The 72,089-nt window shown below is 38.8% G+C and overlaps 3 protein-coding genes across 3 annotated transcripts in view; 1 reads left to right on the top strand and 2 right to left on the bottom strand.

The window, feature by feature from the left end:
* Positions 1–18,167: 18,167 nt before the first annotated feature.
* Positions 18,168–21,613, bottom strand: LOC134857531 (cytochrome P450 2J4-like). The gene is made up of 4 exons (XM_063873738.1): positions 21,537–21,613; positions 21,116–21,296; positions 18,777–19,212; positions 18,168–18,286 (listed from the first exon to the last, which is right to left on the bottom strand). Exons 1-4 carry the CDS (start codon positions 21,611–21,613, stop codon positions 18,168–18,170), a joined length of 813 nt encoding a protein of 270 aa, XP_063729808.1.
* A 17,474-nt stretch (positions 21,614–39,087) lies between these two features.
* LOC134857515 (uncharacterized) lies at positions 39,088–49,127 on the top strand. The gene is made up of 5 exons (XM_063873737.1): positions 39,088–39,619; positions 40,967–41,185; positions 41,351–41,704; positions 48,143–48,357; positions 49,122–49,127. Exons 1-5 carry the CDS (start codon positions 39,088–39,090, stop codon positions 49,125–49,127), a joined length of 1,326 nt encoding a protein of 441 aa, XP_063729807.1.
* A 19,007-nt stretch (positions 49,128–68,134) lies between these two features.
* The window catches only part of LOC134845070 (poly [ADP-ribose] polymerase tankyrase-2-like), a 21,321-nt gene continuing 17,366 nt past the window's right edge, over positions 68,135–72,089 (bottom strand). Inside the window, exons 7-10 of the mRNA XM_063861918.1 lie at positions 71,536–71,841; positions 70,485–70,811; positions 69,006–70,232; positions 68,135–68,773 (exon numbers count right to left, since the gene is read on the bottom strand). Coding sequence (XP_063717988.1) covers positions 68,382–68,773; positions 69,006–70,232; positions 70,485–70,811; positions 71,536–71,841 — 2,252 coding nt within the window. The 3' untranslated portion in view covers positions 68,135–68,381. The remainder of the gene's footprint in view (positions 68,774–69,005; positions 70,233–70,484; positions 70,812–71,535; positions 71,842–72,089) is intronic.

Genomic DNA, 72,089 nt, shown 5'->3' with positions numbered 1-72,089 from the left:
AGCCCGAACAAAGATAAATCAGAAGGAAATGACGGACAGGGTGGGAGCCGTCAAACCGAAGAACCCATGCAACAGGATCGAGCTGGTGGGGAAGACGACAGGGCATCGACAGGAGGAACATCCAGCCTGGATTTCAATATCTTCAGTGATCTTGAGAATAATGCAGACACGTTGGAAACGACTGAGCCAGCGGATGAAGGCATCTCGATACTGGAGCCTCCGTCAGCCTTTGTGGAAATGAAACGGAATTTGCCGGAGAGCAGCTCTCCTGGCAATTCAAGAATAAACGACCAGACAATCCTCATGGAATCACCTCGGAGGAGAAGAATAGAGGCTTCAGCCAGAGTCCCTTTCTTGGGAACGCTGCCCGAAGAAGAATGGAAAGTTCATCACCGAGACCACGAGAGTAGGACGGGATGCAAACTGGATAGAGTGGCGTTTATGGAAGAAGTCTGGACCGTGGTTCAAAGCTATGGGACCCAGTCTATTCTGAAAACGGGTCTCAACCAACCCTTGATGAGAGAAGTACTGGACAAGCTTGATGAGTGTGAAGGGAGACTGAGTGAGTTGTTGATCGACTCAGCCACTGATGAGAGTGAAGCGAATTCTCCCATCAAGATGACACCGCAGGACGATGAAGGAGAAGTGGTGTATCTGTCAAGAACCAGGAGAGGGACGATGCGATCAAAAATGGTGATTGATAAAATCAATGCGATGAAAATGAAGTTAGGCAGCAGAGTGATGCCGAGGAGAGTTGGAAAGACGAAAGTGGATTCAGAAATATCGATGAAAGCTGGTAAATCAGCGAAAAGGAAACGAGTTGAGGAGGTCATGGATTTGGGGCAAGGTGATTATCAATTGTCTGGCACAGATAGAATATTAACTGATATAGCGATGGTGCCACCCATTCTCATGGCGGGGATAAAGTCAACCGGTTATAAATCCAAAAGGAGTGACCGCACTCTGACTGGAGCAACCTTAGAAATGGAAATACTCAGCCAATGTGGAGAGAGCAAAATGAAAGACTTCAAGCCATCTCCCATGAATCATGGAAAGGGAAGTGTTGCAGGACAACTAACACCAGTGGAATACAACCGACTGACAGTGTCGGAGACTGTGTCGATAGATGAACCCACCGGTGGATACATGGAGATGTTGGAATACCGAAACTCGGCTAGAGGGTATGTAATGGCCCTGGAAGACGAAAAAGCCATGGAGGGTTATCTGGAAACGATGTTGCAAGTCAACACCCTCAAGCAGAAGGCGTACGGGACTTTGGCGTCGTCTGACATACAGGCGGAAACGATCGAGCAGTTAGTGAGCCTTCCATGGAAAGCAGTAGTGTTGAGGTAATTCGAGGAAGAAATGAGGACTATGCCAAGAATACTTGCTCTCGTGGCAGTACCTTACGTAAGAACAGAGTTACAACTCAGGTTCGCCTGGTGCATGATGGGACTGACTCGCGAAGAATATGACTCAGAAGAAAGGAAGAGATCAAAAGATGAAAAGGTTTTCCTTATGACGAACCTGAGGGATCTGATAGTCCAGGAGGGAGCAGCAGTAGCGTGTGCGAAGCGGAGAGACGCTCTCTGTTTCATTCGATTCCTGATAGAGCAGATTTCAGTACCTGCATTAAATGTTGAGGGAAGGCGATGAGCGAACGAAAGCCTTATTCTTGCTAGCACTGCTGGATATGCAGCAAAGTAAACCGATGAGGGTGAACATGAAAGAACCTGAGGAGTTGGAACCCATGAAAAAGATAGACGAAATCAGGAGATTCTCAAACAAGGAGCTGAGACTCACTAAAGAATCTATGGGAGCATTGCCGAAATCCAGTGAATACTGTGGACCGATCAAGAAGAAATCGTATGGCTACGTATCCGGGATCATAGGGATCGCGTACAATCCTTTCCTGAGTGAAGACATACGCGATTGCTTCTTCGATTATGAGCAGCGGTGTTGCTAAGATTCTGGACGTCCAGAATTGTAACGATTAAGAGCGTTAACAATCCACAGGCCAAATTGGGACTGGTCTTGGAAGAAGAGGTGACTGCACCTTCAGTACCAAAATCCGACAAAAGAGTGGAGTTTGGGTTGGGATTCTCAGATGAATTACTGAGAACGAGCTTGATGACAGTGTGGGAATTGATGAGGCCATCATGGTGTCCTAGTCCCAAGGCTGACTCAATATTACGGGCGACACAAGACGTACAGAGGGAACTGAATGCAGACTGTAACCTGCGTGACCTCAACATCATATATAATGTGATGATAATAGCCTCTAAGAGCAACGGAGAATATAAAGTGGAGTTGCCTGGCTGGGGACCAGAAGACTGGGTCAAACCTGGTAGCTGTCTGGCGGAATTCTGTGGACTGGAGGGACACGTTTGTGGAGGTTTGGACTGTGTGAAGACCCTGGAGAAACAACACAAGCAATTGACGGTATTGTTTGGAAATGTAGTGATGAAAAGTAGAACGGAAACGGAACTGATAGCAGATTGCCATGGAGGAACCGATGTGAATCTAGCGACTGCACTAGGATTCTACAGCATGTTTGGTTCTTTAGAGTCACTATTAAATCTGGAACAGAAACATGAGGTGGTCACAGCCATCAGTGTAGAAGTATTCCCAGGAGTTCTGCAGACTGAACAGAAATACATAGGGAAATGGAGGGAAGCAATCGAGACAGAGATGAACATCAGACACAGTGAGACTTAATGTAGACCATCAGGAGCACGATATTTGGTGGGTTCAACGTTGGCTCCAATGTGCAAGAGCAGATACCCTGTACATTTTGTGGCTGTGGACGTGAAGAGTACAAGAACGATCGTGGATCAAGCCTTCTCAGTGCCGAAGTGTGTGAGATTGGCGAGAATGTCTGAAAAGTCTTACGAGTTACTATGTAAGATGTTCTCAGCAGTTCCAGAGAGAACCAAAGAAGAATTGGAGTCAATACTAGGAAAGAAGTTCATGGGATATGTGAGTGGGAACTTCAGTGACTTTGAGAGACAGAAACAGAGAGGATCAACTGTCACAGATTACAATGCAGTAGATGAGAATGATGAAGTCCACCGAGTGATGATGGAAGTGGAACCATTGCTGGAAGCTTCGGGAAGACGTAATTGGAGGAGCATCATGTTGACGCATGACGAGTTTCCTTGCCACTGCTTGCTGCAGACCTGGTGGTATCCCAAGCGTAGTAATCTGATGTTGATCTGGGACTCTGGAGAGCTGCTCTCCATGGGTTTACCAGATTCATCACAGCCCGTAACGATAGTGATAGTGGGAGTTATGATGGCGATACGATGGCTGGAAGCTCATGTGAGAGAAAATAACAGACAGGAGGCACCGACGAGAGAACAGTTGCGGAAATTAGATTGTCTAAAAGATTTAGATCTTTTTGAGACAATGTGCAAAGTTCTAAACATTCCGATGGAAGTGAAGAAGATATGGGCAAGAAAATGATTGATGCCATGGTTCAGAGCTAACATGACTGCATGGTTGTACGAGTATGCGAAAAAGCATATGTCGAAGCACGGCAGGGTGTACAGTGAATATCAGCTGGACATTGGAGCAGGAGCTTTCAAGCGAGCTCTCGTGACTCATTGGAATGCAGTGACCACCGCTGTGAAAAGAATTTCCAGGACGAATGAACGTAGTGGAAAGGAGAAGGCAGAGATGCTGAAAGAAGATTTGGAGAGAAACGTGACGTTGTGTCTCCACAACAGCTTCTGCAGGAACAGAGAATCTAACATGGATCCCCTACCTTGTTGTAAACAGAGGGTGGAAGAGCAGAAGTGTTGGAGGACGGCTTCCAGCAGCGTCAGGATAGCTAACGACGTGTTACAAGATACGGAAACTGAGAGTGCAGAGTCAGTATCACAGGAGGAAGAAATGGAACATTGACGGATGACCGAAAGACAAGATGAAAAAAGAGATGAAATTAGAAGAATTTAGAAGTTTTAGAACTTCTAAACGACGAAAAAAGAAGAAAACAAAGGAGTGATGAAGAAAAATTCACTTACTATTTATTTAGGAAGGCTTAAGTGAAGGAGTATATTTAAATATTCCAGCCTGCATGACTGTTTTTAATCAGCTAGGAGAACTGATCACTTTGTGGTGACATGGAAGGCTTGAGTAATCTCTCGAGGAGGGAGATTGTTTCATTGTTCTTTCTAACCACAGAGTTTCTTAGTTTTAATATTCAGGACAATAACAAGCAAGATTTCCGAAGGGAAAAGCGTAGTAGGATAACTTTAGCTTGTTGGTTGGCAGGACTGTCCTGCAAGCCAACACCTTTTAAATCTAAGAGAAAAAGTTTTAATCGGGACATTGACATTGGAAGTCAGAAAATATGTTTTATCTTAAGTCATATCCTCAATGTGCAGATTAATGAGAGAATTTGAAGGCTATAGTGATGTAGTATGATGCCATTTATATTCTGCAGTGAGTCGATGTGACGTGGATAAAAGTAATTTCGTGCATTTTGTAAATTCTATTCGATGACACTGTAACCATTTTACGAACATTGCGTGATTCAATGAGGACATTGACCGGACTGTCCGGGGAGTATGTGACATTCGACCAGAATGTGAAAAATGCAATCTCTGCAGAATTCGAATTTTTAGCAGCGAGCCTTCCGGATTGGTGATTATTAAGAATTAAGAGGGTTATTGGAACGATTGGCCAAACGGTGAGGACTGGAATATTCTGGTATTTTAAAATTTCAAAAATTCTAATTATGACGTCATATTTCTGAGAAACGTCAGAAATGGCCATTTTGGCTAGAACAAGAAAGAAAAACAGAACAACATTAGCTGCGCTAACAACAACTACGAAATCGAGATTGGAAAACGACAACGAGTTACAGAGTAACAGAGAACACTCCGAGTTGCAACTATTGTGCCGCTACAATAGTTGCAAGGCCGTTGCGAACAACGGTGAAGGGTGAAAGACGGCCTTCCGGATTAAGAAGAAATCAGGATTAACAAGCTTGATCCAGCGGATTCATCAATACGGAAGGATAAAGGAACTGAAACTTTTAGACTGTTACATAAACTTTTAGCTTCTTGTCATGTCCTGATTTGACTTTAATTAACATCTAGATTCATTTTGATAAGGATGAGAAGCTAGCAGTTGGGGGAAAGGGTTGATCCATCTTCGATGGAGATGATGATTTTTATCCACTGAACAAAAACAATAGTAATATAATAAGTAGTAGCCCTGTTTTTAGGAGTGACCTCGTGGTCTGGGGATACTGAGACCCAGCCATGAGCTCACTATTTCTGCATGTAATCTAGTTAAATTGAGTGTTTTGACCGAAGCCGAAAGCAGTAACGTTTTTGTCGACCCGATGTTAGAAAGACCACCGAAAAGTACTGGCATGGTAGAGACGGTGAAAAGCATGCAAACGTTAGCCAAACTGTTTAGACGTTAGCCAGTCGTCTTAAGACTTAGTTTTGTCTTCCGTCGATATGTATCTTCCGGGCGAATTTTACATTGTTGCGGATTCCGCAACAAGCAAACCTAGCTAGTTGTTCTGGATTCGGCAACTGTAAGTGGGTTCCGCAAAATGTAAGCAGAAGCCGCAAATGTAAGTGGATTCCGCAAACTGTATGTGGATTCCGAATGTTGTTCAATACTGAACTTGCATATGAACAATTAAAAGCTGAGCTGTAATTCTTATCTCTCGCAATGCGGAATTTAAAAGCAAAGACGTAACCATTGTCAGTGGAATCCACAAACAAGTCTTAAAACATTGGTTACCTAAATCGGTGGATGTCATTTTTTAGTATATTGGAAACACACCACCGAACAACTTCAATATTTGGAGTCATTGAGTTGAGAGTGTATGGAACACACAGCATGTCGACAAATTAGGTCTGTATTTGGGATTGCGTCAACCCCAAACACTGATTTTGGAAGCATAACGCCGAATAAATGCAGTAATTGCTGTCATTGGGTTGAGAGTGTATGGAAACACAACTCACAGCATAACGCCAAATTAGGTCAGTATTTGGGATTCCATCGATCCCAAATACTGGTCACAAAAAAATCCCAAAAACTGGAATAATGTGGAATAAATGCAGAATATATCCATTATTTGGAGTCATTTGCTTGAGAGTGAATAGAAACCCAACGCATAGCAAATCGTCGAATTATTCAATATTTGGGATTTCATCGATCCCAAATACTGGTCTGTAATTGGGATTCCATTAATCTCAAAAACTGATCTATTTTAGTAAATTTCTATTCTTGTAAAATTCTATTCTAGTGAAATCAAATCATGTATTTAAAAGATCTAATTTTAAAGGCTACTACACATATCAATGTATGTAAAGGGAATACACAAACACAATGCGGATTCCACTTACAATTTGCGGATTCCACTTACAGTTGCGGATTCCGCAACCACTCAATTTAACGATACAGATGTTTTATCATTTGCTTGTGGATTTCACAAACTGTTCTGGATTCCGCAAATACAGTTGCGGATTCCGCGTATTCGCCTATTTTTCAAGCGATTTTGAGCGGTACAATAATTTAGGTATTTGTTTGTGGAAACCAAAACAGCATAGAAGATCAAAGAAAAGTAGCAATGTTGCGGATTCCGCGACAAATCTGATTTTGGCCTGTTGCGGGTTCCGCTTACAATGCAGAGAAAGCACAGTTTGGCCTCGTAATGTTTCAGCAAGGAAGCGATTTTCTGAGAATTCACAGGAATAAGTCTCATCTTCAGAAAAAGTAAAAAAAAGCTAGCTTCATGTCAACTTGTGTTTCTTTTTCATTAAATTACGCTGTTTTCTCAGCTTGAGCTTTTTTCATTCAAAATAAATACTTTTTTGTAACTTTTAAAATTTTGTTTGAATTTTTTTTTAATTGCAGAAAAAATTTAGCAAAAGAATAAACTCAAAACAATTGGCGCTTACGGGCAAAAACAGTCAACTTCGACTTCCGAAAAAATCATAACTTCGAGAAAAAGTTTCGATACAGAAAAAACTAACTTGTTAAAAATTTTAGATATTTCAAATTTCGAGCATAGTGACGGCGTAGTTCGAGCATAGCCGTTTACGGTCAGGGGCAAATTTAGGGGACGGGGGGTGTGGGTCGGATTATCTTTATGCTGAAAGATAAACAGCAAAAAAAAGTTTTTTTAGAAAACTGACCGCCTCTTCATAAATGTCTTCGATCTTCATCTGGTCTGTAAAACCAGATTTTGAAGAGTATTAAAATGCTTGGACATGGTAAGGATCGCCATCGGGTTTAGGGGGACCGCGGACGGCCCCCTCAGGGATTCGACCCCCTGCCGACCCAAAGGGTCCCCCGTTTGTACTATTTTGAGATATCCATTTTTTGTAACGGACCCTAAAAATTTTCTGAAGGCGGGCCGAAAAAACGCAATTTTTTGGTCAAAATTTTCCAAAAAGTGCCTAAAAACGCATTTTTTGGCCTGTTTTTCAAAATTTTACTGGCAGCGCAGAAATTTTGGTGGCCAAAACAGGGTCTTTGTAGTGCTTTAGGAGAGCTAGGAAAATCAATAAAAAAATAAAAGAAGTTCGACAAAATTTTCTAAATTTTTTTGAAAATACACCCCTTCGAGAAAATCCTAGATCCGCCCCTGTCTGCTGCAATTCTTTTTAAATTAAATTTGTAGCACTCCACTAAATGCAAGAGATAATTTGCCTCTGATCGTTTTTTGAATAACTTTGAAGGGTTTAAGTTTGCCAGTTTGGCTTTATTCTGGATAAACTAACTCGCGATTCGAACATTTTACTTGTGATGCTGAAAGTGTAATTCGAAGTTCTTATGAGGTGCGAATTATATCACACTCGCAGACGTTCCAAACTTAAGCGTTGCTGCTCATCTTAGGGTGCTGCCTTTAATGCCCCGGCTATGAAATATTTTTCTGAAAATTAATGAATCATCATTGTACTTTGTAATCACGGATAAACATTGTTAATTCACTGCTGGGGCAAAACTGCAGCATAACTAAGTGAGACGTGGCAAAAACTGAAAGACTTATCATATATTTTTGAAATGCAAAGCAAGTTCAACCCGGGCCTCACCTGGACATGCGACTCGACATGAAATGGTTAGTGGTTCAAATTATTTTGCTTAAAAACTTGGTTAAATTTAAGAGTTGTAATCGCTTGGACCAGTATGCACTGAGAGTCTTCTGCCAAGGGACACGCAGCCGTTCGATATTTTTTGTTCACTTTTACTTCACTCAAAACAAACGTTCATTCTTACGTCTCTCAGCTTGGTGTGTTCACTTTACGACTTTTCTTAGAGATGAATTCGTTTTAAAAGTATAAACTCGAGTTCTTTACGTATACTGTACTGTCAGTTATGCCCTGTAAAATCAGCAACAGAGACCTTCAAAATAAAGCCCAGGGAATTACCCTCAGTTTCTTAGCAGCAGTTTCAATTGCCGCTTCTGGGGCAATTGTTCAGCATTCGGGCCTTGGAGGAAATGTCGCAACTTTCGCAACTGGAGTTTTTGGGGTCCTTTCGGGTTTAATTGGGTTTTTCGCCCGAGAAAAAAAGCCCATTTCTAAGGCAAAGTTGCTCAAAGATTTCTTGAACGGCTTTTTTTGCGCCGGATTTCTCAATTTTTTCTACTTTATTTCACTAGACTACATTACAGTTGGAGACGCAACAGCCGTCAGTTATTTTTCCGGATTTGCATTTAGTTTAGTTCTCGAATCTATACTCCTGAAGACGGCTCCTCATTTGTCCACGATCCTCTCTTCTCTGATTGGTTTAGCCGGGCTTATTTGCATCAGCCAAGCTGAGAACAGACAAAACGATGCAGTTATCTGGGAGCAAATTGTGGGTGTTTTACTGGCAACAGGATCTGGTTTTGCTGGCTCCTTCTTTTATGTCAACATGCAAAAATGGCCAGAAGTTGATGCATGTCTATTAGTTTGTGCATCATTCACAGGATGTTGTGTCTTGCCCCTACCCTCTTTGTTTAAGGAAGGATTTACCTTGAGCTCACGATCTATTTGTTAAAAAATTAGGATACCACTCGTAGTTGTATAGGAGTGTACTTAAGCTAAGAATAGATTAAGAATACGGATGATTATGATTCCTACTAAAACAGTAGGCTTTTATTTAATACTAAATAAAAGACGGTGATGCTAACTAAAGTAAGAGAGGTTTAAAAGATTGAATTGGTTTCGGTTTTGTTTGTTACGTATCATAAAAGATAGTGGCCAATTCTGAGTCTACCAAAAGCCGTTGCGCTTTTGGCAGGTGTATAAATTAACAACTTAAAGGTCAACGATCAGTAAAGATCAGAGGTTAAATGAACAAACAATAATACTTTTACATTCCCCGCAAAATTTATCTATAATCTATCCCTTTCGCCTCACAAGAGGAGAACAAAACAAAAGTAAATAAGCGCTAGAATGAATGACTAAGTAGGCGCATTGTCTAGGACCCCCGATAGTGGATCTAGAACAGTAGGAGCACAGACTTGGTAAAGCACCGAGGACCAAGAAAGTGTATTGATACTAAGTAAATTTACACGGTTATCAGGTCGAAAGAGCGGGTGTACGGTCCGGGAAAGACCGATGAACGGACCCGGTGGGCCGGTAAGCATGTTCATCCGCAATAACAAAAATTCAAAAACAAACCACCTTAGATCGAATAGTATGTTCTCGTCGGGTGAAATAAATATAGACTGGTTACTATGGGCGAGCAAGAAACTGGAATAGCACCAGGGTAAATTGAGCAGTAAGGTAGGCAGCGAGTTATCCTTAGAATAGTCAAAATAAGTGGGTAATACTAGGATGGATAAATCTAATGGTTATCCGGTGGTAGCGCCCAATGGGTGAAAAGAATTTTACCGACATTTTGGCGAAATTATATGGCTAAAGCAGGGTTACAAGTGTGACCAATCAACTTATTGGCTTAATATGACAGCACTGGAAGTTTGTATGACTCTATAGCAATGGAATGTTAATAGCATTCGGCAATACACAAGATACTAAAGATACTAAAAGTTTTGTAAAGAAGTTTTTGAGAGTTCAAGAATGTTTATGATAACATCTGGATTGGAGCTCATACATCTAATTAGTTTCCCGATTTGCTGCCTTGTTTATTGTCCATCTCCTTAACTCCTCCAGCGTCATTGGCCGTCCAAGGAGTTCTATCGCCGAAATGATAGAAGAGGTGTTCAGCCAGTCTGGGTCAGGTACAATGGGGACAAATGTAGAAGTTGAGGTTTCATAAGATAGGCCCGATGGGTTGAATTTCGTGGAACAGACATCAGGACTAAATTTGACTTTCTTTTCGGGAGTCTTTTGGTCATCTGTTTTCGAGGGCTTCGGGTCACTTGGGTACGCATAGTTTTCTTCCCGCAAGTGAACTATAGTAGGACGCGATGATGAAGGCGGTGTTAATGTTGTCAGGTCTACTAGGTCGACATGATGGCTTTCCATTTCTACGGTAGTTGCTTCTAACGTTGAACATGCTGGGACTAAATTAGGTGAACCAAATTCTGGAGCATCACGATCTTCATCAGTTAAATCAACTACACTGGTGAACACTCTCTCACCTAGCACCTTGGGGGCTGCCTAGTTCGCATAGGTCTGGTGTTCTGACGTGTATAAATTTCTGGCAATTTTTTCGCGGGTGGTGATTTCATTGGTGATGACGCCTTTCTTTTAGCGGTACCGGACAATTTCTGTGTTTTCGTGGTACGTTCAGGGTGTATTTGTTTGGATTCCGTCCCCGCCATGGCGATTGGTTCTTCAGCAGACTTGGAAAACTCTCCTCCGGGATTCTCTGGGAGAAACGGCATTTCTATACACGCTTTATTGGCCTCCTCCATAGTGTCCAAGCGAATCAACTGTGGGATCGCTTGTGAGTCTCTTTCATTATCGCCAGAATCTAAGTCGATCAAAGGAATCGGATCTAAATCGACCTTCTGATCAACGTGGTCTGATATTTCAAGCTTAGGATCTGTTCGTTCGGAGATTATGTGTTCGTCTGATTTTGTAGCTTCGAGTAATGTTTTATTCTTGAGGTCTTTTAGTGAAATTAAGTCGCTATCGTTGTCGTCTGAAATCTCTTCATGTGGTTCGATCATCACTCCGGGTTCATTTAAACGACTTTTATGAAGGTCGGCTTTGCCCGACGGGCAAGATTCTTGGTCACTTTCGAGGCCTATCGGGGTTCTCAGTCTCTTTCTCTGGTCTTCTTCCTCTCTAAGAAGAGTTTCCCTCGAGCTGTTCATGGCCGCGTTTCGTCTCGCAATATCCAGCTCTTCAAATTTCCACTGAAGATTTCTTTTCTTTTGGGTTGTTGTTGAGCTTTTAAATCCGACATTTCTTGGTGGTTTTGCAGTTTTCCTCAATCCTTTAGTCGCATAAAATCTAACCAGTTGGTTTCGTTTTCTTGGACTTGGTTTCTTCTGAGTGCACTGTCTTTTAATGGCTAAATCAGATTTACGTATTATTTTTCCATTTTTTAGAGTCACAGTGTGATCTGATTCCCTTACGATTTCGTCCTTGAGTACTCTATAGTATGGTTCATTTTTTGTTCTATCCTTGATTTTTCGATAAACAATGGTCTTACCCGACGGGTTGTTCAGAATTGAGTCCTTTATGCCCAAGGCATCTCTTTTTTCTGACCGGGAGAGCACTTTTACTGGGGATCCAGCACTGGTTGGTACATATCTCACAGCATTTGAGATATCCTCCGAGGATGATGAGTTTTCATCAACATCTCCGTCTTCTATATCGTCGGGGGCGTCCCAGTCGTGTCTTCGCTCTCGGCTCATTAGTTTTTTGCCCTTATCTAGACATAACAAAGTTTTATTCCAATCAAGGTTATTCGAAGAGGGTGATTTGACCAAATTATGCCAGATGGTGTTAGGGGATCTACCAAAATGTGCTTCGAAAGGAGAGCAGTTAAGCGACTGCTGGGTTACTGTTCTTAAGCATTTTATTATTTTCAGGAGTGCAGATTCTAGTGAAGGTTTTGGACGTTCTTGTGCCATAACCAGGAGTCTTTCCTTAATGGTCCTGATTAGACGTTCCACTAGTCCGGTAGCTCTATGATCACCCACTGGGCTAAATATCACATTTATGTTGTGATCGTGGCAGAATTCTCTAACTTCCTTGGAGATAAAACCAGATCCTTGATCTGTTCTAATGGTTCTAGGTATCCCGTGTAAAGCAATGTATTTACTAAGGAAGTTTATTATAGATTTGGCCGATGTGCTGGATGTTATTTGAGCTGATGGGAATTTTGAAAATCTGTCAACACACACCAATATGTATTTTTTTGTTCCCCATACTAAAGGTAACGGACCGGCGAAGTCTAATTCCATTTCTTGGTTTGGCTCTACGACCATTGGGAGTTCCCCTAGGGTATTGTGTTTTATAAGAGGTTTCAAGTTTTTACCTGCTTTCACGCACTCAATACAGTTCTCGCCGTGGACTTGGATTTCACGGTAAATTTTCGGCCACCAGATGTATTGAGTTGCCAGACTTTTCATTGCGAACTGGCCGGGGTGAGCTTCGTGAAGTCTGTTGAGCATAGTCGATCTTAGGCATGCTGGGATTACTAATCGGTTGTCAAGATAAAGACATCCTCCACTGACATGTAAATTATTTAAATATGATTTGTAGTAGTTTCCCAGTTGTAGAATATCCTGTTTTCGGTCTTCCTCGATTGCTTTGATTATCTTTTTCAGAACTAGATCTTGTTTTGATAAGAGGGACATAAATTTTGAATCAAATATTTCCGGCCAAGAGAAAGGGAATATGTTAACTGTTTTCTTTTTACTAGGTGATCTTTTCTCGGGATTATCCGACGGGTTACTAGTAGTTGGTGTTAAAACGTCCGTGTTTTCTTTAGTAGTAAGTTCTTTTTGTTGGTTAAATTCAATTTGTTCTGCCATTTCTTTCAAGATGTTGAAATTCGTTAAAAAAATCGTTTAATTTGCAAGATGAGTCACACTGTTCTGTTCGCGAGTGAGAATTTTGACACACTGAAATATTTGAATAGTTAGCTATCGCTTGGAAAGTTTCAGCGGCATTAGCAATTCGATTCTCACGTTCTATTTCTTGACTGGTCATATGATCTGTTGACTGGCCAATCGTATTACAGGAAGTGACGTCATGTGCTAAGAAATGTTGAGAGAATTTATTTCTTATTTGCGCCCACGAATTTTTTGGCATTAGATGATCAAAACCTAGGAGCGTACTAATCTGATTTACTGAAGCGATAACAAACTTTTCGTCATCCAGAGAAACTGGTACGGGTTCACCCGATGGGTGTCGGGATATATAATCAACAAATCCCATATCTTTACCGGGTAGATGTTCTACAGTAAAGTCGAACGGTAAAAGTTTATCCGCCCAACGGGTGAGACGTGATTGGGCCGTTTTGGTGTATTTATCGTCTTTCAGTGCTCCTATTAGAGCTTTGTGGTCTGTTAAAATTGAGAATTGTTTACCCAGTAGATAATTTTTAAAATGATCTAGTGCCCACACTAATCCCAGTAGTTCGAGTTCATTAGTGCTGTATTTTAATTCGGCAATATTCAAAAATCTGCTAGCAAACGCTACTGTCTTCCAATTCCCCCGATGGTCTTGTTCGATGGACGCGCCCAGTCCTAAATGTGAGGCATCGCATTTCACCCGAGTGTTCAGTTTTACATCGAAATGGTGGTTCGTCACCGTATTACAAATTTCGTTCTTGATTTTTTCAAACGCTTCCGTATGTACTGAGGACCACTTAAATGGTTTATTTTTTTGCATAAGTTCTCTGAACGGTGTTGATAGGGACGCTAGGTTTGGTATAAACTTATTAAATTGGTTAATCGATCCCATTAATGATCTGATATCTTTGATGCAATTTGGTTCTTTTAGATTTCTAATTGCGTCAGATTTATGTATTAATGGTGTCGTCCCTTTTGCGTCGATTCTGAATCCCAACCATTCTATGTTGTGGGTTAAAAATGTGCATTTTTCCCATTTTATGGCTAGTCCCTCGTCATCTAGCGTTTTTAACACATTAATGACTAGCTTTTTATGTTCTTCCTCGCTACCCACGGTGGCGATTAGGATGTCGTCAAGATAACAATGAGTATTTGGTAGTTTTTCCGTCAAACGGTCCATTATTCGTTGAAATTCATTAGGCATATCGCCTAGTCCGTAGAATCCGGTTTTGAAACGGTATGAACCCGTTACTTCTCCCCCCACAATGTTAAAATTACACTGATTGCTTGCCTTTTTAGAAAGCGGTATTTGGCTGTAGGCGTATTTTAAATCTATCGATGAAAACCAGATGTTTCTTTGATCGTGGCCGCTAATAGTAACTGCTACGTTGTCAATTAGTTCAAATAGATTCGGCATTTGATATCTATTGCGAAATATCTGTTTGTTTAGTAGTTTTGAGTTCAATGCTAGTTTGATTGATCCGTCCCTTTTTGCTGTAATCACGATGGGGGAAATAAAACAATCTTCAGAGCATCTAGATAGTTTTTCGATGTGTCCGTCTCTTAATAATTGGTCGATACATAGTTTGACTTTGGGGAGAAGATGGATCGGGATACGTTTCCCTTTTACCTGTATCGGTTTTATCGGTTCGTTAAAATAAGTATTAACTACGTAGTTTTTTGATCTACCAGTCCTTTTTATGAGGTCTGAAAAGTGCTTTGATATGTATAATTTAAACTCACTTTGAGATGGTGTCTCTTGGTTTTGATCCTGTTGGTTGTCCGATGCGAATTTTATTTGATTGACGTTTATCCCAATGGGTGATACTTTCTGATCTTCCCGTGACTTTAACCCGTTGGGTGGAGGTTGTTTCTGAAATACTACAATGCCCAAATTCGGTAAGATGTCGTTTCCTAGTAGATTTCTTTCAGCCCCTTCAGTGATAAAAAGTTTTTGGTCATTAGCCTCCCATCCTTTCGATTGGATTTTCACTCGAACTCTTCCAATGATATTGATCGTACTCCCGAAGCCCTGGTATGCTTTCTTTGTTATTTCGTCCACAGGTTCTAGCTTTAAAAATCTATCTCGTATCTTCAATTCATGTAGTAGGTCTTTTTTCAAGAAGGAAACTGGACTTGCGGAGTCAATTTGAACCTCGGTGTAGTAAGGGTTGAAATTTCCCAGAGATACTTTTAGTGTCTTTTTCAATTCTAATCCTTCGTGGTTAAATACTGTTCTCACTCCACGCTCTATTTTGTCTTCTACGGCATTTATTTGATTATCTGTGTCAACGGCTAGAACTAGGAAGTCATCTAAGTTAACCTCAAATTCGGGATTTTCCTGCGGGTTGGTCCGGATATTTTCGTTTTCTTGGGGTACACGACTCTGATCAACGATGTTAGTTTGTGTTTTTGCTGAACTCCTACAGTGTTTGGCAAAATGTCCTTTCCGTCCGCACGTATTGCAGTTTCTATCTCTAGCCGGGCATGTGGATAGGTGTCCTTTTTTGAATTGTTGACCGCAATTGCGGCATTTGTTATTTTCGACGATATTTAGGGTTGGTTCGTTCTTCACGTATTGTGGTCTTGGTCCTGGGTTGTAAGTTGGGAATTTTAGATACTGTTGATGGATTTTAGTACCTTTTTCATGAACTTGTACGTAAGATAGTACGTTTTCTGGGGTCAAATATTCTATACATAGTTTCTTTTGGATCTCGACATTTCTCATGTTTGTGATGAAATTGTCTCTTACTAGTTCTGACTCGAGTTCCCCCAGTTTACAATTTTTTGCTAGTTCTGAAAGAATTTCATGGAATTTTTCTAAGGACTCATGTTCTTTCTGTCTTCGGCCAAAAAATTTAAACCTTTCGTATGTTAGGTTTGTAGTGATCGTGAAAGTAGTTTTTAATAGTTCCCAAAATTCTGCGAAATTGATATCCAGAATTCTTTTGCCAGGATTTTTATGAGAGAAGCATTTCTGTCCTTCTTTTCCGAGTGCTAGGTATAACTGTGATTTTAGCTTCTTGTCAACGTCTCCGATTTGAAGTCCGTTAAATTTAGCGTTATCTTCCGCCCTTCTCCTTCTTAATTCTTCGTTATAATTTTGTACTGCTACTCTGTGATGTTCCTCTTTTTCGGCCCGACGGGCCTGATCCTCGGATGGGTCCGGTGGTTCTGCCGTAGGGTAAATTAGTTCGTTTCTTTTCGGTGGGTTAATTACATCTTCGATGTCTACGGAGTCTTTCGCAATAATTGTCAATTGAAACTTTTCCGCCCACCGTTCCCAGTCATGTTGATTTTCGTTTGATGAGTTGTTCCAAAAAAACTCTAATCCACGTAGATTCGATTCGTTAGACTGCGCCATGTTAAAAAATTAGGATACCACTCGTAGTTGTATAGGAGTGTACTTAAGCTAAGAATAGATTAAGAATACGGATGATTATGATTCCTACTAAAACAGTAGGCTTTTATTTAATACTAAATAAAAGACGGTGATGCTAACTAAAGTAAGAGAGGTTTAAACGATTGAATTGGTTTCGGTTTTGTTTGTTACGTATCATAAAAGATAGTGGCCAATTCTGAGTCTACCAAAAGCCGTTGCGCTTTTGGCAGGTGTATAAATTAACAACTTAAAGGTCAACGATCAGTAAAGATCAGAGGTTAAATGAACAAACAATAATACTTTTACACTATTCCTAATAGATTCTTAGCCCTCCTGGGCTATGCATGCTACGCGACGGTGGGGTTTCTCGCGATTCCCGGATCCAAACTTGCGATGCCTTCTCTTGTGTATGTAATTCGTATGATCAGCATCAGTTTGTCTTATTTGTTACAAACATTCTGGCTGCACAAAGAACCGCAGCTGTTTTCCAGTATCGGATCCGCGCTGATTTGTCTCTCTATAGTTGCGCAGTCGGCAATTGCTCTTTTGCGAGTTCCAAAAAAATTATCTGCTCAAAATAACGACGAAGTCATTGATTCTTCATCCGATTCATGAATCATGAGGCTAGAGGGCAGTGTTATTTTTAAGAAAAACAGAACAAGCAGAAGCTGAACAACAACTGGACTTGCCAAGAAAAGGTTGACTAAAAAACTTGGATTATTCAGCATCTATTTTTTACCCAATTAATTTATTTTAGTATGTAGAATTGGTGATTCTACTGTATTACATGCTATGGTAACCTGAGCGTAAGATTGATTCGTCGTTAAGTTAAGTAGTAGAGCAAACAAAGGGCAAAATTCAAAATAGTTCAATCTTTGAAGATATCGTCCCTCCTAAGCCAGAAAAAAAAACAAATTTTGACAAAATCAGCGAACCCTCCCCCCCCCCCCCCCCCCCCCTTCCAAAAAAAAAAAAACAAAAAACCGAAACTAAGAAAGCTAATGTTATGAAATTCAGAGGAGCGATGCGATACTAGAGATGATTTGACCCGGGCATACAAAAAACGGGAACCCTCAGACCCTCGGGGGGCAAGTGATAACGGTCCCTGGAAGTGAAAATGACCTTATCAGAACTCGGTAACTAGCGGCGGTATTGGGCTCAAATTTTAGTTTGTTGTAGGCCTAGTTGAGGGAAGCTTGAGTTTGGAACCCCAGACCCCTAAGACCCCCACTTCGGGTTTATGCCCTATACTAGAGATGATATGACCCGGGCATACAAAAAACGGGACCCCTCAGACCCTCGGGGGGCAAGTGATAACGGTCCCCGGAAGTGAAAATGGCCCTATCAGATTTCGGAAACTAGCGGCGGTATTAGGCTCAAATTTTATTATGTTGTAGGCCTAGTTGAGGGAAGCTTCGAGTTAAGTTTCAAAATGTTTCAGCTGAGCTATGGTGTAATGGTGCTGATTTATATTTGGAACAATAAGTGTATTGCTCAACAGTTTCATTGGTTACACTGACTTTAATAATTCAATTTTCAAAAGCATTTATTCGACTATCTGTTTTTAACACAAACCAATGTTACTATGGTTACAAAATGTGTCACAAATCAATGTTACACTGGAGTTTTCTGGTACAAAATCTAAAAGTGGTCAAAACTCTGAGTAAATAATGCAATTTAATTGAGTTCATATCTTCCGGATTTGACATCCTTTATATTTCACTTTCAGTCGCGTGGTTCCGCATTCACTTCATAGCACTCCGGCTCCTTCACGAATCCAACATTTGGGGCCATATTTGGTAGCTTTCCCCCTGCAGGGGTGACTCTTTACTTCCTTAATATGTTAGCGAATACCAGAAACAGTTCCATCTTGGCGATGTTTTTGCCCGGACAAGCTCTGGTTCCCACTGGGAACGGCATCAGGTACATGTTCTTTTCGAATTTACCTGAAGGTTAATCAAAATTTAAGCTGATTCTTAAGAGTTATCTTGTTAAAATTTCATAGTTCTCGAATAATTTGTACCGCAGTAACTGAAAGCCAGCATCATCCCAAAAAACAGCAAAAAATTCTAACTTTCAAAATATTCTGAAAAAAGTTCCGATGCAAAAATTTCAGGCAAAAATGTCTCAAAAACCATATAATGTGTGAAAAAAAAGATTTTAGAAAAACTACAAGAGTTTCTAGAACCAACTTAATTAGTGAAAAATGATCTTGAAAAAATGTTATGTCTTTTCTTTCAATATTCTGGAATGAAAACTTTAATATATTTTGGGTGCTTAAATTTCGCTACTATCCTTCGTCGTCAAGGAAACTTTCGGGGTTGAAATCATCAGGAAACTTTCACAGTTTCGGGTTGTGATAGATGGGCGACAAGTTCGGCATCATTCGGGTTCCTTTCGGGATTCGAAATCCGTGAAAATCCTCGACCGTCTCACTCGCTGTGTGATCGATTGTGCTGGAAAGCACGGGTGTTACACGCTGCACTTCTTGAATTGTCGCACACGTGAAGTCACAGGTGTTTAAACCACTCAAAGGTATTATTTGTGACTTATCTGGAAACTCAGCTTTCAGATCCTCGTAGATTTTATCCTGGATATCTGGATGATGCATCATAAGCAATATGGCCCATGAAAGGGTCATAGTTGTCGTCTCCTGTCCGGCCATGAACATATCAGTGAGAATGAATGGGGTATCGTGTTCTGGAAATGGGTACGCTTCATTTTTATATTGCATCAAGTCGCTCCATATATAGTCGGCAACGCAGATCGGTTCTTCGGTCAGAAACTCTTTCTTGTCTTTCGGCTTCCGAGCCTCGAAGAATTCTTTCATCTCTTTGATAAAACCAAATCGCAGCTCTTTCAGCTCTTTAGCCTGAAAACATTAGTGTAGAAATATCAAGAGTAAATGAACCACCCGAAGTTTAATCCAACCGAAAAAGCCCAGCCGAAAAGTTACATCATATGAATGATTTTGCATATTTTTTGTAACTCTTACATAATTGTTTTCATAACTATTATATTACACCTAGGTATTTTTTGGCCGGTTGGTATTTCGGCTGGTTTAATTTTCGGTCGCCATACTAAAAACTATGACGGCAATCAGGGGCGAATTTAGGAAGGGGGCGGGGGGGGCGGACGCCCCCCCCCCCCCTCAGGGATTCGACCCCCTGCCGACCCAAAGGATCCCCCTTTGATACTTTTTCAGAAATACATTTTTGGCCAACCGACCCTAAATTTTTTCTAAAGGCGCATTTGGCGCCAATATATACTAACTTTGAGGGGGAGCGCGCGGCAAAAAAAAATCAATTTGGTCGACCTAAAAAAAAGGTCGTCAAAGTTTTCGAATTTTTTTTTTTGAAAATCCCCCCCCCCCTCGAGAAAATCCTAGATCCGCCCCCGACGGCAAATTAATGTCGAAGCTGGCTCTGATCATTCTTAATACAGAATTTTCTGTTAATGCAGTATTTTGAGCTAATAATTAAATTTTTTATTATTTTTTTATCTGTCGAGATTCGCTGCTATGATTTTGCAGCTGTTTCTCGGAAAATGAAAAATAAAATTGAGCAAAACTGAGCAGACAAATGTTCGATTTCCACTCACCCCCGCCATCAAAAAATTGAATATTTCCCATTATAGCCCCTCGACTAAAAACTAGAAAAAAAAATTTCTAGCTTCCCTAACTGTGATTTTGCCAAAACGTGGAAGGGATATGATTTGTTGGGGGTGGGGGATAGGAGGAGGTGGAGTTTGGGATGGAAAGAATCGAAAAGTTATGTTAACATCAACACATTAAAAATATGAGTGAACAAACCTGTGCCAAGTGTCTGCTTATCCAGTAGGGTAGCACCCATATAAGGAGGGTGGGGTTGAACAAATGCAACACTCTGTTCAGTCTCAGATGTGCCTGACGAAGTGGGGGTCATCGAACTGATTGGAAATGTCGAACAGCAGTTTCATGATCACATTGTTTGTAGGCATTGCCATAACTCCCTTCAAAGAAACAACAACGATAGTCGATTGCTGTCCAAGAAGCATGACAAAATCGAAAAATGAAAAAATCAAGAAGCATGAAAAAATCAAAAAATGCAAAAAATCAAGAAGCATGAAAAAATCAAAAAATGCAAAAAATCATGAAGCTTGAAAAAATCAAAAAACGCAAAAAATCAAGAAGCATGAAAAAATCAAAAAAATCAAAAAAAAGCAAAAAAAATCATGAAGCTTGAAAAAATCAAAAAACGCAAAAAATCAAGAAGCATGAAAAAATCAAAAAAAGCAAAAAATCAAGAAGCATGAAAAAATCAAAAAATGAAAAAAGCAAAATTTTTTCCGTTTGAAATTTTCGATTTGATATTGCGGTCGCGCCATTTACACTGGTATCTTCCAAACGGTAAAATAATTTAAATTTTTTTTTTCATTTTTTGAAAACTGTACAAAATTTTGAGCGGAATTTCAAGTCATGATGCAGAAAAATTGAAAAAATCCATTAGTTTTGACCACAATTTCATGAAGGATATTATGGAGAAAAAATAGCTTAAAGAGAAAACACTTTCAGCGCACCCAACTGGTGTGTTTCAAATTAGATACATAAATTAAATGCCAAATTTGATGAATACAGAACACTGGACTACGTGAGCAAAAGATAGTCATCATTTCTAAAGTTAGTAAAAATTGGCACAGTTAGTTCGAAATGATCGTAGCTGTTTAGGGTTGTGTGTGTGTGTTGGGGGGGGGGGGGAGGGGGGAGTGGCTGCAGATATTTTTGGGTTGAATCTAGCCTGGAGATAAAGTGGTCTGTTTTCGTGTCTCTGTGTTTCAATGTGCTGCAACATCATCTCAATCTGTTGCTCTATGCCCTGTGCGAACACTGTCTTCCCCACCCCGAAGTGTCTCAGAGTCGTCAACGCCAGTCGTCTCTTTGCCCGACTCACCTCCCCCGACGAGAACGCCACACCATAGCTAAAACACGCAGATTAGATTATATTTTGTTTAAATTCATCTCTATAACGATTTCAATACAAAAAATAGTCATATAATTATTTTATTTTGACAATTTTTGTATTGACAATAAAATGTCGATAACGAAAGTAATTACTATGGATTAAAACAACTTTTCTCCTTAATAATGATATTATTGCGCTCAAAAATACAATCAACATATTGTTTTATTTGATTTACATCATGCAAAAAATAACGAACCCGTTTCCGAGAAACTCGAAGAGACCGAAGATGGCTCGGTTCGTGAATCGGGAGTCGTGCAGCACGTCTCGGATCATCTCATACGAATCAATCCACACGTCCCAGATAATCAGTCCGATAAACTAGAGTGAAATAATCGGACCATGTTTCTTGTGTAATTTCTGCATTTTAGAGGTGAAATTAGAATCGAACGACACATTATGCAGGTTTCCAATAACAGGTAAACAAAAGGGTCCTGGTAGGAGCTTGGAAGGTCTCGACTTTTTCCAGAACAAATAAGTAAAAATGACCAAAACTCCGGCTACTTTGTACTCGTTCATGTCTTGGACTCGTTTTTAAATATAAGAGACCAAAAAAGACAGAATTTGACGTGCGTTGAGTTGTGTTCTTAGGTCTAACTCATAGAGTAATTTCAGATAGGGTACACCGTCTGCTCGTCACGCTATCTTACTTTCGGCCGGAACTTCTTAGTCAAATACCGATCTTAATCTTACTCTTATATCTGCTAGTCTCAATTAGTCTCAATAGATCTAGAGTATACTGGTTTATTGCGAGGTCTCTGAGAGAGGCAACTAAGTTCTAAGTTAAATTCAAAACTCTCTGGTGCTGAAATTACGAGTAATTTCAGCATTTACAAATAAATGGGTTGTTAGTTTGATGGAGTATGATTATTTAGTATTAAATATTTTATAGAGATAAAATATCTAATTTATAACCAATAATAAATTGTAGTTTAGATCTGGTTCCACCCATCCGGGGTTTACAGAGTTTTTGAATCTTTCGTCTTCTATCCGTAATGGATGATGGATGATGATCGTTGGTATTTGGCGAGCATCATTTCTTGTTCCGTTCTTGAAGAAGGAAGCTCCAGGAGGCTAGATTCGTCGATATGAGTTTTGTCATTCAACAATTACTGTGACTGCCAACGAAATCAATCTGATTTTGAACTGGTTTGTTATGATTGTTCGTTCTGCTTCGGCGGAGAACTGACTGTGTTTCGTTCTTATCTGGAAAATGGCGTGACGATTGAGTTTGGAGGGAATGCCTTGTAACTCGGATCTGTACGTATACTTGAACATCGAGGCGGTCATTGGTCTGATTCATTGAAGTACTTTTCTGCGAAGTCAAGTCGTACTTCAAATCCCTTTGAGTTGTGATTGTGATCGGCATATCGGTTATGTTAAGCCATTCTGTAGATTGAATGTGAGGGGGTCGTCTAGTTTCTTGATGCTCGTCTTTGTGGTCGTGTATGATCTATATACTGCATTATATGATTTACATTTTATAAAATTTTTGTTATTTCGGTTTTTTAGCTATGGTTTCTTTTAGTTGTTATCGCAAAAGCTTTTAATTTTAGTTCTGTTATTTTTAAGAGTTACTCACCCTTGAGTACTTCTTGTCAAAAATAGGGAGTGGGTCACAAAGCGTGTTTCTATCACGGTGGGTTAGGCCGGCTATTAAGCATGCTCAGGACGTCCTCTTCTGGTGGGTTAGGCCAAGAGTGAGGGTATGATTACATGCTGGTTTTTTATGGGGTCCTGTTTTGTGTTAAGATTTTATGTTATATTGTTACTGGTTTTTTCCTTTTGTTGATTTGGTTGTGTCCTTTTCTTAAAAATCAAATTGTTTGGTTTGGGTTTGTCTTGCGACTTTTTGGTGTTTTACTTTTTTTAGACTTGTCAATAGTCTTCAAAAGAAAAAACAATCCAGTTCTTAAGCTGGTTTAATCCGGTTTTGGTACCGTGGGTTTTCTTCTCTTAGTCATGCTGTTAGTTTGTGGTTTACGGTGTTTAGTAAGCTGCGTTGGTTAGTTTGGGTTATTTTATAATTCCTTTCAAACCGGGTTAAGAGAAATTTGAAAACTTGTTATCGCATGTTTGAGTTGTTGTAAGTGAAAGTTAAAATTTGAATTCATTATTTAAAACAACTGGTCGTGGGCGAGCTGTGCGAGTTTGGATAGAATTCTTGTGCGAGTGAATATAAAGAAGTGATATAAAAGGTTAGTACTGCTCTCTTCTTGGAAAAATTTATTACTTAAATGTTGAATTTTACTGCTTTTTGAATTATTAATTGATTTTCATTGTATTTAAATTTACTACATTGGGGAAAATAATTTATAGATTAATTTACTACTGAGAGGAAGCAATTTTACTGCATCATTCAGTGCGGTTTTTTAAGAAAAATTTATAATTTGTAAAAGAGTTCTGTATTTTTATTTGTTTTTTCTAGTTTGTAGATGATCGTGATTTGAACGCTAAAGAAAAAAAACATTTTATAAAGAATGGTTAGTTGTATTTTAAATTAGTTAGTTTTGAATTATTCAATTCATATTCACCTAGTCGTCAGGAAAGAAGCCATGAGGGTAAACATCGTGAATGACATCAGATGTGGTATGCGGTAGTTGCTAAAATGCGAATGATACTTTTAGTCTGAAGCAGTCGCCAAAGCGATTGGAGTTCCTTTATGATTTTTAGTTTGTCAGTGCCAATGTAAAATTCATAAGGTGTGTTTTGGATTAGATTGTAAAGTTTGTGATTGTAATTAGTGTTGTGGATAAATTCTAATTGGTATTTCTATCGATTGAATGTATTCATGCGGGACAATGAGTGGTCGGGATTCTTCTACTTTGAAGGTTTTAGTGAGGGGACAGAATATATACATTTGCGTGATGGGGTCATAATTACGAAGGATGCCTTGAAGGTTGGTATTTTTAATACAATATGTGAAATTAAGAAAAAACAATGATGTGTATTTGGAGTTAATGAATTGAAATCGATGATGGGGTTGTTGTGATGATTTGTGTAAGTTGAAATGATTTTGTATGAATCGATGATAAGTGTAGGTGTGTGTCTGTTTAGTTCTTAACATGATGTCGTGTGAACAGTGCAAATCAGGTTCTTTGGGTGTAAGGAAATGAAAGGTTAGTGAAAAAGTTTCAAATTTGTCATAAAATGATTCGTAAGCTTGGATGTCAGATAGTGCTTCTGAAATAATTTGATCGTGTTTTTTGTCTAGTATGCTAAGTGTGAATAAATAAGGGGTTTTAAAAAAGAATTTTTCGGTTAATTGTGGGTTAGCGAATTGATAGTCGTCAAGAAATTGATCTTGGTTAGGTCTGATGATATTGTGATTATAATAATCGATTGAGTATTCGTTATCTCGAGGTGCCGTGAATGTTATCTCGAGGTGCCGCAATATGGTACGCATTCAGTGGATGCTGGGGGTTAAAAAGATTTTCTCGAATTTGTTCTGATGTGGGAGTTGAACCTAAATAATCTGATGGAATTTTTGAAGTGCTTTGTTGTGAAGCAAGTGGAGGAGTTTCTGGTAATGTGCTACTAGAATAGTCTGAGGGTGTTGATGTCGGTGATTGAGGTATATTAAAATGAACTCTGGGGTTTGAAAATTTTTGTTTTGTCTTGGATGTATGATTTGTCTATTTATTTCAAGTGTATTTTGGTTTTGACTAATATGTCTTACTCTATTAAGATATTGTTGTAGAGTGGGATATAGATTATATGTCGGTTCTTATTGTGGTTTGCTCAAAGGTGCTTGGCGAACAACTGTTTCTAATGGTTCAGATAATCGTGCGTATCTTTCTTCAAATGTGTATGGATTGTCTTGAAAAGAAATGCGGGTTGATGATTGGGGGTTAGGGGTAGTTGTTGGTGTTATTGGGTTTTCTTGGGAGGTTGTTGGTGGGGACTGTTGTGGTGGTGGTTGATTAGCAATTTTGAATAAATGTTTGGGTTTTCATTTTTTTATAAAGAAAATTTTTGTTTACTATAGTATTCTTCAATGCAAAAAATTAAAAGGATGGTTGCTAAAGCGAAAGTGATGACTGCCTTTTTTATACCTTTGCACATTGTCATTATAAGGGATGTTAAAAATGTGAGAAAAATTATGAATAGTAGAAAAATATCAGTTCTACTGAAGATGGTTCGAAACATTTAAATAGACTTGAAATTATCGTACCTGTGGAGGTTATCAAGGATTTTGGAAAGTTGGAAAAATATTTTGAAGAGGGAACAAAAAATTAAAAAAGGTTGCAAGAAATTATTAAAAGAATTATTAATGATTTAAAAGTTTCAGCTAAAAATATTTTACAAAAAAATAAGAACATTAGAAAATTTTATGATAAGGTTCAAAAATATCTGTTTAAAGTTATTGACTGTCGCGGAAAGAAGCATTTAAGAAATGATTCGTTTCGACGAATCTTTTTTAAGTTTTTGGGGCTAATTTGAAGTGTGGTCGGATTATTTATTGACTTTTTGACATGTGGGTTGGGTTTTGTCAAATGTTGTTGAGGGGTTATTTTATGATGCTCGAGAGGTCTTCTTGGTTTTGTTTTTATTTTTTGGATAATTGGGGGCATCCAGGAAATATTTGTACTTTAGGCTAAATGATCAGGTGTTTTTTTGCTCCTTAGGCTAATTTACTATTTTTGGTTGGGGAGTTTTTGAGGTCTGAGTTGGGAAAACATTGTTGATCTTTGTATTACTTGATAGATGAGGGTTGTATTATTGAAATAGTGTTTATTTAAGTTGTCAATCTTTAGCAGGTTGCTTATTTTTGACCTGGAGGTCTTGAAGTTATTGTTATAGTTATGCCTGGGGATTAATATCTATCGGCTAATAAAGTCGTGTTGGTGTCAATAAGGTGATGAATTATAGTGATTTATATTGGCTGATTTCAAACTAGTATTGTTCAAATGTGTTTTCAGCAAGTTATTACGAAAAACTCAAAATGATTAAAAATTGGAAATATTGATTAAAATTGAAGTTGTTTTTCAAATTCAACTTTCTTGAATGTTTTAGATTGTGGAAGGAATGTTTTATAATTTTTTCGTGGCTGACTTCTAAGTCGTGATGATTCTCTATGTTCAGATTTCTCTTTCTGATCCTGTGAGAAAATCGTTTCTGTTATTTTTTTTATTTTTTTCTTTCTTTTTGAGGTATGGTTGTTTCTGGTGTATGAGATGTTTGGGGGGCTACACTTTTTGTTGGATTGGTTTTTGATTCTTGTTTTTATCGATGTTTTGATTTTGTTCAGTTTCTGGATTGTTTTGAACAATTTTCAAAACTGTGAAAGAATATATTTGAGTTAATTCACGAAGTGCATATTCTTTTGGATAATAAGGTAAAAGACTGTTGCGATGTTGAACAATTTCTTTTTTACTGGAGTCAGTAAGTTTGTATGGTACTTCAGTGGGTTTATTAATTAATTGATATGGTCCTTTTTGGAGTGGTTGTAATTTTTTCGAGATTCTTTTTTGTGTAGTGAAGTTTGGAATTAAAATAAATGTTTCGATCTTTAAATCTGTTGCTGGTGTAAAGCGTGAATCAATTTGGTTACTTTTTTTTGTTTTCTAACAATTTCTTTTTTCTACTTTTTTGGTATATTCATTGTGTTTTTTATCTCTGTTTAAACTCCATTCGGTATGTGTGCATGAAGCTAATTTCAAAACTTGTGGATGATGAAAGTGATCTTTATCATGTGTCTGTAATGGTAGATTGTAACATATTGAGTCTTTTACGATTGACAATAACCTTATGCGTTTTTGTGAGCATTTGCTGTGAACATAATTGGTTTTCGTGGTTTTTGAATAAATACTATTTCATATGGTGACATTCCTAATGTTGTTGTGATTTCTGAATTATAAGATAAAGGGAATAATTTTACATCTGCCGACCATTCGGTATATCGTGTATCATTTCCGTTAACGATATATCTAAGATATTATTGTAATGAACGGTTCATACCTTCAACTAATCCGTTTGTCCAAGGTGCATGAGATATTATATAAATGACATAGTGTGATAATTTCGTTATTAATGAATTCAGTGCCGTTGTCTGTGACTAGTATTTCGGGTAATCCGAATTTAGCTATCCAGTGTTCGTAAAGTGTTGTGTAAGCATAATAAGCATTACAGTATCGTACTGGGTTGAGTGCTACGTAGTGTGTAAATGCATCAACAATTACCATAAAATAAGAACTTCCTTCAGAGGATGGTGAAATTGGTCCTTTAGTGTCAAATGAAATTCTATGGTTAAAATAAAAACTTTGTCCTTTAAAATCTTGTTTTTGTGCTATTTGCAATTGATTTGGATAAGGTTTGTTCAATTGACAGATTATACAATCATTGCATAATACTTTTATTCAAATTGGAGCATTTGGAAAGTAAAAATTTTGTGTAAAGTTTGAGTATGTCTTTTCTGATCCTGAGTGTCTTTTATTATTCAGTGTATATGATGTATTGAATGCTATTAACATCATACTTAAAGGGAGACAAGGTACTTTAAAATCAGGTGTTTGATATTCTGAAAGATCTGTGTTTTCAATTATAGTAGTATTATTAAATTTTCTAAAGAATCGGAGGAGTGTTTTGTTTCCTAATATTGTTGCATCAGCTTTTGCTGGCTTTGTTTTATATTTGTGCCATGATTTGAGTTGTCTAATAACAGGGTCAAAATTTTGGTATTTTTGTAATAATTCTAGTGTAACTTTTTCTGTTGTTGGTAGAAAATTTTTTTTCTACTTCCTGTTTTGCTAGGGGTATCGTGTCAAGTGGGTCATGAAGATTAAAAACTTGAATTTTTGTATATTTTGAATCATTTGGTGATGGTCCTGATAAATTTTTGGTATCAGTTAAACTTTCTTTTTCTATCAAAGGAAAATTATCATTTTTTTGTGGTTGCTGTTTAATTCGTTTTTGTTGAGTATTATTTTTGATGCAATGTGAATAAGGAATTGGCTTAAATATGTACCTAGTAAATCAACTTCATAGTGGTTATTTTGACAATCTAAATAAACTGGAAAACTTTGTAGATTGTTTATTTGTGATTAGTCTATGACCATTTTTTTTTTGCATATTTACATTCTAATCGTGGCGAGGTTTCATCTTTTGCGAGAGAGAATTTAATGTTTTGTGGTATTTCAACGGTAGTTTTTCGTGTAAGTAGTTCAGGTGGTGTATTTCTACTTAGAGTATCTGGTAATGCAAGGTTTTTGCCTGCTGTCCAGAATATATGTAAGTTTGGAAATTTCATTAGAATTAATTGAAATCTATAAACTCTATGGTTTGGATATGTTTTTTGAGTAAAAAGAAATATAATAAGTTGTGATCTGTGAATAAAACTGCTGGATGTTTTGATCCAAATATCAAAAATTCATTTTCTGTAAGAGCATATATTATAACTGTGCATTCACTCATAAGGGTAGAGAATCGTAGTTCGGCTTGTGTGAATAAGCGAGAATTTGCTGATATGAGATTCATTTTAATCGTTCCATTGTGTTATTGTAACAATGCTGCGCCGATGCCAAAATTCGAAGCATGGCACATTGCATAAAATGGCTGATTAGGATCTGGAATTACATTTGATTTTTGTTCTGTGAGAAGTTGTTTGATTTCTTCAAATCTTGTTTGGTGTCCTGTTGTCCATTCAAAGTTGTTTTGTTGTCTAAGAATGTTATAGAATGATCTTGAATATAATTGCATTTTATATTCATATTTACTTTAAAAAATTAACATTTCAAGGAATTCTTGGATTTTCTGTTTGTTTGGGGATGGCTGGAATTTTTGAATTGCATCTATGCGTGATTTTAATGGAGTTATAGTGTTTTTCTTGATAATGTGTCCAAGAGATTTTACACGTTTTAAGAAAAAATGTGATTTGTCCGGGGCTGCTTCCATGTTTTCTTTTTTTAGTATTTGATGGTACTGTTCTAAAACTGTAAACATTTCATCTTTGGGTTGAGATTGCATGAAAACATCGCCTAAGTATGTTATTGCATTTTTCTTGAGAATAAGTGGTCCAAAAATTTTACTCATAAATGCTGAAAAAGCTGCTGGTCCTATGGATGTTCATAGAATCATCTATTGAATTCGTATTGTTGATTTCCAATTACAAACTGTGTCAATTGTCGTGATTGTTCGCTTAATGGCATTTGATTAATTGCACTATTCATATCTGCGGTTGTGAAACATTCACCATTTATTTTCGAATTTATTTAGAATTACTTAAATGGGTTCAGTAGGCCAATTACATTTAGATTCATCAATGAGTGAATTGAGATATCTAGCGTCTAGAACTAATTTTAGTAGTTCTCCTTTAGCTAGGATGATAACTGGGTTGATAAAGGTGTTTCCTTTTGGTTGTTCTTCTTTATTTACTGGAGATATGACTTCATATTGTTCTAAAATGTCAAGTAATCTATTGACTTAATCATGTAGGTGAATTGGTACTTTACTTGCTCTTTGTTTTTTGAAAACTGCGTCAGATTTCTAAGGTAGATGTAATGGCGAACTTACTTTTCCAACGTCAAATTTAGATGAAGCATAAACTGTTGGGTATTTTAATAGTAAATCGGCTAACTTTTCAAATTCATTCTGAGTTATCTGAGAGTGTTGAAAATTGAACATTGTCAGGAATTTCTGTTGTTCTACTGTTTAATGGGATATTTTAAATGTTGGTTTAAAAAAACGTGTTTTTGTGACATAGTCTGTTTTTTTTTTCTCATTGCTTATTATATTAATTGTTGATAATTCTTCGTCAAGAATTGTTGATTGACATATATGTAATAGTTGTAATAAGTTATTGGCTCTATATGCTACTTCTTTTGTGGGAGAAGTTGTAGCCTTTATTTCACAATATCCTAAGAGTCCTAAAAGTAATGTTATTTGGTACGGTGAATTGTTGTATACATGTAGAGAAAAAATATCAGAGTTTGAATCTTTCATGTATTTTATGGATGAGATTGTTACTCGAAAAAATTTATGAATTGGCCTAAATTCAAGGTCAGACATAAAGAGGTGTTGTTTATTTTATTCTTTATCATATTGGTGAGCTTGTTTGAAAGAGAAATTATATACTGTTCCTGATAGTGGTTTCAAGAATTTCCGTTCTTGATTGTATATGGGGTAAAATTTAGAGAAAAATGGTGGTTGTTTGTTTATTCATTGAAAAAATGTTATAGCTGTGTTTTTATTTCTTGTGTATTTATCCTTTATATGAATTGTACTATTTAAAATATTTATCGTTGGTATATATTTAGTTATAAATGGTATTCCAATAATGTTTCGTTATATATCCGCGATGTGGAATGTTTGTTTAATTGGTTTGTTTAAGAGTTTACTTTGTTCCATTGTTTTGGTGAGAACAAGCAAAAGTTGGATTTTTCCGTAGTTTGCTAATGCTGAGCCTTGTGCTGTTGCTTGTGTACTGGTTGTTATCAAGGGTTTTAATTTTAGATATAGAATTTGGGAACGTTAATAAAATTTGATTCTGCTCCTGAGTCGATTAAAAAATCTATTTCAATGTCTGGTGGTTGAATTTCTTTACTTTTTGGCTTTCTAAAAGAAATGGAATTGTCCAAATTTTTTCTTTTCTTGTTTCTTTTTGCACGTTCTGATAAAAATGACATGTACTTGAACAGGGTATTTGATCTTTTTCAGTTTTGGTTATTGTGTTGATTTCGTTTACTTTTTGTACTATTGGTATCTCATTACTTGTAGGTCTATTGTAATAATCTAGAAGAATTTGCAATAGATATGTGAATGAAAAGGTTGTTCACATATAACAGGTTCATAGTCATTTTCTACTTTAATCATGTTACCTTGATTTTCTAATTTGCGAGTTATCTCGTGATCTATTTTGATAAAAGTTGTAGTTAGGTCTTTGATAATTTGATCTGTTGTTTGAATTTTTTCTTGATCTGTTGTTTTGATATCGCTGATTTCGACTATTTGAGTAGCTTCTATTCCTATTGTTGGAATAATTCCTGTTTCTATTGTATGATGAGTTTCGTGGTCTATCATTTGAATAGTGTCTGTTTCTAGAGTTTGAGTGAGAACAGGTATCAACGAATATTCTGGTTAGTTTGAATTTGATCGAGAATAGTTGTTTCGATACTGATTGTTTTGACTATTTGATCGACTATATCTATTTTTTGAGAAATTACTTGAGTTTCTTTGTTCTGGCGATCTGCCTCTATAATTAGCATTATAAGGTGATTGGTTTCTCGAATAATTTGAATTATTTGGAAGTGGTTTTTCAGAACTATTATTACTATGAATGTTTTTATTTGATAAATTTTGGTCTTTATTCATGTATTGATAAAATGATTTGTTTGTTTTTTTGTACTTTTGTGGTTTATTTTAGTTATCTTTCTGTTTTGTCGACATTCGGCAATACTGTGTCGGTATTTTCGGCAATAGTTACACCATTTTTTGAAAGATGGTTTACCTTTAAAATTTGGGTTTTTCTCGTATATGTTCAAAATGACAGTGATTTTTTTGGAAAAATCTACGTCTGAATTGTGAGTGTTTTTAATTTGTGTAGTATTTGTTTGGATTATATTAACGTATTGTACTTTAAGATTCTCTGTTTCTTCGAGTTTCATAGTAATTGCACCTTGCTCTAATTTATCAACTAGTTTCCTAAAATCTCAATCTGGTTCTCGAAATGAGGAGGGATGTGATGCTCTCTTTTTAATTGCTATTTTATTAATTGGGGTGTTAGAGTCATCATTAAAATTTCTGTCATTTTTGTATTTTTGTAATCATGAGTGTTTAGTGAATATGCTTTTCAAACGATTGTTTCAATTCTTCTTGCTAATTGTTTGATTGTTTCTTTGGGTATTCTACGAATGTCATTACAAAAAATTCTTTGATGCTGTTTGTTTCTTTTAGAATCAAACAGTTTTGAAAATTCTTGTGTGAATCTTTTCCAATCTGATTTTATATCAATTGGTAAAACTGAAAACCATTTTTGAGCTGCGTCATCAAGCGTGGTTTGTATTAGCGCTGTGCGTCTATGTATCCAATTTTGATGAAGTGTTGTATTTCATGTTGCTGTAAATAATATGGTAGCGGAATTTCATTTTGCGTTTGTGTTGGTTGATATGAATATGTACTGACAGGGTTTTGTATCTGTACTGGTTGATAGGCTTGTGTACTATTTGGGTTTTGCATTTGCAATGGTTGATGAGTTTTTGTACTAGCTGAGTTATGTGGGTAAAAATCTGTATTTTGAGATGCTATATTTGGTCAAGGTTGTTGTACACAGTATTCCTGTGTATATGGTGCAAAAATATCTGCGTGATAGTAGTCATCATAATCTGATGATAAATAGTTAGGTGTGTAATAAGGATTTTGCTGTCTGTTTCTGTTTTGTTGAAAAAATGGGTAATTTTCACTCTTAAATTGTGGGTAGTCATGGAAATTTACTGAATTTGATGACGTTTGTGGAAAATTTGATTTTTGTAGTAATAAATGATTTGCGTGTTTGTCCGGGAGGGTTTAGTTGTTTGCGATCGGCTGACATAATTATAATTGTATTCCGGGAAATTATTTCTAGTGAATGTTTTTCGTTTTTGCGATGGTTTCTTCATTGATCTATATGTTTGATAATCCATTTGTGAATATTTTCAAACAACGGAAGGTTTAACCGTGGATATTAATGTTACGTGTGGTAATGTTGGATTGTTGGGTCTTGGCGTTGTAAGGCTTGGGTGTATTGGTGAATTACTTTGTTGTGTTGTTTTGGCTATTGTTTCAAGTATTTCTTCATTTACAATATGTGATGGTGCTTGACTAGCTGATTGGATTTATTTTCATTTAAATTTTCCTGTTGCATAATGGTTAAATTTAGGCTATTGTTTCCTATTCTATCGGGTAGAAATGAGTTATAGCTTAAAGATGTTGAATCTATTGTTAATGGAATTACTTTTACATAATCTTTGTGAATAGAAATTGTGTTAATTGCTTGACTTGAGATGTCTATTGGTATGTTGAAAAATAGTGGGTGAGACCATTCGGGGTCCCAAACATAGTCTGATTGTTCTGCTAAAGCAGTGTCATCGTTTATACTTTGGGGATTTAAAATTTTTTCTTGCTGATGAAATTAAATCGATATTTTGTGTAAAAAAAATCAATAATAAACCATGCTAAGGTTTTTTGTAAATCCTGTTTAACATTTTGAGAAGCTTGATTGCTTGATAAATTTTCACGGATTTCATTTAAAAATTCTGAAAAAGCTGCAATTTATCTTCTTACAGTCGTGTGTTTAGATGTTTGAACTGGTGAAGAACTTTGGGTGTCTAATTTTTTCTTGTATAGATAAATAACTATATATTATTGAGAATACATCATTAGTAAATAGTGAATTTGCTCTCTGTGAGTTTTGATGTTGTTTTGATGTTTGTATTGTATCTGTCCTCTATCATCAGTTAGTGAATTGATAAGAAATGGGAGGACAGAGTTTTCGTCTTGACTTTCTTCACTTTGGTCCATTTCTGTGTTTGACGACTGGTAATTCGTAATGTTCAATGTGTTTGATTGGTTGATTCCAACTGTATAGACGTACTGGTTTGTTTTTGTATGTCTTTTTAATTCTTCGTTTTCCTTGTATTGATGAATGTGATGTAGTTTCTGAGTCCGAAAATTAAAATTGATCATTGACTGGATAGTTTTTATTTACGGAGTCTTTTAATTTGTAAAGTTTATCTAAGTTACTGGTATCTGATTCGGAGAACGCGTTTCTTCGCTTTGAAAATCTTTTTCGTGTAATTTTTCTTTTTTTACTTATAACTTTTCTTTTTTATTGTTTGTCGTTTTGTTCAAATATATCCTATTGTTTGTTTGTGTAGAGTGATTACAAGATTATATGTTTCGTTGTTTATTTCACAATTGTGTAGTACGATTGTTTGTTTTTTTTTCCTAAATTAGGTTTGACATAAGGTTTAGGATGATGAATGCGAGGTTGTTATTCGTCATTTTTAATATCCTAAACTGTTAGTCCTTACAATTGTTTGTGGTTAGCCTAACTTGGGTCTTGTATTCAGGGTTGGAGAGAAAAGTAAAAATCGATTCCGGAGAATGATTGTTACTTTCTCGTGGCTAGTCTAAGTTAAGATGTTAACTTACCTAATCTTACTTAGGGGTAGTGATTGTGTTCAAGGGTTGGAGAATAGTAAATCGATCCAAAAGGCTCAGGTATAATTACAACGCAATTAGTTCGTTAGATACTATTTTAAACTTACCAAGTTTAAGTATTAGCCTCGGTCAGTTAAGAGGAGGGGATCAAGTGAAGGATGAATAAGCGAAGTTCTTCACTGTTTATCCTAATTAGAATGGTTAGATTGGTTGAAAAATTTCGATTAGTCCTGGGTCTGGGAAAGGTCTGGGTAGTGAATCGACGTTTGAGGTCGTTAGACACTTTATTAATTGGGTGGGGGAGAACAACAATATTCTATTTGATCCAAGGATAAGCCTTGATGGTCAGGATATAAATTTAATGATTTAAAATTAATTGAGACAAATGTGAAATAGAGATCTGAGGGAAGCCTTGATGATCTGTTCAATTTAAAATGAATTTAATTTAAATAGAAGTAAAATTTAGAAAAGGCCTTTAGAAAAAACTTTAAGTTTAATTGAAAGAAAAGTTTAGTTTTGGATGATGTTAGTAGCTTATGATTTGCTGTTATGTTTAGGTGATGAAGCTGGAGATGACAAGATGATTTATGTAAATTAACAATTTGTGATAATACTAACTAGTTTTTATAATTTTACATTCAATAAAAAATTTTTATCAAACATCTTTTTTTTTTCAATTTTACTGCAGTTTTGGAGGAAACGATTAGAGGTCTTTTATCAATCGTTATTGTACAATAATAGGTTTAGCGCCTATTATGATCATTGAAGATTTTTCTTCAAGGATTCTTTGTTTGCAAATGAAAATCTAAATTCCTTGCTATCAAAACTCTAAATATGAAAGTTTGTGTTGGCTTTTGCCTTAGGACCATGAAACTTAATGGTAGGTTTCTTTGGAGTCGTATATCGTCTCTTGTCCGAGGTCTTCTTCCAATACGGGGTAGTTTTTGTATTGTTCGGAAGGATGGCTCTGATCTATTGAGTCGTAGAGACATTTCTATTAAATTATTGTCATGTAACATCATTGAAATTGTTTTGTCTAATTCTAATCTTTTTTGTTAGTTCTAAGCTTATTTGTTTTTTTAGGTCTTTTTTGGCACCAGATGAGTTGTGTTCTTAGGTCTAACTCATAGAGTAATTTCAGATAGGTTACACCGTCTGCTCGTCACGCTATCTTATTTTTGGCCGGATAGATTCGTGCAACTTCTTAGTCTAAAACCGATCTTAATCTTACTCTTTTATCTCCTAGTCTCAATTAGTCTCAATAGATCTAGATTATACTGGTTTATTGCGAGTAGGTCTCTGGGAGTGGCAACTAGTTCTAAGTTAAATTCAAAACTCTCTGGTGCTGAAATTACAAGCACTTTCAGCACTTACAAATAAATGGGTTGTTAGTTTGATGGAGTATGATTGGTTAGTATTAAATATATTATAGAGATAAAATATCTAATTTATAACCAATAATAAATTATAGTTTAGATCTGGTTCCATTAAAAAGATATTAATAAACAACAGTTAATGATTTGATCTGAGAAAGTAATCATGATAGTGATAATTATATTTTTAATAATATTCTTATTACTCCCCTCCCTTCTTTCAGGGATTCGACTCCTTCCCTCGACAGGATCTCCCTTTGGTGCTATATTAGCTCATCCATTTTTAGCCGATCGACATTGAAGTTTTTCTAAAGGTGCTTTCGGCGTCAATATAAAATAATTTCGTTCGAGCAATGGGGAGGGGGAATTTGAAGTTGCGCCAAAACATTCAAATTTTTGCGCTGATAGCTAAAATTTTGCTTAAACAAACTAAGGAATTTACCAAAAACTTTGTATTTTCCCCAGATATTTTTTATAAAAACGTGGATATTTGGTTGCGGTGCAAATTTTTGTTTCCAATTATATTGTTCTGTGCTTTTTCTTAGTTGGATGCAGTTGATTTGATGAATGAGCCATAAAAACTAAATTAAACAAAAAGAAAAAAAAACGAAACAAAAAATCTCAGAAAAAAAATTATCGAAAAATCAGGCCAGTTTTTTCAAAAATGAGACAATTTTCTCTATTTTCGTGGAAACATTTTTAATACTGCAAAGGCTTTCAGCTGCGAATTAGACCTCAAATTATTCTTTTTTCCAGAAATATAATTGAAACTCAGTTTAAAAGCTTTCGCACATGTTTTTAACAAATGTCATAATAGCATTAGTTTCTGCAATGCGCAAACCGTCAATGAAAAGCTACCAAGCCTGCCTAAAGACAATGCCTTTTCTATGATTTGCCCTCATTCAGGGCTAAAATATATTATTGAGCGACGCTAATTTGTTGAGCCAACAAATTTGCTATAAAAGAATCACACATTGTCATGCCACGCATATAACATATTATGTTTATACGTTGTTTTCTTGTTGCAGTTGTTGCAGTGGCATCAAGGTCATCCACCAGTCGTGCTAAGTTATCTCACATGGTGCTAAAGTTTATGTTCATCTGACTGATCATCTACGTTGAGATTCAGACCTTAATCTAACTTGTTATGTTAGTTGTAAAAGTATTTTGTCCTATTTACTCTTAAAACCCCTGGATATCGAAAGGGGTCAGTTCTAGATTGGTTAAGATCTATCATTATACTATTCTACTTAAGCTAGAGCTGTAGTTATCTAATTCAACTCTTATATTTTACCGAGTTTTGTCAGTCCCTGAGTTCGGTAAATGTCATGGCGCAGCCAACAATTCCTGTATCGGATGACAGGACGGACCTCGCTGGATTACCCCCCATTCTGGTCAAAACCATCTCTTTCTCCACCGTATAGTTGGGATAGCTGGTTCGGCCAATTCTGTCTGGCATTAGGTATCAAGGATAATTTTGGATAATCAGGTATCAAGGATGTCTCGGACATTCTTATCGAGCCTGGCGAAGTGCACGGCGACCCACCTCCCAGGCCAGAATCTAGACCGGATCCAAAGTCTCAACAAGGATCGGACGAGATGCCGCCGCAAGACGACGAGTGGACGAAGCAAATGCCGAGAGGAGGAAGAAAGGCCCGCGAATCGGAATGACTTGGTTCTTTCATGAAGCAGAGGAGAGAGCAAGATCAAGACTATTTCTCGCTTTTGGCAAGGAAGGCAGAGAGAAATTAAGGCAAGCTTTTCCTCATGCTGACCTCAATCAGCGTTCGTTCCGAAAATTTGTCTAAAACTGTGTATACGCTTTCAAGGTGGAACTTGGAGCGCATTAAACTTTATATCTCTTGGTACATGGAGGCGAACAAGTCATTCTTATCTTTTCACTCAAGACTAACGGCTCAGGCGCCGTGCTGTAATTGGACCGAACAAGAAGAATGTAGTGTGGTAAGAGACCTATTTATAGGTCGTATCCGCGACTCGAATGTACAAAGTACGCTAATTCGAAAAAAATCCGGAAGTTGCTGGGACCTTAAAGCTGGCGCTGGAGCTGGAGAAAGGTGCATCTACATCTATGGAGTTTCAGAAGTTCTTACCCCACAACAAGTCCGCTTCTTCTTCCTTCAGTTTGCCCAAAATAAAACAAGAGCCAACATCCTCAGTTCAATCGCGTCGGGAAGGTGGTCAATCTTCTTCCCGAAAACAAAATATACCGGACAAGAAAGGTCAGATCTCATTCCGATCGTGTTACTTTTGCGGTAATACGTACTCCCCGCATCATCGGAAAAGCTGCCCAGCTCGAGATGTAGAATGTCTTACATGTAAAAAGAAGGGACATTTTGCGAAAGTGTACAACACTAGACGTTGACTTAATCGGGAGGAAAACTAGAAAATTGACCACATTGTGCAGAATCAAGATGACGACAGCGAAGCTGAATATGAAATTCTCAGTGTCCAGCCGCAAAGACAACGCCCTTCAGTTCAAATTTGTAGTTTGGAACTGCTAAAGTCGAATCTTGGTAGACCACGCAATTTGAGTGTGATGATACGTTCAAACGCAAAGTCATTCTATGCTACGGTAGACACAGGGAGTCCGGTGTCTTTCTTAAATAAAAGGACAGCGGATGTGTTACTTCGCCAAAACCCTAAGTCACGTTTCATCAGCGTTCAAAACTTGTCGGACGAAACTTCCCTTTGTAGATTATAACAAAAATTGCATCAAAATTTTTGGAAGTCAGACAATACCCATGGGATGGAAAAAGGATAATGCCACATTCTAAGTGTCAGAAAAAAAAACGAGATGCTTATTGGGGTTAGATCTTCGAAACTCTCTGGGTATAGATACAGTACAAAGAAATCCACCTCATGTGAAAACAGTACAAAATGTGGTGGAAAAATTGACCTCCGAACTGATTAAATCACATTTCGTCAAGAAGTTCCCGCTGTTATTCACTCGTTTGGGCAGGTCGAAATCTCATCAAGTACATACTACGTTTATGGAGCCGCTAATACCCAGACAAATAAAGGGCCGGAAGGTGCCAATCCACATTCAAGACCGTGTGTCGGAAGAACCACAATTTTTTGTTAGGTATGGACATATCACGAAGCTAGACAAGTGTACTACAGACCTTTCCATCAACCCCATTGTGATTACAGCAAAGAAGGTCGATTAAACTTGCAATGGATGCCAAACCCCTCAACGGTCAAATATAGAAAAACAAATATCAAATGCCGAATATTCAAGAACTCATAGATTCCGCAGCTCAGATCATTACCAGTGATGTACCTAGATTGATATGGTTCACATCTCTTGACTTAAAATACGCGTTTAGACAAATTAAACTTTCGAAACTAACAAGCAGTCATTGTAACTTCAACATCACTTGCGGAGAGTCAACAGGAGCATACAGATTCAACACTGGGTCCTATTATGGTTTGAGGTATATGCCGTCTGAGTTTCAAAAAGCAATGGACTGTACGCCTCAAGGAATTCCGGGGACGATTTGCTACTTGGATGACATCCTAGTGGTCTCAAAAGAGACGCTGTCACAACAAACTGAAACCGTTCATAAAGACCTTTCTAAGCTGGATGAAGATGGATTTGCGTTTAAGTTGTCCAAATGCAAGTTCGCAGTGGACAAACTCAAATGGCTGGGGTTCGATATACACTCATCTCATTACTACCCAAAAATCTCCAAAATAGAAGCAGTACGAAACTTGAAGGCACCTTGGACACTTAAGCAACTCCGATCCTTCATGGGTACGCTTAACCATTTTTCAAATGTTTATGCCTGGTTTACATAACCTCCATAACCTCATGTGCGAATTTCGGGAATCCCTTAAATTTTGCAATAAGAGGAAAATCATTTGGAACGAACCGCAGGAAACGGCTTTCCAAAAGATTCTGGAGCTCGTTGCAAAGATTACAGACTTGTTCCACTAGGACCCGGCAAGGCAAACGCGTATCAATTGCGATGCAAGCCACAGTGGCCTGGGAGCATGCCTGGAGCAAAACAACGACGCAGGTTTGTGGGTCCCTATTTTTTTCGCTTCTCGCTTCCTCAATTCTGCGGAACTCAAATGTAGTACTAACGGGTTAGAATTGTTAGCGGTGGTCTGGTCGTGCGAGCATTTCCGCGCCTATCTATTAGGTAATAAGTTCAAAATACTTACAGACCATAAAGCTATCATTTCGGCCCTAAAGGAGCACAAAGGAAATAAGCCATACCAGTCACGCCTAACACGCTGGCCGGACAGGCTTTTACCGTTCGACTATGACTTTAGGCATGTGCCTCTTGCTATTATTGGTAAGGCTGATTATCTTTCTCGAAACCCTACATTCGAAGCCCCCCTAATTCAGTATACGACGAGTTATTTGTCTTTAAAACATTAGACGATTTCATTCAAGCGTGTAGCTCGATACGGGCTGGTGCATGGGGACAGTCACCGAACCACACTGATAGTACTCTTGTTTCTAATAAATCCGCAGAAGATTTCCATTATATTCAGAAGTCAGGTGGCATCGGCTTTTCCGGTGTTTTGCTGCGAGAGGGCGAGTTCTCGAAGTCTATAACTATAAGCCAATCAAAATCGCTCACTATCAATAAGCAAACGCCGGTAGGGGGCGACGATTTATTATCCTATTACTACAATGTTGTATACAGTGGTTCTCCGCAAGAGGGCGTGAATTGCGTCACTAGTGATGTACACCAATCACAATCCCACGTAGTTTTACGTAAGAGGACACCAGTTAAGCGGCGTTTGTTGACGGAAAATGTCAACCAATCATGTTTGAGCGTTTGTTCAAGTATTTTGCCGCAAGAGGGATCCAACGTGGTTTCACGTAAGTGGACATTAATTAAGCAGCACTCGTTGACGGAAAATGTCAACCAATCATGTTTGAGCGTTCGTTCAAGTATTTTGCCGCAAGAGGGCTGCATTAATTTGACGAACGCGTTTAGCCAACCAGAAAATAGATGCTCAGAAAGAATCAAGCCGATAGAGGGCGACCAGTCGTAATCAAATTCTAGTTTGAATTTTACGCATCCTCAAGGTCAAAACAAGTCATTCTCAAATCAGTTCTGCTCATTTGTTAACTTAAATTCAGTTGGCCAATCACACTTTGAAATGACTTCGCCCATCAACGCCTCTGCTTTGCTTGATAACACAGCGATCAGAGAAAACCTCCTCAACTTTGTCGAAAACTTCGATACAGCCCCAAACCGTAACCCACCGAGCACCCCGTCTCCAACTTTTGTGGAAATGGCTTCGGTCAACCCGCCACATTCTCACCCTTTGCTCAGATACAACCTATTGCAGACAGTCAGTAATCAAGCCCGGAGGAATCGCCAGGGGCCCCCACGAACTCCGCTTCAGTTATTAGCAAGTTTTATAGAGAAATGCCGTCGCAGACGTCTCGCGTTCCGAGCTCGTCAGCAACAAAAGTCTCAAGGAGTCTGTTCAATATTACCGAAAACCTTTGACTCTCCAGATAAGAAAGAAATAGTAGGCCTTCCTAGCCTATTTGAGGTTGGATTGCTGGCGGAACTTAGCGATGAAGATGAGTTTCTCGGGCCGATGAAGAGGACAATTTTGGACAATGACGTTCAGTCCTTCTCGAAGCAAGGGGTGTGTATCTCACAGTTCTGGCCAATCGCGTCTGTGGTGGATAACTGTATCCTCATCTATAACAAACTGGTAATACCTTTCAAGCTCCGTTCGGCGATCCTGACCCGACTCCACAGATCTCACCCGGGCCAGCTAGCTATAATAGAGGCGGCAGAATATATCTGGTGGCACTTCATGAATCGCCAAATTGTCAAAAAATGCCAGGAGTGCATGGAATGTACGAAGTTCGGTAATAACCTGAAGTTATCTAAGACCTTTAACTCTTCGCTACCGCTCCCTCCCTTCGTTGCTACAAATTACAGTTAGATTTTGCTGGACCGTTGCAAGACGAAAAAGAAAAAAGTTTTCATCTTAGTCGCAGTAGACCGGTTCTCAAAAATTCCGTCCACTTTACTTACAAAAAAACCGTTTCCAGTTCCTAGAGGCCTATATATGCATCTACGGCATACCAAAATCTATACGCACAAATCACAGTTCTGGTTTTAAAAATACGCTGCTTAAAAGAATTCTGCAAAAATTTAAGGATTGATCACATATTCTGTCCAGTCGGTGATCACCGCGGCTGCGGGTTAGTGGAAAGAACTATACAGACTAGAAAGCGTAAACTGGGAACAGAGGCATTTAGTCCTCAGTACGAAGGTTTGAATAGTGTCCTCCATATGATTTTGGGTGATCGTAGGAAACCCAAGCACGCATCTCTTAAAAAACCTCCTTTCGAAGTTCACTTCGGTAGAAAACCAAATACGGAATTTTCTTAAGCTAGGGATAAGATCCTTGCTAACGCTTCAGATCAAAGTTCACTTGCGCGGAGCCTCTTAAAACCGGAAGACCGACACCGCCAAGACTATAGCCTGGACAGAGTGAAAGGGGTAAAACGTGGTAACCACAGTCCCGACGTGCCACTCCGCTTCTAGAAAATCGTACCTGGACAGAAAAGAGCCGACATCAAACAATGCGAGGCCCCTGGAGAACTTGCACTTGCTGCCAATCAATGGAATCACTTTAAACATAACATTAACGTGGAGACGGTACGAAATCTAATGCGAGAACTCGGATCACGCAATAATGAGATTGCTTATGCCCTAAAACCCAGCCTCAATAAAAGTACCCTAAGTAGCAGTACCAAGTAGAGAGCGTTCGACTTCACCGGGTCCTTCGAAACAGAGATCTTCCGCTAAAAGATCAGCAGCAACCCCTGCGCGGGGAGTCAGGGTTGGACAAATTCCTCCACTGAAAATTGCGCTAAGAGGTCAGGCCATTACGCTTACGTAGCGCTGTCCTATCACTATTATACCAGCCTCTCATCAACGGTCAACCGTCCCGCAAGTTGTCCTATTGTCAGATTCGGACACTCACGATCTCGGTCGCCCAGGAGGTCTCCTCGAGCGATGTCTACGCCCCATCAGGCCTCGAAAACTGCGGCACAGCTATGTCAGGGATCGTCGGCAAGGTCCGTGCCTCAAACGCCTTCTACTTTCATGCCTTTTTCTTTGCCGTTGGATTCGAACCTGGACGGTCTTAACGCTTCGAACATCTCTGACGCCACCCTACCTGCCGAGGCTACCTCAGCAGTACGAACCCCTTCACTGAGATCACGGTATGTCGCTCCAATGACCCCAGACAAATCAGCAGGCCCTTCATCATCTCTTGGTCAATGGGCAACTGAAACCGTCAAACCGGTTCCAACTCAAAAACAGGCAGACCCGATTCAGCCAACTGTGCAGGATGACGTGGAATCTCATATTTTTTCATGTTCAAGTACCAGGGCATCAAATAGGAATCGCCAAGCTCCAGCTCGCTACGTTAGTCCAGTTCGCCACTCAGTAAAGGAGGTGAAGGAAGGTGCAGCCACTTCACCGTCGACAGGTCAGGTCGAAAGCAGTTTTCCCGTCATCCAAAACGTCGCTTTGTTAGAAGAAACACCGAGGATTTCGTTCAGCCCAGTTCTTCATCTAACCGACAATCCCCAAAAGAGATCGTATTCAAAAAGTAAACAACTCTAGTATTAAAACTCTCTGTAAACTCTTAACAAAACTCCGTTTAGTACTGTCTTTATAAGCTGTTATACTCATGTTTAGGTTATTTTCATCCAGGCGGTGAGTTGTTCACAAGATTTTTTTGTTGCTCCCGGGTATGTCATGCCACGCAGATGAACGAGGATTTTGTTCAGCCCAGTTCTTCATCTAACCGACAATCCCCCAAAGAGATCGTACTCAAAAAATAAACAACTCTAGTATTAAAACTCTCTGTAAACTCTTAACAAAACTCCGTTTAGTACTGTCGTTATAAGCTGTTATTCTCATGTTTAAATAATTTTCACCCAGGCGGTGAGTTGTTCATAATATTTTTTGTTGCCCTCGGGTATGTCATGCCACGCATTTAACATATCATGTGTATACGTTGCATTCTCGTGGCAGTTGCTGCAGTGGCGTCAAGGTCATCCACCAGTCGTGCTAAGTTATCTCACATGGTGCTAAAGTTTATGTTCATCTGACTGATCATCTACGTTGAGATTCAGACCTTAATCTAACTTGTTATGTTAGTTGTAAAAGTATTTTGTCCTATTTACTCTTAAAACCCCTGGATATCGAAAGGGGTCAGTTCTAGATTGGTTAAGATCTATCATTATACTATTCTACTTAAGCTACAGCTGTAGTTATCTAATTCAACTCTTATATTTTACCGAGTTTTGTCAGTCCCTGAGTTCGGTAAATGTCACACATGAGTTGAATATGTTTTTTGAACTAAACGATATTTTTTTAAGGAAACAAAAATTTCATCAAACAATTAATTGGCAGAAGATCGTGCACAAAAATTTTTTTGGGATAGTTTTTTTAGTAGTTTCATCTAATTTGCATAAAAATTAAATAAATAACACTCTCAATTTTCAGCGTCATAGTAGCGTCATAAATTAGCGTCATAAAATGCAGCCACAGTTATTCGAGAACAAAAAAACTCAAAATGAAGAGATAAACTTTATTTTCTTAAGTGTTTTTCTAAAATCCTTGAGGTTTTTTGTGCGTTTGTAGGAAAACAATAAACATAATCTTAAGCCAAACACGCAACAGCTGTAATTTAAAATAATATTATTACTTGACTGTGAATATTTTTGTCTTGATAAGTCACGTTTTTTCACCATCTATATTTTTTTGAAAAATGAAATTGTTTTATACCAGCAAACTCTTTTGTGGTTTTTTAAAAATTTGTTCAATTTGTCTTCACTTTTCAGTTTTTTTTGAGCACTTGTTATTTATTGAAGTAATCTGGTTAGTTTATGTAAAAAAACCATCTTCTCTGTCAAAAACTGAGACGCTCAATTAAGTTAATAGTGATAATACATAATTTGGTCGAATACTGGTCAATTATAAATTCGATAAAAACCATATTTGAAAAAACTATTAATTTTCCCAATTGATTGGATGTTTAATTAAATCAAAAAAGCTGTTTCTTGTCGAAATTTTTTGATGTTTTTGAACGAGAGGGCTACTTTTGAAATGTTGGTAGATAGGTGGAGTGACCAAAACAATCAAGTCGAATCTAAACTATTGGAAAGATATCAAGACTTAGTTTCCAAAGCTTTTTAGGAGGCATTTAAGCTTTCAATGTTGTTTCAGCGAGTTGTTACAGCGGGCGTTAAACCTTTTAGAGTTCTGTCGATCATATTTTGAGCTAGAAGTGATTCCATTTTGAAGAAAACACGCATTATCTGGGGTGACAATTTCATGGAAAATATCGAGTTTTGAACTATCAGTTTTTGAATGAATTTTATTTTGTCATCTAAATGATACTGATGGGCTGAGCTCCAAGCCAAGCTTTTTCCTTTTGTAAATGTGAAAGCTTATTTTTCTTAATTTTTTTTTCAAATTGTATTGTTGTTATAATAATTGTCAAGCTGACTAATCAAGTTATTCTACTCATGTTTATTTTTCATTTTTTACTTTGTATAACACCACCCGTTGCACCATAAAATTGACTATTTGAGGCGGGGTGACAGAAAAGTTAGCCAATAATTGAAAATTTTCTTCAACTGCGGCATTTGGCTATGGTGGTCAAAAAGAGTCAATTTGGTCATGCTGTTTTAACAATCATCAGACATGAAAAATCATCATTTAATTGGCAATAACGAGATCAAGCTTATTAGGAGGGAATCCTAACATTCGCACTGATTAGGTATCATTGATAAAACAAATTGTTGTAAAAATTAAAAAATTAGGTTTCGGAAGCAATATTTTTAATCAGATCAATTACTGTAAGAATATTGTAGAGCGGAAATCAATCCTTTTTTTCCTGAAGAAATTCAAATTTTTTCGAGTGTGTGTGAACTTCTTGCTTAAAACTTTGAAGTTTATATCGAGGACACTATAAACGTAATATGAGTTTTATTCGGCGCAAAAAATATTACAAATATAAAAATCAGGATAATAAATCACATGGTTCCCTTATCCGAATTAAATATAAGTGCTTATTATATAACATTGACAGTCCAAATTTTGAATTTAAATGAAGATAAAACTAAAAACCATCGGAAAACAAGGACAGTTTGAACATTCAGCTCTCAGCCAATCTTTTCATCAATACTATGACAATTTTCCATGACAAAACATGCAAAAAAGTTCTAAAATTAAGGATCAAATTTATGATTTTAATCAATTTGAAATAGTTGCATTTCAAAAACCATATCGGTTTTCAAAAGATAGAGCAAGGTAAGTTTTTGCAAAAACTGACAAGCTTAAATCCAATGAAAGCAGAAATTTTCTTATCGATAAAGTGGCTCAAATATTTTTTGTTGACATGCATGCATGAAAATTGCTACTAAAAAAATCATCATAAAACCCAGTACAATTATTTGTGGAACAAATGCTCATCATAGTTTTTCCATATATGAAAACTATGTGATAAATTGACTGCATATTTAAATTGACTGCAAATTAAATTTCCAAAATAAAAAATCCAAAAAATTGTCTTTTTTAGCAAGTTCACTTTTATGGTCAAACAAACATTTACCGATGCAAAAATTGCATGCAAAAATTGTAAAATTTTGTCAAAAACGGAATCCAACATGCAAAAACTAAAATTAAAATAAAACTTTTGCGTAATGCCAAGTATGTTATTGTATGTTATTATGCAATTAGATAAGTTTTAATCTGCCAGAGCAAAATACAGCATTTTTTTCTTTTCAACCACTTAGCATTAAAGTAGAAATTTAAAAGCCATTAGTTTTCCTAGTTATTAATGTGAGTAAACTTGTAATTATTAATTGAAACGTCCTATCTCCACATGAGACTTTTCTGTGAGATTTTCCATGCGTTATCTCAGAATATGAATTATTGTTCCGACTTTCGTAACAAAATAACAGAATACTTAGGCTCGGCTGATTTTCGTAATGTTATGGGGGTTTAAAAATTGCATTTTGGCCAATTTGGGCCAATTAACACTCGACAGATTTCGCGCTATTAACGCGTAAGCGGGAATTTTATCCGTCTTAGAAATCGTTCCAAATTGGTTGAAAGAAGCTTATTTCTCGTAATTGTTTTGTTAAAAGGAGGAAAATCAATCATTTTTTTACTTAATATGGAGCCTGGAAGATGGTTTTCACAAAAATCATATTTTTTTTTCATTTTGCTTTTTTACTTTTAACTTTTTTCATGTTTTTACTGTAGACCTTAAAAGACAGTCGGTACATTCAGGGCTTCGCCTTGATACGAGTTTTGTTGTTCATTTTTGATTTAGGAAAACTCCTATGTGAATGGAGTTATATGGAAATGTAAGGCAAAAAAAGGCATTTTTTGATATTTAGAAGTGTAGAACCGATATTCAACCCTGTTTGTAGGTACATGGAACCTGCTTAAAAATCTGCTGATTATCTTTCTCGAAACCCTACATTCGACGCCCCCCCCCCCTAATTCAGTATACGACGAGTTATTTGTCTTTGAAACCATTGACGATTTCAATCAAGCGTGTAACTCGATACGGGCTGGTGCATGGGGACAGTCACCGATCCACACTGATAGTACTCTTGTTTCTAATAAATCCGCAGAAGATTTCCATTATATTCAGATGTCAGGTGGCATCGGCTTTTCCGGTGTTTTGCCGCAAGAGGGTGAGTTCTCGAAGTGTATAACTATAAGCCAATCAAAATCGCTCACTATCAATAAGCAAACGCCGGTAGGGGGCGACGATTTATTATCCTGTTACTACATTGTTGTATACAGTGGTTCTCCGCTAGAGGGCGTGAATTGCGTCACTAGTGATGTACACCAATCACCATCCCACGTAGTTTTACGTAAGAGGACACCAGTTAAGCGGCGTTTGTTGACGGAAAATCTCAACCAATCACGTTCGAGCGCTTGTTTAAGTATTTCGCCGCAAGAGGGATCCAACGTGGTTTCACGTAAGTGGACATTAATTAAGCAGCACTCGTTGACGGAAAATGTCAACCAATCATGTTTGAGCGTTCGTTCGAGTATTTTGCCGCAAGAGGGCTGCATTAATTTGACGAACGCGTTTAGCCAACCAGAAAATAGATGCTCAGAAAGAATCAAGCCGATAGAGGGCGACCAGTCGTAATCAAATTCTAGTTTGAATTTTACGCATCCTCAAGGCCAAAACAAGTCATTCTCAAATCAGTTCTGCTCATTTGTTAACTTAAATTCAGTTGGCCAATCACACTTTGAAATGACTTCGCCCATCAACGCCTCTGCTTTGCTTGATAACACAGCGATCAGAGAAAACCTCCTCAACTTTGACGAAAACTTCGATACAGCCCCAAACCGTAACCCACAGAGCACCCCGTCTCCAATTTTTGTGGAAATGGCTTTGGTCAATCCGCCACGTTCTCACCCTTTGCTCAGATACAACCGATTGCAGACAGTCAGTAATCAAGCCCGGAGGAATCGCCAGGGGGCCCCCACGAACTCCTCTTCAGTTATTAGCAAGTTTTATAGAGAAATGCCGTCGCAGACGTCTCGCGTTCCGAGCTCGTCAGCAGCAAAAGTTTCAAGGAGTCTGTTCAGTAATACCGAAAACCTTTGACTCTCCAGATATGAAAGAAATAGTAGGCCTTCCTAGCCTATTTGAGGTTGGATTGCTGGCGGAGCTTACCGATGAAGATAAACTTACCGATTCTGAAAAATTTTGGGTTGTGTTCATAACCAAAACAGACGGGCAAAGACCTTGGTTTTTTCAAAGTACCAAAATTTCTACCGTCTTGCATTTGAAATGCATAGAAAATTAACTGGATTGTTTTAGAACTGTCCTTCACATTTGATATTATGAAAGTACCAAACTTTAAAATTTGACTTTTTTAAAATTGAAGTTATAACTTTGCGCACAATTTTGTGTCTGTATGTTCCTAGATTCCAGAGACAAGTCTTGAAACTTGTTAAAATTTTGTCGGAACGAACCTAGGAAAAGAAAGAACAAAATCAGAACAAAGGGAGCTTCCTTGTTGCGGTATACGCTTACAATTCACAAAATGCACAAATTGGCCTCGTAAAACATAAGTGTAACCAAGACTACGTTATGCACAAAAAAAAACAAAGACATTTTTTCGTGTCGCCATAAAAAATGCTGTTCTGTGAAAAAATGTAAGTTCAATATCGTAAATTCACTGAATTTAGACTGACTTGTTTTAGTCTTAACGGTTAACAACAATAACTCAACACACACACAGACTTAACTAAGATTGGCAGGTATTAATTAATTGGTAGCCGCACCAAACACATGGCTAAACCAATGGCGCCAACAACGTAATATATATAGTTAGATACTAGGAATAATATATATATGACATTCTCTCAACAAACATTTTTTAAACAAATGTTTTAAAAATTATCCGACGGAGAAATGTTTGAGTTTTGGACCCGCAGTAATCCACCCTCTCCCTGGGCATAAGTTTTAGTTCAAATAGTTTTCTTTAGTTTTCTTTTTCACTCCATCTTTCAAGTGTATCTTCCTGCTTAATCCGTGTCCCGCTCTCTGTCTTTCCCTCCTTTGGTTGTTCTCGCTTTCAGTATACTGTCTATCATAACCCCGCCGAATTGGGATACCGCCGTCCGTTTTCTGGTACTTTTCCTCGATCCTGTCCCGTCTTGGTCTTCTGATTCCTGACTAGAATATGATACGAGGCGTAAACGTCGCCCTCGCTCCCCTTTCTTTTTAGGCTGTTTTTCCCCTTGTCCTTCGTTACTCAAATTCGGGGCACTTCCCCCGTGTTCGGTGCTCATGGTTTGGACCTCCGTGTCCACCCCCTTGGATGTTGGAACTCCGCTTCCTTCGGTTAAGTTGGGTCTTCCCGCTACTTTTTTTCTACATCTTTAGGCACCTTTGGTGCATTCTCTTCCACGTTCCGATCGGGTGCTGTTGTTGGGTTCCCTGCATATTTCGAAATTGTTATCGGCTCGTACTCCGAATCCGAGTCTGCCTCCTCCGCTGGTGAAATTTCTTGCGTTCTGTTTTCGGCCTTACTCTGTGTGCTTGTCCCCGCCGCCTGCTCGTTTAGTGCTCGTTTCAATTTCGCCCGACGTTTCAGCGCACTCATGGCTGGGGATGGTAGTGTTAGTTTGCTCGCAGTATTTGGCGCGTTGGTCTTGATGGCTTTCTCAGCAACCCCACTTTTCCTAAGTACAGAGCCATTTGCTAGAATTAGAGTGTGCTTAGAATCGCTAACTACTTTTTGGTTTATGGGTCTATACCTTTTATTGCTGTCCTTAAGTCGTTGGAACAAAAGCTCGGTCCGTTTACTTGGCTGTTTGGACTTGCCCCCCAAGGCCTGTTTCCCGTCAACCATTGGTGTTCCATCCGCCGCCGAAACTAGCTGATTCTGTGCCAGTCGTCTAGGGTGGTTCATGTGATCGACATCAAACTCAACGTCGGATTGTTCCTCCCAATCCGTTGCTATGGGTTGGGGAATCTTCTGATTTCTTGGGTCAGTAGAATCTAAATAGGCAGATTTTTGTTTCAACACTCTGGCCCAATTTAGGTTTTGCAGGGTTGGCTTTTTCGTAAGATTTCGAAGGACCGTATTTGCTTCCCTGCCGTGATGAGCTTCAAACGGCGATATTTTGAGAGTAGCATTCGGAGCAAATCTCAGAGCACTCAAGGCTCGTTCTATCATTGATTCTAAATTTCCGCTATCTTTTTCTTTTGCGTAAGTTAGGACAAAGCTTTTCATGCTGCCAATGGTACGTTCAACACATCCGGTTGCACGATGATCATTCACGGGTGAATAAATTATTTCTATTCCTTCGGAATTACAAAATGATTTAACTGCATTCGATGTGAAACTTGATCCTTGGTCCATAAAAATTTTCCTAGGGACACCATGTTGAGATATGTATTGCTTAATGAACTTAAGGACCTTATCGCTTTTATTATTCCCGCAGATCATTGCAGAGGGCCAGCGTGAGAATCGATCAACCGCTACCAAAACATATTTACTCGATTCATTTAAGTATCTAATCGGACCCCAAAAATCTAGCTGTAGACATTCAGTCGGCTCCCGTGGTTCATAGACTTTCCCAACGTCACCTTTAGCGCATAATGGTTTAAGGTTTTTACCTGCATCCGTGCATTCCTTGCACCCATCCGCAGCTGCAACTAAACTCCGGTGGAGATAGGGAAACCAGACATCCCTCGCAGCCTCGAACATATTCGAGCGCCCGTGGTGAAAAGAATGTAGGCGGTTGACTACAGCATTTCTGAGTGGTATGGGGATGACGAGCCGTTCGTCCATCCACAAGCAATTTTCCCGCACGTGGAAATCATGTGTGTGCTGTCCGAGGTAGGCACCCATTGCTCTGACCTTCTTTTCCAATTCCGGGTCCTTACTCTCCACCAGTTCTTTTATCGCACGCATCTGAGGGTCCCCTTTATAATTTGCTTCATTTAGCTTTAGGTTGAATAGTTCTGGCAGTGCACTGCTTTTTCGGATGATCTTACAGTCCCGGTGAATCACTGACATGATTACATTTCCTCCTGCTGGGTATGCCGCCGGAAAGAGTTCGCCTCCGAATGCCGAAGGAATGGAGATTACCGTGTTGCATCGGATGTCCCTAGTGTGATGTGTTTCCGCCTCCAGTCGTGCGTCTACTATCTCCACCTCGCTGCTACTGCCGCTTGTGATTTCTGGATGTTTCAACAATAATTTATTTAGTTTCTTCAAATTAAGTGATGTCATTGTAGAGGTATTTGTTTTGATAGATCGATAACTTGTTTTGTTAAAAGGAGGACTACTGTTTACTGTGGAATTAATATCAGACTTACGTAGTTTACATTCAGTAATTGACTTTACTACTTTCGCGCCCTCCCGGTCAGCACACTCAGCTATTCGTTTTACTGGCTTCTGATTGGTTGGCCGACGGTCACGCGTTTTGACGCCCTCTTCCGATGGAAAGTTAATTCTATCGTTTCCAACTTGTATATCTTTAGCTGAAACAACTGATTTCCTTGATGCTTTAAAAATCCCTTTATTGGTATCAATATAACCGAGTGAATTGGTAATTGACTGCAATTTAGCAACTGTGAACGTGTTATCATAAAGACTAACTCTTGTTGCTTCCCCTACCGGATGCCTTGATAGATAATCCGCCAGGCCAATTTTAGCCCCAGGCATATGTTCAATGACAAAATCAAAGGGAATAATTCTGTCGATCCAACGAGTCAACCGACTGAACATAGTTTTGTTTTTCTTATTGTTTCCATTCAATAATGATACCAAAGCCTTGTGATCTGTCACTACAGTAAATTTCCGCCCGAAAATGTAATTTCTAAAATGTAAAACTACCGCCAGCATTTCTAGCTCATTTGTCGAATATTTCTTTTCGGCCGTATTTAGAAACCGGGACGCAAATGATATAGGTCGCCAACCCTCGGCGCCTAGTTGTTCGAGTACAGCCCCCAAACCATTATGGCTTGCTTCGCACACGATACGTATGTCCTTATGCACATCAAAATGCTTAAGTTCGACTATGTTCGCGACTTGTTTCTTAAGCGATTCGAACGCTGTTTGGCAGTCAGTTGTCCATAGGAATTCGTTTTTCTTACTAAGCAACGGACGTAGGGGCCGAAGTTTCTGCCAACGCAGGTAAATATTTGTGAAGGCTATGGATTGACCCCATGAACGACTTCAATTGTGAGAGCGTTTTCGGGGCAGCTAATTTGTCAATCAGATCTGTTTTCCGCACCATTGGTGTAATCCCTGATTTTGTAATCCGGTGGCCTAACCATTCGCAAGTATTTTTCGCAAATTGACATTTTTCTAGTTTCAAAGCCATATTTTCTCTATCTAGTTTCGCCAAAATCTTCTCCACCAGGGCAATATGTTCGATTTTGGTACCTTTTGAAATCACTAATATATCATCAATGAAGGCATGCGCACACGGAAATTCAGCCAGAATGGCATCCATGACCCGTTGAAATTCCGCCGGCATGGTTGTCAATCCATAGAATCCTGTCTTGAATCGATATGTACCGGCAGATCGGCCTCCCACCAACGAAAAATTACAATGTTTGCTAGTATTTTCATTTAAAGGAAGTTGACCGTATGCGTACGTGAGATCCATCGTTGTAAAAAAAACATCCCCCTGTTTACGTTCGCTGATCGTTTGACCTACAATGTCCATTAGTTCTTCTATATTGGGTATTTGATATTTATTTTTATGCAATTGCTTGTTCAATTCTCTGGACTCCAGTGCAAATTTTACCGAACCATCCTTTTTCACTGTGATGACAATAGGTGAAACAAAATATTTTTCTGAACATTCTTCCAATTTTTGAATATATACTTGTTCCAAAAGTTTGTCAATCTCCTTATCGACTTTTTCCTGTAATGTTATGGGCACTCGCCTACCCTTTTGTTGAATTGGAGTTAGATTCTTGAAAAGTTCGGCTTGCACTTTATAATTTCGGATGCGCCCTACCCTGCGAAAAAGATGTTGAAATTGCTTACTGAAATGTGTCTGCCAATCATCCAAGTCATTGTCCGTCGCCATAGTTCCTTCCTTTGAATGTATGCTGTTCACCCCTTCTGTCGATGGTGCTTGTACCAACATCAGTCCTAGTGATGGCATTAAATCCCTGCCAAAAATAGACGGTCTGCACCCTCCGATGACGTTGATATCCGCCGAACAAGTCCATCCATTGGAATGAAGCGTGACTTGCATCTTCCCCAGAAATTTTAACGGATTGTTGCCGTAGTCGCGGAATTGGTCGTTTTTCGGATCCAGCGGTTTCAATAGTACGTTGACTGTTCCCAGGGTACGTTTTAGTTCCCCAATAGTGAAAATGGATATTGGCGAACCACTATCAATCCAGGCCTGGGTTGCTTTGCCATTGATTCTCAATGCTAGTTTCGCCCCCGCGACTCTCAATTCTGTTTCCTCCTTCCGCCGGATTGACATAACTACATACTCCGTTGAACTATCCGAATCCCATCCATGTGCCGGTGCCTTTGAATCAGTCACCCATCCGACGGAACTGCCATAATTGGATGCACTCTGCTCCGGATAATCTTGTGCAATCCCGCCCTCAGTGTCGTCCTCATTTATCATGCCTACGCAACCCCTATTCGCCGATCGACGTCCTCTACAAGTTCGCTCGTAATGTCCAGTTTTCTTGCAAAAATTGCAGGTTGCGTTTCTTGCTGGACACTTTGGAATATGATCCGGGGTAAAACCACTCTGGTCACAATTGTAGCACTTGCGATCTGCTGCTCCTCCGCGGCCCCTTGTGCCTCCTCTGCCAAATCCACGTCCGCCTCTTTGAAATGGTCGGCGATAACCTCCTCTGATTGCGCTTATAGGCTCCGCTTTAATTTGTAGTGAGCCCGCTGGTGCCGCGGTATGTCCCCCACCGGATACTTTATATGACTTTGCGTATTTGTCACCCCGCTCATATGACAAAGCAATCCGATAGACCTCATCTGGTGTCTTAGTTGAACGACATAGTTCCGTTTGAGCCTCCTTATTGGACATATTCACTATGAATACGTCACGTAACACCCGTCGTTCCAATGCTCCCAATGAGCATCTAGCGGCCAGTCCACTCAATACGGAGTGAAATTCTTCCAACGTTTCCCCGTCACGTTGTTTCCGAGATAGTAGCTGATACGTCTCGAACGTTTCGTTTCTTTCCTTCCTGAAGACATTCTCAAATTCATCCAAAACCCGTGGATATCGGGTAGTCGCCAGATCCAAATGGGGTTTTCGGTTATGTAGTTCGTCCTGTCCGCGTTCCCCCAAACACAAGTAGAGATTAGAAATTAGTGTCTGCTCAGCTTCCAATCGATTTTTCCCATTCACCTCCTCTGGCAGATCTGTAATTTGCGCCGCGGTTAGCGTCCGATCAAAATAGAATGCCGTTGGATTGAATGAGTGTTTCGCTATTACACCCCAGGTAAATCGTGTAATCCAATGCTCCCACAGCATTGGTGCTTCCGTACATTTGCTCGGCTAAAATGCCGTAATCCCCAGTGGATTTTTTCCTGATCCCGCGCTTTGCCCTGCTTGCTGCGCCATGTGAAAAAATGTAAGTTCAATATCGTAAATTCACTGAATTTAGACTGACTTGTTTTAGTCTTAACGGTTAACAACAATAACTCAACACACACACAGACTTAACTAAGATTGGCAGGTATTAATTAATTGGTAGCCGCACCAAACACATGGCTAAACCAATGGCGCCAACAACGTAATATATATAGTTAGATACTAGGAATAATATATATATGACAGTTCATACATTTTTCATTAATGGCAAAGATATGATAAGCATTTTTCCACAAACTTGATGTATTGATTGGTATGATAAACATTTCCTTTGTATGGAGGTCAACACGGGCTACTTAACTCTTGCCCCCCCCCCCCCCCCCCCCTCTTTTCTTGAATAGGCAGCAGTTGTCAAGTAGATTTGGTACAATTGTAACATTTGAACATTTATACCATTAAAAGTTAGCTTTCTGCTCTTATGGATTTTCAACTCACCACTTCTCGCAAAAATTGGACATGCTGCCTTATATTAAAAGTCTAAAATGTTTCAAAACGCTGTTTGTGTTTTCACTATTCAGACACTTAAGTCATCAAAACATCTCATTGAGAAAAAACATCTAGCATCAAGTGTTCCTATGAAATTTTATTTGTGAGTCTTGATAGTTATGAGTTTGCGTTTTTCGTTATGACTATGGCAGCAAATAGGGGTGGCGTCCCTCATGCTGGAAGAACCGAAAACGTGAAATTTATTTAGGCTTATTTTCAGCCAATCAGAAAATAGTATTCAAAAAATCTAAGGGAAATTGCAAAAATCTCAAGTTAAGCAAATAAAACCACGACATGACATTACAGTTAAAACTGACCGATTATATTAAAAGCCGAAAAAGCAATTTAGAGCCGGATCAAAGGCGGATTGGAACAATTTCAATTTTTCTAGGATATTGATTTACGATCAGTGAAAAAACAAAAAACTTTATTTAGCATACCTGCACTTTTTATATCTCCATCTAGCATATTTAGTATAATATCAATTTCTATTAACATTGACTTCGATTTTGTGAGAAAGACCTTTAGGCACTAGGAATGGTTAGCGGTTTTGATTGGCTGAAGTTTTTCCAGCATTCGGTTCCTCCAGCATAAGAACCCTCCCCCCGTTAATTATGAATGTCTTGATAGTTATGAATTTCATATTTTGAATGCCTCCAGCTCTTTTGAATGGCGACTTTTGACATACCAAAATTTGGTCGCAAAAATCTGGACATGGTTAGCGAAAGTCTGGACACAGACTTTCGCGACCCATGTCCAGGCTTTCGCGACCATATTTGGGATGTGCAGACTTTCGCGGCCCACGGCGCGATTCATGTCCAGACTTTCCAGACTCAAACTCTCAGCGCGAATATGCAATTTGGGTCTACATCCTGATGCGGCGCGGCCCTCAAAGTCTGGACATGAGTCTGGGACCTCGACCCGGGTCGCATTTATCTTGATGATTTGCTTGACGCTATCGTTGCAACTTGCCCATTGAGATTGTTGTAAAAAAAACCCGATGTAATGAAATCTGATAGTTGCTGATGTAAATGACCAGCTCATCTAAATCAGAGTAAATTTTTCTTTATTTTTTGTCATTGAACAAATTAAAATCTACTGGCATCAACAAACATAGTACTAAAAGCTGCTGTTTTTCGTGGGGACTGTTAAATTTGTTAGGTAAAAATTGGTTAAACATGCAATCATATAAACAAATGAGTGCTGAATATCATTGACAGCTCATTGAAAACAATGGCACAATTCATTCTTCATGCTTCTGTTAAAAAAGAAAAACTAAGTTCTTACTTGCATGAAAAAAAATGTATTGAAAGCTGCTGATGCCTTGTACACTATAGTATATTGTTCTTCGAAGTTTGGCATATAAACATGACGCAAGAAGAAAAGAAAACAACCGAACAAAAACTTGCGTACCGCAGACATCTGGACGCCATCCGTGGGCTAGCATGTATGGCCGTTATTCTATTCCACTGTGATGTCCCATATATGGACAATGGGTGGCTAGGAGTGGACGTGTTCTTCGTGCTCTCTGGGTTTCTAATCACTTCAGTACTGCTGCGGGAGCTTATTGAGACAGGTCACGTGGATTTGCCGAGGTATCGAGATTTGGACTCTCTCCAACTATATATGTTCCCATTGCAACTCTTATAATAGTGGAAAAGACGGATCTGATTGATTTAGAGGCTCTTTTCCAGTCCCCCCTCTCTTTGATTTTTTCTTAAGTTCAATATGTGAAAGTCTATTTAAAATAATTTTTCCTTTTGTAAATTGCATCAAAACGTATCAGTGTGAAGAGGTGAACAAATTTCTACACCATTTCTAACATACAAATTGCCGTGTGAACAATTTTTGAACAGCTTTGTTGGTGGGAAACTGGAAAAGTGCCAATTATTTCCCCCTTTGGTACCTAGTGAACAATACATGCGACTAATTCAACAATAAAGCATATGCAATTTTTCTTACCTTAGAGACAAATCACCCCACTTTATGCAATATAGGTAAAAATTAGGCGAGGTCACTCCCTCATCAACCAAATAGCCCCACTCACAAAACCTTCGATATTGATTTGTGACATCCATTTTCGACCGATAAAAACTTTTCTGAGGTGCCTTTGGCGGTGGTATTTCCAGACAACCGCAGTCAAGATATGTTAATTCAAGACTGCTGGGGAAACTCATTATTGATAGACTTTGATAACGCCACTATATGCAGCTGACTACGTATTATTGCAAAACAGATATTTTGGATAAACTTTCTAACTTATAAACAGTTGTTCTATTCTTTAAAAGCAAATTTTCATTACGAGGTCAAACTATGCACTGAAGAGGCGCACAATTTTTGTCTGTATGTTATTATTCATTCATGGGTTTCACAAACTGGTTCCGGATTCCACACATTTTGTTGCGGATTCCGCAAAGTTGCCTGTTTTTGGAGAAATTTCGAGCAATACAGTGTTTTAGCTATTTGTCCGTGAATTCCAAAACAGCAGAGAAGATCAAAGAAAAATAACATTGTTGCGAAATTTTTTTTGTTGTTGCAGAATCCGCTTACAATTCACAAAAAGCTCAGTTTGGCCTCATAATATTTTTTATTTACAGAACGAAAAAGGTACGACCGACGAAACTTAACCGTGACTTTCACGACTGTTACAGTAAATGCCAACGGCACGAACGAAAAAGTTTAACCGCCGCCAGCGAAATAAATTACCGAATGACTTAAGTTAACCGCGACCGGCAAGACCGACAAAAGTTAACCGCGGCCGGAGCAACCTACAAAGGTTAATTTCCAACAGCAAGACTGACCAAAGTTAACCAAGACCGGCACAATAAAAAACTCAACCGTGACCGGCACCAATATCAAAGTTCCACCGCAACCGGCCGGAATGACAACAATCAACCAGCTACCTGATCGATCGACAAAACATAACCACCACAAGCACGACCAACAAAACTTAAAGGCGACAGGCAGGACCAAGAGTTTTCAACAAGGTCCGGCACAAAAAAGAGAAATTAATTGCCCCAGTACTACTGACAAAAATAAATCAAGAGCTGCACGACCGACTAAAGTAAACCGCGACAGGTACGTCAGACAACAAAAACCGCAACTGACACGGCCGAAAAAAACCGCGACCCACATGCACGATAAATTACTTGGAAACAAACAACAAAACATAGATTGTGACCAGCCACCGACACAAATTACCCGCCACAGACTCGAATGAACTAATTTACCTTGACTGGTGTGACCGACAAAAGTTACCCGTTAACCGCGCAACCAAAAAATGTTAAACTGCAGTACAGAAACAACTGAATTGCCAGCAGCAAAGGCTCCCTTCTATTGCTAAAATTGACAAAAGTTAAACGCGACAGGCACAACCGACAAAAATCAGTCACAACCGAAGCGAACGACAAAAAAAATCACCATCAGCAAAACTGAGCAAGGGTAACCAAGACTGGCACGACTGACGAAACTAACCACGACCGGCACGAGCAAAAAGATCAAGGTAGGGCCGGCGCCATCGACAAAAGTTACTCGCCACAGGCACGACTGACTTATTTACCTTGACTGGCGTGACCAACAAAAGTTAACCGTCAACCGCGCGAGCAAAATAACTTAATTGGCAGCATCGAAGGCTCACCTCTATTCGCAAAACGGACTAAAATTAACCGCTACAGGCACAAAGGATCAAAATTGGTCACAGCCGAAGCGAACGACAAAAAATAATCGCCACCAGCAAAACTGAGCAAAGGTAACCAAAACTGGCATGACTGAGGAATTTCAACCGTGACCGGCACGAACGACATCAATCAACCGGCTACCTGAAAGACCGACAAAACGTAACCGCCACTAGCACGACTAACAAAACTTATCAGCGACAGATACGTCCAATAGTTGTAAATCAAGACCTGCACGACCGACAGAAGAAAACAGTGACCGGCACGTCAGACAACAAGAACCGCGACTGACGCGACCAAAAAATAAAAAAACGAGGCCGGTTCGACCGAACAAAAATAATTGACTGACAGCGGTACGACTGGCGTAAGTTAACCCCGACCAGCTTGACCCACAAAAAACCCCGACTGGTTTGCTCTATAATTTAATTGGAAACAATCAACAAACGGTGACCAGCTCGACAAAAAAAATTGAATCGCGACTGAAACGTGCGACAAAAAGTCAACCGCTAACGGCACGACTGACTAAAACTAACTGCGACCGGCAGGAGCAACAAAAACTTAGGCGGTGCCGGCGTGAAAGACAAAAGTTACTCGCCACAGGCACGACTGAAGCTATTTTACTTCAACTACGTGACCGACAAAAGTTAGTCGTGACCCGCACGACCAATAAATGATTTCGAATCAATTGAATCGCCAGCAGTAAAAATTCACCTCTAACGCCACTACTGACAAAAGTAAATCGCGACAGACACTGACGGCCAAAAAGAATCGCAGCCCGCGCGATCGACAAAGAATAATTGCTTCCGGCAATGCTGAACAGCGTTAATCACAGCGTGCACGAACGAGACATTTTAACCACAAATGGCACGGCCGAAAAAAATTAAGCAAAGACTGATACGACCGTCAAAATTGACCCGCTACTAGGCCGATCGACAAATTATTACATCTGGCGCGACTGATAAAAGTAAACCACAACTGGCATGACCAAGATCATTTTACAGCGACCGGCACGACTGAGAAAACATAACCACCAACGATGCGATCAAAAAAAACAATAACAACAGGCATGAGGGAAAAAAACATAGTCACCTCCTGCACGACCGATAAAAACAAACCAAGATCGGCACGCCTGACAAAAAGTAACAGCCAACAGCACGACCAAAAAAATAACTGCGACCGGCATGACCGAAAAAAAAACGCGGCCGGTGCTATCAGCAAAAACTAATCGACACCGGCACGAGTAATGTAAGTTAACCTCGGCCGGCTTGACGGACAAAAAAACAATCGCGACCGGCAAGACTGACACAAATCAACCAAACGAGAAAAAAATTTAAGCGCGGCCGGCACGATAAAAAAAATCATTCCCACCAGCACGATTGACGTTAATATACCTCGACCATCATGATTGACAAAATTTAACCGCGAACTGCGTGATCGGCAAAAATTCAAAGCCACCTAATGTTTTCACGTTCGGTACAATCGAAAAACTTAACCAGCACCGACTCGACTATCAAAGTTAACAGCGGCCAGCACGAACAAGGGAACTCAATTGGCGACAAGCACGAACGACAAAAGTGAACCACGACCAGCACTATGCTTAAGGGCGATAGGCAAGATAGACAAAACTAAAACGCGCCTGATGCAAGCGACAAAATTTAACCACGATCAGCACGGTCGACAAGACCAAACAGGATCGGCACGATCCACAGAAATTAAATGCGACCGACACGAACAACAAAAATTAAGCACAACCAGCACGATCGACAAGAATGACCGCAACCGGCAAGATTTACTTAGCTCAAACGCGACCGACACGGTCGACAAAAGTTAATTACGACCGAAACGAGTGATAAAAACTGGTGACCGATGTGTTAAACATAAAAAAACCGGAACCAGCACGACCGACAAAACCCAACTGGCGACCAGCAAGACCGACAAAAGTTAACCGCGACCGGCACAAACGACAAAAAATAATCCTAACATGCTCGAGAAAAAAAGTAAATCACGACCAGCACGACCGACAAAAGTAATCACCACCGGCACGATCGACAAAACCTAATTTGCCGACCAATTTTAAACGGTTTTCAGCGCGAAGACAAAAATTCTTTGGTTCAACTGCCCGACAAATTATAATCGCCATCTGCAAGACGTTAAACAGAATTAATCACGATCGGTACGACCAAAAAAAATCAACCGTGATTGGCACTAAAAAAAAGTTACCACAACCGGCAAAAACTACAACAATCAACCGGCTACCCGAACGATCGAGAAAAATTAACAGGCAACCAGCACGACCGACAGATGCTAACCTCGACCGGCACGACGGATCAAAATTTACAACAGGGCCGACGCGACCGAAAAAATTTAATCGCCACTGGCAAGACTGGCAAACATAATCACATCCGGCACAACCGAGGAAACTCAACCTGACCGACATGACCAAAAAATTAACTACAACTGGCACGACCGACAAAATTTAACCGCGAAACAAACACGGCAGGCAAAAACATAACCGAGATCAGCACGACCGACAAAGAATAATCGCGATCGGTTTGACCGACGAAAGTTAGCCGCGACCAGCATGACCGACAAAACTTAACCGCGACCAACACGACCGACACGTTTCACAAAGTTTAACCGCGACCGACACGAATGACCAATTACACCGGCACGACAGACGGAAGTTGACTGCAGTCGACAAAATTGACGAAAATAAACCACGGCTGGCATGACCGACGAAAACTGAGTGCGTCCAGCGCGATCGTAGTAACACGTCCACGACCGCCGGTACTTTTTTGACTTAAGCTTTATGATCTCAAAAAGTTTGAACAATCCATTTTTTGCACCCGGTGTTTTGTAAAATTAAGCAATACCTCTTTCAGTAACATAAAATAAGGATCTAGTTAAGGATATAGTTTTTTTGGTCTGTGCTTATCATATTTTTAAATATACATATTTCGGTCATTTTTCAGACATTTAAGTGACTACTTTCCAGCTTTTCGAAGAATTTATAATTTTTTTGTGACCGACGTTTGACATTTACAGACTTTGTTCGCGACGATAAAAAAAGGTGTCCCGAAGTTTCGGCAGTGGAATGGCATACGGCGTTGCTTTATGTCTTGAAGTTAGTCGCAATTACGACCCGAGCAGTATTTCATAATCCTAGTGGCTTTGCATTGTGATTGTTAACTAAAAGTATAATGAAGAAGCCTCAAATTGACTTTTGAAAATCTATGACCAGAAATATAAACAAAAGCAAAATAGGGTTCTAGTTTATATTTCCATACCTGGCACCTGCTGTGCTTCCTAAAACTTATTAGAACTTCCAGATGCTCCAAAAAACCGGTCAACCGCATTGTGGCACGAATTTTTAATCGAACAAAGAAAGTAACTTTTTAGGCTCAGTCTTAGTATTCACTCCCAAAATAAGCAACGCCTTTTTGAGTTAATTCTATATGCCATGCTAAAATCTTTAAGCAGAAAAAAATAGGGACTATATACATAACACTTTTATTGAAGGACACAAAAAAAACTAGTGTCAAAAATGGCAGCAAGAATTCATATTTTTATTTTTTGAAGAGAGAAAGATTCTTTATTCATACAAGGAAAAAACACTCGCTAAAAACGCCAATTGATATCATAACAAACATCCACTGTCCTCTAAGACCATAAGCGTACGTTTGACTCATTTATTAGTCATATTTTAACAAAGTTTTTAATACCATCTGAAGATTATTGGCTTCGTGCAAATATATTTGAAAACATATTTCAACTCTGATCTTTGAAAAGTTAAAAGTTGTGAGGTTTTAAGAATTTGTGGATCTTGTTAACTATTTCTCCCCCCCCCCTTTTGTTGGACCTTCAAGGTCCTAATTTGTTAAAGGGCCATTTTATTTGATCAGTTGTGGGATAACGCGGAGACTACTTGGACTTACTACTACGTTTTTAGATCTGAAGAATATTTTTTTTCTATTTTTTAATTGAAGTTTCTTCAATTAAGAAAATTTAGAATAACTATATATCACCCGAAACTATTTCATAGTTTTTCACCGGCAGTGCAGTCTGAAAATTCATGGCTTCACTTCCATATGAGTATACTTGTTTCCCAATTAAGAAGAAGTGCGGCAAATTTATGCTTGCACTGCTTTTTGATCAAGCCAAATTTCGGCAATCAAAATCATAATTTTATCAATTTTTTCTTGTGTTACTAAATACCTTGAGGCTTTTGGTAGATATTTTATCTTCAGCTTTTTGTAAAGCTTCGGGGGTTTAGGGTTTAAAATTAGCAAATTGGCCATGCTTTGAGTCGCTTAGCATATTGGTAAGGCGTTCACTTCGAGATCGTCAGATCGCGTAAACGATCCCCTGCCCTGACAATGATAGTAGTAGAGGACGAGCTCTTACTTGAATTCTAGCTTCAATTCTACCACAGCCTGGCAGATTACGGCTGCAATAGTGACATCACGTGAAGAATCGAGAGGCAAGAAAAACGGCCTTGAGTCGCAAAAAAACAGCTTCGCTCTACAAAATAACTCAGTCTGAAATTTGGGGGAATCACCAGCGGATTTAGGGGGTTGGGGAGGGCGGACGCCCCCTTGCCCTCAGGAATTCGATCGCCTACCGACCCGAACGGTCACCCCTTTGTACTACCTTGAGATATCCATTTTGGCTGACTGACCCTAAAATTTTTCTAAAGGCGCACTTGGCGCTATTTTATACAAATTTTAAGGGGGGATTGCGCGCCTAAAAACGCTTTTCGGCCTGTTTTTAAAAAGATTTGCCTGTGGCGCAGAAAATTTGGTCAAAATAGGGTCTTCATAGTGATTTGGGAGAGCTCAGAAAATCAATTTGACCGACTTAAAAAAAAGGTCGACAAAATTTTCGATTTTTTTTTAAGTCCGCCCTCCCCTCGAGAAAATATTAGATTCGCCTCTGGGGGAAATAAGAGAAACGGACAGGTTGGATAGCCTAGACAGGTTGGATAGCCTTAGACAGGTTGGATAGCCTTTCATAGATCCTCTGCGAATCGCAGAACCCACAATCATTATTAATTATACTCTGTGAAAAGTTTATCTATAGGGCTGCAAGCGTACCGCAATTTTAACAGAAACATTCAAAATAGAAAATTGAGTCACACTTATTGTTCATAATAGTTTTGTGGTATTCAAATTTTCACGCTTGTGTGGCCTGGTTAAAAATTAATGGTTTTTGAATATTTTCCTTATCAACCGAATTCATTACCTATTAAGGGCAGTTGGAAAATTCAGGGCTTTGCAATGATATGCAAACAGTCATGTTTGTTCTTAGATTCTACTGCCGACGTTTCATTCGACTGTTTCCAGCGTCCGCCACCGTACTTAACGTCACAGCTCTACTCTTTCGCTTCACCGAACTTCCCAAATACGTCAAAATGCACCAGCGGTCTTTCATAGCTTCCGCTTTGTACTTCCAAAACTGGCACGGACTGAACGTAGAGCTGGATTATTTCACAGACGAAGGTTCAGATCAGAGCCCTGTTATCCATTTCTGGTCTCTCTCAATCGAGGAGCAATTCTACGCTGTTTTTCCTATTCTCCTGGTCGTTATTACATTCATTTGCAAAAAACGCATTTCCTTGTTGTTTCTATTTTTCGCCACTTGTTCGATTTTTTGTATTTTTCTGAACGTCAAGTTGTCCTTTAGTTCTCACATGGTGGCTTATTTTTCGACCTGGGGAAGACTCTATCAATTCACTTTGGGCTCTGTAATTTCAGCAACAATTCTGATGATTCCAAAAACAGGTTTTCTTGCCGAAAAACTACAAAACGAAGCTTACCAGACCTTTGCTGATTTTTTATCCTTGGGAACTTTATTCTGTCTATGCTGTATGGTTACTTTGGTGAAGGGAGGCTCGCCCATGTTTCTTGGAATTGGAACATCTCTACTGACATTCGCAATGATATTGTTTCTGGAAATATCTTCTCAAAATAACTTCATTAAGTCCTACGTTTACCACAATCCTTTTCTTTGTTTCGTGGGTAAACTGTCCTATCCCATGTACCTTGTGCATTTACCGCTTACCAAGATTGGAGATATAAACTCTCTATTACCAGAGGATGCCTTTTTCAGACCAATCACTGTTTTACTTTCAACAATCACGCTGTCTTTCTTGGTAAAAAAATCAATCGAAGAACCTGTAAGAAATTTATGCAGTAAATTTTCATCAAAACTAATTTTATTAGTTTTTTTGACACTGACAGTTATTCAACCTTTTCTTTTGAACCAAATTTTGAGATACTCTTTTGATGAACCTTTCAGTTTTTCATTTATAACGAAAGAAAATGAAAACCAGACAATAAAAATCAACAACCAAGACCCAGAACATCCAAATCTATGCGACTATTTAGCTGATGATATAAGTTTTCTACTTGTAGGTGACTCATATTGCTTATCATGGAACGATTGGTTCCAAGAACTACACTCTACGTGCGCTGTAAAAGCTGATTATGAATCTTTTTGCCATAATGGTTCGCCTTTCTTCTCGACTTATTACTGGGGTACGGAACATAAACAACTTACCGAAAAAGCAAAAAAAATAATCCAAATGATCCCTCGTAAGAGTATGGAATATATTCTAGCGAACAAACCAAACATCACAATTTACTTCGCTAGACAACTGCACATAGCAGAAATAAAAGTGACCGAAAACAGCACAGCAATGACTGCAACATCAAATTTGAACAAGTGGACAGAGATGATTCGCAGTGAAATTCCCAAATTGATCGAGAAAGTGATTCCTTTCACTACACCTGTTATTATGATTACACACCAGACATCTAAGCAAAACCCAACAGAATGCATTAAAAAGCTAGAAAACCAGCACAAGGACCTCTCTAATTTCACAAATGCATGTCCGATCACGATTTCAGAAGAGAGTGGTGTTCCTTTTTTGCGAGCATTTTATCAAGAACTATCCCATAAGTATCCCAAATTTCATTACATTGACATGGCGTCTCTGTTTATTGGAAGCAACGCTACGCGAGTAACACTGCCGGCAATTTTTGAAGGTGTTCCTGTCTTCAGAGACGGTGCTCATTTGTCCAATTTATACGTGAAGAAAATGTTGCCAGTTTTACTATCAGAACTGCGCCGCCAAAGGTTACTGTAGTAAAGACGAAATTATGTAATGCTTACATTTCTGAATCTGTTGTACTGCATTTTATGTATATATGGCGTAAGTAGAGACCAGAACCACCTCTACATATAAAGTTATTTTCGCTTAGTGTTAATTTGTACAATTTTAATTGAAAAAAATTGTCAAAAAATATTGTTTTTTTCCTTTGTCCTGATTGATAGGTACAAAAATTGCCATTTCACTTGTTTTTGTGCAGTGTGCGTACACCATTGTCTTCTTATGCTGGTTAAGAAAAAGGTATGTCTGTCTGGATGTATGTATGTATGTATGTATGTATGTATGTATGTATGTATGTATGTATGTATGTATGTATGTATGTATGTATGTATGTATGTATGTATGTAAGTGCTTTCATTACTGAATTTTTATCTACATATGCCTTTTTGTAATTACTGGAGCATTTTTAGATTTTTTCCTGAAAAAAAAATACAAAGAAAACATCGAGACCAATATTAGAATCTTCACTACGTTCATCGATTCTTAAAAATATAGCCAATCCAGTTAGAAAAGAGTAATGAACCCACGGAGACAGAAAAAAATGCCTTATTTTTTTTTTAAAAAAAACACTTCACCATTCGCATTTTGAAGAAAACAAATATCTGCCCTTAAAGCTCTATGAATTTCCCGAAAAAACTAACTTCCACTTCGCTAGAAAAACTGATAATTGAATTCCATTTTCGAAACAAGAAGTACAGTTTTCGGTTTTAAAGCACAGTTTTCGTGCCCTATACACTTTCGCTGATCTATAACGGAGTTTGTCTTCCTTTTAACAAAGGAAATGATCTAAACCTAAAAAGAACTCAAAAATTAAACCATTAAAATCAAAATTGAGCGTGAACAAGTTTTATTCACCAAGATATAAACAAGAGTACTCACTACGTTCATTACTCTAGCACGTTTCTGTTTTTAAAAAGAAATTTGAACAGATTTACTAACTTTTTGATATAGCCAAATCAAAATATTTAACACTGAGGCAAGCTTCGATTCGTAAACAATAGTGAGAACACGACAAGTCTTACGCAATTACAACTCAGCCATGGATCTTAATACATCACAAACACTAGCCAAAAATAAAGCAGAGAACAGATGCTATGAAATTTCCAATGCTACAGATCAGTAGCGGATTTAGGGGAAAGGGGGGGGGGGTTTGTCCGCCCCTTCCCCTCAGGGATTCGACCCCCTGCCGACCCAAAGGGTCCCCCTTTGTACTATTTTGAGATATCCATTTTTGGCTGACTGACCTTGAAATTTTCTAAAGGCGCCTTTGGCGCCAATGTATACTAATTTTAAGGGAGGATTGCTCGCCAAAAAAAATGCGATTTTTTGGTTGGCACTTTTTGAACGCTATTTTTGGCCTGTTTTTCAAAATTTTGCCTGCGGCGCAGAAATTTTGGCCAAAACAGGGCCTTTATAGTGGTTTGGGAGAGCTCAGAAAATCAATTTGGTCGTCCTAAAAAAAGTCGACAAAATTTTCAATTCTGTCGACTGAAAAAGTCGACTGAAATTTTTTTGAAATTCCCCCCCCCCCCCTCGAGAAATTCCTAGATCCGCGCCTGCACAGATAGTGAAAATTTTCAGAGATAGATAAAATCTATAGAACCATAGATTCTGTTGTCCTGCTATTGAGTCAGATAAATTAACTCTAGTCTTTATGATTCACTGCAATAAACCATTGCAGCGACAACTGATCATATAGGGTTATTTCAAAGTTACTGGCACATCGTCTCATTTCACTTGGATCTAGTGGTCAACAACTATCTAAGACCGGCTGTAGAAGAAAAATTAAATTGATAGAAAACTACAAGGCAAGTTACCCTAAAAACAATTACATTGCACAATGCCGATAATTATTCTTTACATATAAACGGAACTACTATAAAAACAAACAACTTTTATAAACCTACTGAGTCAAGAGATAGCACATATAAACAGATTGTAGAAAATTAACAGATTAACAATTCAATTAGAGTCTGAAAAGCTATGAGCGATTATTCTGAACAGAGTCCTTTTCCTCCATTATGTGCTTTCTGTTCTGCGTTTGTTGTCGTTAGAGTTTGCACTGTTATCGATCGGAGCCAGTGATGTGGGTACTATTCTGTACGTTATCAGGAACTCTGGGTACGCCTGCTCACCTCTGTATATCACATACTCTGTGTATGATAGACCTCCAGTCGAGGGACTCCCAGTGACAGAATGATGGCCGGGTGGAGCGTGAGCTACCTTCATTGGGTTCGGCTGCACGAATGATTTACCCAGAGTTGCTCGACAAAGAAGAAGGGTCCGGTTGCATACGTAGCATGATTTGTCTTTGTGGTTCTGGCACCCTGTTCCGCCACCTATTCCGTACACGTACTGGTTGCTCTTGCTGGATTCCTCGGCAAAATATATTCCAGCTCCGAACATACCTCCTACACAAAGCGTACAATTGATAACATCGAACATTATCATCAAATTCTTTTTTCATATAATAGTATTTGCAATGTTTCCGCAAATTAACGATAATATGGTGAAGATCACTTGCATATTTGGGTAGTTGCAAAAAAACTTTGTTTGGCAGTTTGTTTGGCAGTTTGTTACACTCAGTAACATCGACTCAACAGTAACTCATTATAGTGACTGAACAGTATTTCAATAACTTACCAATGAACGCGTGTCGCTCATCGAACCCTTTGTGGGCGATTGCATTCAAGAAAGGTGATCCATGAAATAAGAGACGTTCATTCACATCCACGTCACAGTCTCTCTGAAGGGTTGAAATAGATTGGTGTTGTTTAGACTGCACATTTGCTGATTGTCCACTTGAGTCCACCGCTATTTCGTCTCGTATTTCACGCCTTCTGTGAATGTACCTTCGCCACAGCTTCTTCGAGTGGATTCTCTCGATGTTAATGATGTTGTAGCTTTTGAACACGCCCCCACTCACATCTTTGTGCTCCCTTATTGTGCTGTGCATTGCGTTTGAAACTACCACAAAGTCCGGATCAACCGGATTGACATCCTCTAGGACTGAACAGGCTTCCTCAGAGGACATTGTGGCGATGATTGTGGATCCGTAGTCCTGTTTGAACTCGGATAGTTTCTTCAGACCCCTCGTCACTCGGTGACGGTGTCCAAAGGCTGTAATTCCGATCGACTTTAAGTCGTCTTGGGTCATGTCTATCAAAATGTCAATAGTGATTTCCTCTCTTTCGAAAATAGAAGTCAAATTCTCACAATTTGTGACCTTCAAAAACTCTTTTAATGTTATGCAAAATGGATTGAATGGTTCAAACGGGTTCTCGACCTCTTCGCTAGTAGAGTTCGAATCTGACAACCACTCTTTGGAGTGGGGTGAAAAAAGCATATTACGGTTTTCGACGGCTCCGCCGCAATCCTGCGATACTATATTGACTACTTTTGAAGCAGATCCTACAGCTTGTGAAATTAGTCTTTGCACTGAATTTTTGGTTTTCGTTTTCACGCCTAAATTATCGCGTGAACAGATGACCTTGGAGGGACTACTAGTTGAACAAATGATTGCAGGCATTATCAGCGGGGCACCTGTGACTGGGCAAACCCCATTCGAGTTTACATAAGGTTGCATACATAGTTTTTTCTTCGGCATTGCAGCTGCGCGTAGCAATGCGGTTACATCATGACCCTGTGCTATGTCCAGACAAGTCCTATTTTCATGGTCTTTTATATTTGGGTCTGCTCCATGTGACAGAAGAAGGGCGCAAATAGCCGTTCTGTTTTTGTAAGCTGCCTCGTGTAAGGCTGTGAACCCCCACCTATCTTGTGCATTGATATCTGCCCCGTACTGCAACAACAGTGCTGCAATTTCGGCATGGCCATACGAAGCTGCATTGTGCAAAGGTATCAAACCTCCTAAAACAATTTTTATTCAACACAATTGTAGAGAAAACAAGCTTGCTTGGCAAGTAATTTAAAGAGCCAGAGATTAGAACATAGCTAGAAAAGCAACAGATTTAATCATGATTTTTCAGTAAAATTTTAATAAGATTGCTCAATCTAGTTTTTTTTCTCAAAATCACCTATTGAGCAGTTCTTTGAAGTCATCATTGAGTTCAGAAGCCTAACTACTCAAATAATGCAGTTGGAGGATGATGTTATATTTACCTTTATCTTTGGCGTTGACGTCTGCGTTGTTCTCCAGCAGAAAGGTTGCAACCTCGACGTTATTATAGCCAGCCGCCAAATGCAAAGGAGTCGAATTCCTGCCTTCAGTGTCCCTGCAGTTTATGTTCTCACAGTTGACTAGCTTCGCCAGCCGACTCAACTCCCCCTTCTTAGCCGCATCTATGATTGCCTTATCCCCCAGCAGTAAATCGTAGATCTCCGGGTCCTCCCGCTCCCGAGCAAAGTCCAGAGGCGAGTTGCCGTCCCGGTTCTTCCGAAGAGAATCTCCACCAAAAGAGAGTAATAGCTTGCAGATGGAATACTTGCCTGTAAAGTAAAGTAGAAGTCAACGTTTATTTGTGGATGTGCAACTCATTTCTCAAGACCAAGTTGGCTTGATATAAATGGCTCATATGGATAACGAACATGCTTTAAGTCAGACCATGTCAGTAACTAAGCGTTTTTTGTATTTAAAATACCGCGAAACCGGAGATACTAAGGTAAGAACATGGTCAACTGACAGTTGCACGTTGTGACGGAAAGGCACCTTGTCATACACGTGTGTGGATGAACTCAAGAGCTCGGAAAAGTTCTCAAATTGAGAAACACTGTCGCAGCTGAGCTTCCACCATTTGCAATACAAACACATCTAGCATGGCAGTTAGCCGAACGAGACAAAAATCGAGTAAAAAATTTGAAGAAAAATGCCGGAAACACCGCCCAAATATTTCGCAGATTGTTTTTCGAGAACTGAATATGCCTAACTATTAGCAATTGATTTGAATTGAAATTTAAAAGAATAAAAAGGCAAACGGCAAAAAATCAAATTTGAGCGTCAACAATTTGTAACGCTTAAAAAACCAAGTCTCCTGTAAGAGGACTTAAGAATTGTCTTTCTTTTAAAAGCATATAAAACCTTGCCTATATTTTCAACAATGCAATCAAACTTTTTGAGCCATTTTCCATAATCAGCAGAACTAAACATTTCTTGGTATTGCGATCTATGCTGATTAAATACATTTATAGTAATCAATGAAAACACATTTCTTACCCTTCGCTGCAGCTTCATGCAGAGGAGTGAACTTCCACAAATCGCACGCATTTGGGTCAGCTCCATGCTGCAGCAACAATTCACACACCTCATAGTGACCATATGAACAGGCGTTATGCAGAGGCACAAGTCCTCCCCTGTCTTTGGCGTGCACATCCGCCCCCACTGTTGAGGAGAGGAGGAAACGGACTGCGTCTATCCTGTTGTAGCCTGCGGCGAAGTGCAGAGGAGTGGAGTGTCTACCTTCAACGTCCCGACAGTCTTTATTGCGAGGATGGCAGATGCGACGCAGTAGATCGACATCTCCTTTAAAATTATAAGAAAAACTAATGAAGATTTCAAAAATATATATATTTAATGCCTGATATAACAGATCTATTTTTATATGTCATTCCGTTACCTAGCCTGTTTGCCCATCCTAGGACCAAATTTTTGCTAAGTTTCATTATACCCATTTCATTGTTCTGACCTCTCGATGAAGTGCAGGAACTATATAACTGGATTAGGTTGGGATTATACCGGGATTTCAGGTAGCTCAAAAACCTCTCATAGTT

The sequence above is a fragment of the Symsagittifera roscoffensis genome, chromosome 1 (genome assembly GCF_963678635.1).
Source record: "Symsagittifera roscoffensis chromosome 1, txSymRosc1.1, whole genome shotgun sequence".
In the NCBI taxonomy this organism is placed as follows: domain Eukaryota; kingdom Metazoa; phylum Xenacoelomorpha; order Acoela; family Convolutidae; genus Symsagittifera; species Symsagittifera roscoffensis.
Note: the sequence above shows the minus strand (reverse complement) of the source record. Positions and strands in the feature narration are given on the sequence as shown.

Coding starts and splice junctions, on each gene's coding strand:
- LOC134857531 (XM_063873738.1), bottom strand. CDS start 21,613: ATGATCCGAGACGTGCTGCACGACTCCCGATTCACGAACCGAGCCATC. Junction 21,297..21,536: donor TTCGAGTTTCTCGGAAACGG/GTTCGTTATTTT, acceptor TGCGTGTTTTAG/CTATGGTGTGGCGTTCTCGT. Junction 18,287..18,776: donor CACAATCGATCACACAGCGA/GTGAGACGGTCG, acceptor ATTAACCTTCAG/GTAAATTCGAAAAGAACATG.
- LOC134857515 (XM_063873737.1), top strand. CDS start 39,088: ATGCCGAATATTCAAGAACTCATAGATTCCGCAGCTCAGATCATTACC. Junction 39,620..40,966: donor GCAACTCCGATCCTTCATGG/GTACGCTTAACC, acceptor ACTTAAATTCAG/TTGGCCAATCACACTTTGAA. Junction 41,705..48,142: donor ATGCCAGGAGTGCATGGAAT/GTACGAAGTTCG, acceptor ACTTAAATTCAG/TTGGCCAATCACACTTTGAA.